This window comes from Triticum urartu, chromosome 4A (genome assembly GCF_056163025.1).
Source record: "Triticum urartu cultivar PI428250 chromosome 4A, HENAU_Tu73, whole genome shotgun sequence".
NCBI lineage: Eukaryota > Viridiplantae > Streptophyta > Magnoliopsida > Poales > Poaceae > Triticum > Triticum urartu.
In genome coordinates, this window is record NC_141876.1 from 141,626,580 (window position 1) to 141,697,764 (window position 71,185).

The 71,185-nt window shown below is 45.2% G+C and overlaps 6 protein-coding genes across 8 annotated transcripts; 5 read left to right on the top strand and 1 right to left on the bottom strand.

The window, feature by feature from the left end:
* The first annotated feature begins 21,821 nt into the window (after positions 1-21,821).
* On the top strand, positions 21,822-26,598 carry LOC125551194 (protein GRAVITROPIC IN THE LIGHT 1). Of its 2 annotated transcripts, none has more exons than XM_048714358.2 (2): positions 21,822-22,098; positions 24,837-26,598. In XM_048714358.2, exon 2 carries the CDS (start codon positions 24,913-24,915, stop codon positions 26,179-26,181), a length of 1,269 nt encoding a protein of 422 aa, XP_048570315.1. In that variant the 5' UTR covers positions 21,822-22,098; positions 24,837-24,912; the 3' UTR covers positions 26,182-26,598. The 2 variants fall into 2 exon arrangements, with proteins under 2 accessions (XP_048570315.1, XP_048570314.1); XM_048714357.2 differs by having other exon boundaries at positions 21,824-22,098; positions 24,849-26,598.
* A 630-nt stretch (positions 26,599-27,228) lies between these two features.
* On the top strand, positions 27,229-30,076 carry LOC125551190 (P-loop containing nucleoside triphosphate hydrolases superfamily protein). Its single transcript, XM_048714352.2, has 6 exons — positions 27,229-28,023; positions 28,149-28,237; positions 28,360-28,459; positions 28,700-28,951; positions 29,118-29,287; positions 29,573-30,076. The coding sequence occupies exons 1-6, from the start codon at positions 27,370-27,372 to the stop codon at positions 29,850-29,852; spliced, it is 1,545 nt and encodes a 514-aa protein (XP_048570309.1). The 5' UTR covers positions 27,229-27,369; the 3' UTR covers positions 29,853-30,076.
* A 175-nt stretch (positions 30,077-30,251) lies between these two features.
* On the top strand, positions 30,252-33,647 carry LOC125551192 (phosphoglycerate/bisphosphoglycerate mutase family protein). Of its 2 annotated transcripts, XM_048714354.2 has the most exons (8): positions 30,255-30,738; positions 30,844-31,060; positions 31,136-31,254; positions 32,019-32,117; positions 32,323-32,376; positions 32,464-32,562; positions 32,666-32,773; positions 33,091-33,647. In XM_048714354.2, the coding sequence occupies exons 1-8, from the start codon at positions 30,322-30,324 to the stop codon at positions 33,463-33,465; spliced, it is 1,488 nt and encodes a 495-aa protein (XP_048570311.1). In that variant the 5' UTR covers positions 30,255-30,321; the 3' UTR covers positions 33,466-33,647. The 2 variants fall into 2 exon arrangements, with proteins under 2 accessions (XP_087374150.1, XP_048570311.1); XM_087518024.1 differs by having other exon boundaries at positions 30,252-31,060.
* Positions 33,648-33,882: 235 nt separating this feature from the next.
* On the top strand, positions 33,883-36,102 carry LOC125551193 (Putative adipose-regulatory protein (Seipin)). The gene is made up of 2 exons (XM_048714355.2): positions 33,883-34,923; positions 35,011-36,102. The coding sequence occupies exons 1-2, from the start codon at positions 34,399-34,401 to the stop codon at positions 35,728-35,730; spliced, it is 1,245 nt and encodes a 414-aa protein (XP_048570312.1). The 5' UTR covers positions 33,883-34,398; the 3' UTR covers positions 35,731-36,102.
* A 4,972-nt stretch (positions 36,103-41,074) lies between these two features.
* Positions 41,075-43,241, top strand: LOC125551188 (uncharacterized). Its single transcript, XM_048714350.2, has 2 exons — positions 41,075-42,327; positions 43,106-43,241. The coding sequence occupies exon 1, from the start codon at positions 41,254-41,256 to the stop codon at positions 42,199-42,201; it is 948 nt and encodes a 315-aa protein (XP_048570307.1). The 5' UTR covers positions 41,075-41,253; the 3' UTR covers positions 42,202-42,327; positions 43,106-43,241.
* On the bottom strand, positions 42,910-44,858 carry LOC125551189 (RING-H2 finger protein ATL2-like). The gene is made up of 2 exons (XM_048714351.2): positions 44,383-44,858; positions 42,910-43,617 (listed from the first exon to the last, which is right to left on the bottom strand). The coding sequence occupies exons 1-2, from the start codon at positions 44,691-44,693 to the stop codon at positions 43,161-43,163; spliced, it is 768 nt and encodes a 255-aa protein (XP_048570308.1). The 5' UTR covers positions 44,694-44,858; the 3' UTR covers positions 42,910-43,160.
* Positions 44,859-71,185: the final 26,327 nt, after the last annotated feature.

The following is a 71,185-nucleotide window of genomic DNA, read 5'->3' on the forward strand; positions in this document are numbered from 1 at the left end:
ATTTGGGTTTAAGGGTTTTTGGATGCACAAGTAGTATCTCTACTTGGTGCGGAATTTTTGGCTAGCAAAGATGGGGGGCAAACACCACATGTTGAAGGATCTATGACAATATAACTTCTATGTGAATATGAACAAACATAAACCATTACATTGTGTTCCTTGTCCAACGTTAACAATTTTGGCATATAATATTTTGATGGGGGCTCACAATCACAAAAGATTTCCATGATAGTGTATTTATATGTGAAAGTTCTCTTCCTTATACTAATTATTCGTGAATTGCTTGTATGACAAATATTGTGATTGTCAAGCCTCAAAAGATTTCACTTTCTAAACCCAATGTGAAGCTACCACTAGACATGATATGATTTCAACTTCATGACATTTAATTCATTCAACAATTTACTCATAGGATATAAGTGAAGCACAAGAGTAATTCCATAGAAAAGAGCTTTGTTGACGAGATGTGAATGTCGTTTACTTGGCCTCCCTGGAAATTATTTGAGGACTCTATTTTATTTAAAAACTTTCAGATCTAAGTACTTTATTAAAACAGCAAGCGCAATGAAAATAAAATGACAATCCAAGGATAGCACGCATCATGTGAAGAAGCAAAAACTTAGGCTCAACCGATACTAACCGATAATTGTTGAAGAAGAAAGGTGGGATGCCTACCGGGGCATCCCCAAGTTTAGATGCTTGAGACTTCTTGAAATATTAACTTGGGATGCCTTGGGAATCCCCAAGCTTGAGCTTTTGTGTCTCCTTAATTCTTCTCATATCACGGTTTTCCTAAATCTCAAAAGCTTCATCCACACAAAACTCAACAAGAACTCTTGTGATATGTTAGTATAAACCAATGCAAAAACCTTATCATTCTCTACTGTAGAAAATCACTGAAATTATTATTCAACATTGCATACTAAAAGCCTCTGCACATTTAATACTCCTATCCTCAAATAAGTGTAATATGGATGGTAGAAATATTTTTTTTATAATCCGAATAAATAAAAACAGCAAGGTAGCAAATAGTAAATGGGCACAAAAACGGTATTGCAATGCTTAAAAACAAGGCCTAGGGTCCATACTTTCGCTAGTGCAATCTCTCAACAATGCTAACATAGTTGGATCATATGATTATCCCTCAAAGTGCAGTAATGAATCACTCTCGAGTTCCTATTAGCGGAGAACGAAAGATAGGAAATGTTTGTAGGGTGCGAAGCCACCTCAAAGCTATTCTTTCTGATCGATCTATTCAAGAGTTCGTACTAAAATAACACAAAGCTATTGTTTCCGTTCGATCTATCCTAGAGTTCGTACTAGAGTAACACCAAAGCATATTCATATTCATAATACTCAATCCACACAAAGAACTATAAAGAGACCCCGAAGTTTCCATCGGAGAAAAACATGCATCAACCCCTATGCATAGATTACCCCAATATCACCGCGGGAATCCGCGAGTTGAATGCCATAACATATATCAAGTGAATCAATAAGATACCCCAATTGTCACCTCAAGTGTTCATACTGCAAGACATATATCATGTGTTCTCATCTCTGAATATTCAATCCGACAAGACAAAACTTCAAAGGGTAAATATTCAATTCATCACAACAAGAGTACAGAGGGGAGAAACATCATATGATCCGACTATATTAACTAAGCCCATGATATAGATCATGAGAGAGAGAGAGATTAAACACATAGCTACCGGTACAAACCCTCAGCCCCAAGGGTGGACTACTCCCTCCTCATCGTGTGGCCACCGAGATGATGAAGATGGCCACCGGAGATGATTCCCCCTCCGGCAGGGTGCCAGAACGGGTCTAGATTGGTTTTCGGTGGCTACGAAGCCCTATGGCGGCAGCGAAACTTCTGATCTAGGTTAACCCCGAAGGGTTTTGGAATATTTGGGAATTTATAGTGCAAAGAAGGGGTGCGGGGGGCCACCGAGGTGGGCACAACCCACCTGGGCGCGCCAAGGGGGGCTGGTGCGCCCTGGTGGGTTGTGCCCCTCGAGGCACCCCCTAGGTGCAGCTCTGGCCCAATGTGTTCCTTCTGGTCCAAAAAATCTCCATAAAGTTTCGCGGTGTTTGGACTCCATTTGATATTGATTTTTTGTGATGTAAAAAATAAGCAAAAAATAGCAACTGGCACTAGGCACTAGGTTAATCGGTTAGTTCCAAAAAATGATATAAAGTTCCTATAAAATGATTGTAAAACACACAAGAATGATATAATAACAGCATGAATACTTCATAAATTATAGATACGTTGGAGAAGTATCAGTGATCTCATCTGGAAAAATTTTGACAGTTGTCACACTTACTAACCAGATCCTCTGTATCAGCATGAGCCGTCAGCCAATAGAACCCATGACAAAAAGCCTTAGCCATGAGAGACTTAGAGTCGGCATGATGACCACAATCTCCTTCACGGATCTCTCGTAGAATCTCACGACCCTCCTCAGGAGAAATACAATGCTGAAACACCCCTGTGACACTGCACCTGTGCAACTCACCATTGACAATAGTCATTGACTTAAACCGCCAGGTTATATGCCTAGCCAAGGTTTCATCTTCAGGTAATTCACCCCGGGTCATATAAGCCAAATATGGAACTGTCCAATCAGGAATAACATGAAGAGCCGCCACCAACTGTGCCTCCGGGTCAGGGATAGCAAGATCCTCCTCCGTAGGCAATTTGACTGAAGGGTTATTCAAAATATCCAGGAAAACATTGGGTGGCACCGACTTACACTAAGAGCACAGCTGACTTAACGCATCAGCCGCCTCATTTTTCCTACGATCAACATGTTCCACCTAATAACCTTTGAAATGACGAGAAATAGCATCAACCTCTCGGCGATAAGCCACCATGAGTGGATCCTTGGAATCCCAAGTTCATGAAACTTGCTGAGCCACCAAATCCGAGTCACCAAAGCACCTCACTCGGCTTATATTCATCTCTTTAGCCATCCAAAGACCATGGAGCAAGGCCTCATACTCAGCTGCATTGTTAGTACAAGGGAACATCAACCTTAAAACATAACAAAATTTATTACCTCGTGGAGAAGTCAAAATAACTCCAGCCCCCGAGCCCTCCAATTTCCTGGACCCATCAAAATGAATAGTCCAATATGTGTTATCAGGCTTTTCCTTAGGCATATGTAGCTCTGTCCAGTCATTGATGAAATCCACTAGTGCTTGAGACTTGATAGATGTGTGAGGCATGTATTTCAAACCACGGGGTCCAAGCTCAATGGCCCACTTGGCCACCCGGCCTGTTGCTTCTCTATTTTGAATAATATCCCCCAAAGGAGCAGAACTGACCACAGTGATGGGATGACCAAGGAAATATTGTTTCAACTTATGACTAGCCATGAACACTCCATAAACCAGCTTTTGCCAATGTGGGTACCTTTTCTTAGTCTCAATGAGCACCTCACTGACATAGTAAACCGGCCTCTGAACCGGATATTCGTTGCCTGATTCTTTTCTTTCCACAACAACCGATGCGCTGACGGCTTGGCTATTAGCAACCACATATAAAAGCAAGGGCTCCTTATCAATGGGAGCTGCCAGAATTGGCGGCTTAGCCAACTGCTTTTTCAGTGCCTCAAAAGCTTGATCAGCAGCATCACTCCATACAAAGTGATCCGTTTTCTTCATCATCTGGTACAAAGGGATAGCCTTCTCTCCCAGGCGGCTTATAAACTGGCTCAAAGCTGCGATACGACCCGCCAAATGCTGGACGTCATTGATACATGCCGGTTTAGCCAAAGAATTAATAGCCTTGATTTTCTCTAGGTTAGCTTCAATGCCTCTCTCAGAAATCAAAAAGCCCAATAACTTGCCGGCTAGTACACCAAAAACACACTTGGCCAGGTTAAGCATCATTTTGTAGACCTGGAGGTTGTCAAAGGTCTCCTTCAAATCATCTAACGAGGTTTCCTTCTTCTTGGAATTCACAATGATATCATCCACATAAGCATGAACATTGCGTCCAATCCGGTTGTGAAGGCAATTTTGAACACAACGCTGATAAGTTGCCTGGGCACTCTTAAGCCCAAAGGGCATAGACACATAGCAGAAGGCTCCAAACGGAGTGATAAAGGCTATCTTCTCCTAGTCCTTAACTGCCATCTTGATCTGATGATAACCAGAATAAGCATCTAAAAAACTCAAACACTCACAACCCGCTGTAGCATCAATGATCTGATAAATACGAGGGAGAGCAAAAGGATCAGCCGGACATGCCTTGTTAAGGTCTGTGCAATCCACACACATACGCCAAGTGCCGTTCTTCTTAAGTACCAGCACCGGGTTAGCCAACCACTCAGGGTGAAAAACTTCAATAATAAACCCAACCGCCAAGAGCCGGGCCACTTCTTCACCGATGGCCTTGTGCCTCTCTTCATTAAAACGACAAAGAAATTGCTTGACCGGCTTAAACACTTTAGATCAACATTAAGCGTGTGCTCAGCGAGTTCCCCTCGGTACACCTGGCATGTCTGAAGGCCTCCATGCAAAGATGTCCCAGTTCTCATGGATGAACTCGACGAGCGCGCTTTTCGATTTCGGGTCCATATTAACACTGATACTGAACTGTTTGGATGAGTTGCCAGGAACAAAATCAACCTGTTTGGTCATCCGCCGACTTAAACTTCAACAAAGGGTCATGCTCTGTCGTTGGCTTCTTCAAGGGGGTCATATCCGTCGAGTCAACATTATCTTTGTAGAACTTCAACTCCTTTGTTGCACAACTAGACTCAGTGTAAGCAGCGTCGCCCTCTTCACACTCCAAAGCTATCTTCTTGTTGCCATGCACCGTGATAGTACCTGTACGACCTGGCATTTTAAGCTGCAGATAAACATAACAAGGTCGTGCCATAAATTTAGCATAAGTCGGCCGTCCAAACAAGGCGTGATAAGGGCTCTTGATCTTGACCACCTCAAAGGTCAATGTTTCAGCCCTGTAAGCATGCTCATCACCAAAAGCTACTTCCAAAGCTATCTTACCCACCGGATACGTCGACTTACCAGGCACCACCCAATGAAAAACAGTAGAAGACGGCTTAAGATCTTTGTCAGTTAAATTCATATGGCAAAAAGTATCATAATAAAGGATATTGATACTGCTGCCTTCATCCATAAGCACTTTTGTAAATTTGTATCCTCCAACCTGAGGGGCAACCACCAAAGCCAATTAACCCGGATTGTCAACCCGGGGCGGGTGATCTTCACGGCTCCATACAATAGGCTGCTCAGACCATCACAAGTATCGAGGGATTGCCGGCTCAACCGCGTTCACCGCCTGCTTATGAATCTTCTGGTCTCATTTGCATAAGCTTGTGGTAAACACATGATATTGACCACTATTCAGTTGCTTCGGATTACTATGATAGCCAGACTGCTGCTGCTGATTCCCTTGACTAGATTGATGATTAAAACCACCTTGATTGCCTTGACCCTGAAACTGAAGCTTGAGCCGCCACCTCCAAAGCCAGGTCCATGAGAGCCGGATCCTGACCCGCCATGCGGGCCATGATTGTTCTGAAAAAACCAGAATTTCTATACTCCCTCGCGATGAAGCAATCTTTCCATAGATGATAGGCCGGCATCTCTTGCGTACCGTGTTTTGGGCAAGGTTGATTCAGAATCGCCTCAATTTTGAACTTTGGCCTGCCAAACCGGGGTGTTGACGATTTCCCCTTATGATGCTGATTATTACTCTGCTTGTTGGTATTGGCCACAAAGTCTGAACCGCCGTCCATCTGCTTGCGCTTACCATTATTACCTTGACCCACCCTATTGTGCTGATGCCCCTTTGCATTGCCATTCTTCTTCCCCTTGTCAGCTTTCTCCTCATCAGACTCAGGGTCCTTAGTACTATCAGAGTCGGCGTATTTGACGAGAGCCGTCATGAGCTCTCCCATATCATTGCAATGGCGCTTAAGCCGCCCCAGTTTTTTCTTAAGGGGAAGGAACCGACAATTCTTTTCCAACATAAGGACGGCTGAACCGACTGTCCGATGAGTGGATAACGGCCGAGATCCGGCGCACCCAATTGGTTGTTGATTCGCCTTCACCCTGCATACAACAGTCTAAATCAAGAATTGACATAGGCTGCTTGCACGTGTCCTTAATTTTTTGGATAAAACATGTTTTCAATTCAGCCCATGATCTGATGGAATTAGGGGGTAATCCTTTTAGCCAAGTATGTGCCGGCCCATCCAACATCATGGTGAAATATTTAGCGTACGCAGCATCGCTGACGTCCAACATCTCCATGGCCATCTCATAACTCTCAATCCAGGCCTCTGGGGGCTGATCCGCCGTGTAATTAGGCACCTTGCGGGGGCCCTTAAAATCCTTGGGCAAGCGCTCATTACGTAAAGCCGGCACTAAGCACGACACACCAAGGGTTCTAGAGGTTATTCCTGCCTCCACAGACACCGATGGGTAAACCGGAGAATGTTGATGAGCTGCCAACTGAGCCGCCAACTCAGCCTCCCAACATGCCCTGCCCTGATCCACCAAAGCCTGAGCATTGTTATCAGCATGCGGCGGGTCATGCCTACGAGGCTGGTTATGGTGCCGCTCACTGCTTGAAACCGCCGGCGAGTCAATATGCTTGCTATAGCTCCGTCTTGGACGAGGGGTTGAATGAATCCGATCACGACTATACAAGTAAGCCGCCTGTTGAGCCACCGTTGTCTAAAGAAGCCCTCCGGCCCTCCATATCTCCATCACGGCTGGGGACTCGTCTTCAACAGGGAGAGCCGCCAATCGCGTGGCTGTCACGATCATATTGTCCAGAGGGTTAGAATAATGACCCGGCGGTTTCAGAACATGCTGAGGCGGGGTCAAATTCAAACGAGGCGGGTCCGCCACACATGGTTGAACCGTCGCTCTGGTCACGGCGCCTCGACAACCCGGTTTACCATGGGCAGGTCACTGGTTCCTGCCCCAGGTGTGTTGAAAAGGTTCCTAGCCTCAAACTCTATGGGTAGACGAGTCTGGTGCCTCCTCCCCATGACGGCGCTTGAAGCGTTCTGGTCCAAGGTAAGCCGGAACGACTCGGCCTAAATCCGTTGTGTTGCAATGTCCAAAGCGGCTTGTTCTGTTGCCATCCTAGCATTCTCAACATTAAACTCCTCCTTGGCTTGAGCTATCTCATCTTGCAGTCTCGCAACATCCACCTTATGATGTGCCTAATTTTCTGGTGTCACCTCTGCAGCCAATAAGGTCGTTAAAGCCTCCAAAAGCTCGGATAACACTTGAGCCGGCGTGCGCGCAGAGCCGCTCGCCCCGGCCGTCGCCGCAACCATTGAACTGGAGGTCATAGCTGTAGTAGTTGTTGAACCGAGCACGGGTTGTGTGACGGCCATGAAGATCGCAACCCTATTCGGCGGCTCATAGGAGTCCGAAATACTATCGCCATCGGAACAACCCCCAAGCCCACCATCTTGCAATTGATATATGGAATTGGTCTTGCCAGTTGAGGATTCATCACCAGAATAGATGGTCATCTCTCCACCAGAAACAGACCCTTCCTCAAGATCCACTCCGTGAGTAAAACCCACAAAAGCATGCTTCACAGCGGCTTGAATCTTGGCGGGTCGTGCACGCCGAGCCGTCTCGACGATGTTGGTGCAGGTGTCCGACTCAGGCTCTGACTCACTGATCTTGCCGATGAAGATGTGTATTCCGTCGAAGGGGACCCGGTACCCATACTCTATTGAGCCGGCCTCGGGGCCCCAGCCAGCATCGTCGATGCAGAGCTTGCCACAACGGCTTTTAGTCATCCGGCCGACGGCGTATCCCTTGATCCCTGTGAAGCTGCCCATCAAGAACTCGAAACCACCATGCGCTGGCACCATGGTGGGTGCCAACTGTCGTGGACTTAACACGGCAGATGTCCTAGCAAAAGGACTTAGGTGTGGAGCCATCGCGGCTAGGTTAGATTAAAGGGGTTAAACGGGATAAAGGACACAAAGAGTTTACCCAGGATCGGCCCCTCTCAACGAGGTAAAAGCCTACTCCTGCTTTAGGTTGTATTGCTTGGGTTTCGATTACCAGGGAGCGAATACACTTGGCCTAGTTCTCGATGAGTTGTTTCTTGAGTTAACCCACTGCCGGGTCACCCCTTTATATATAGGTTGATGCCCGGCGGCTTACAGAGTACCGACCGGCTTACACAAAATGTAACTGGCTCAGTTTCTAATAAGCTTGCATTACAATACAAGTTAAACATATGGCGGCTCATCCCTTTGGGCCTTAAGTCGCCTCTGGGTCTTGGGCCATGAATAAGCCTGCTTCATGAACCGCCATCTGTAGGGGAACATAGTAATTCAAAAAAATTCCTAAGATCACGCAAGATCTAACTAGGAGATGCATAGCAACGAGAGGGGAGAGTGTGTCCATGTACCCTCGTAGACCAAAAGCGGAAGCGTTTAGTAACGCGGTTGATGTAGTCGAGCGTCTTCATGATCCAACCGATCCAAGTACCGAACATGCGGCACCTCCGTGTTCAACACACGTTTAGCACGATGACGTCCCTCGAGCTCTTGATCCAGTAGAGGGTCCAGGGAGAGTTCCGTCAGCACGACGGCGTGGTGACAGTGTTGGTGATGTGATCCGCGCAGGGCTTCGCCTAAGCACTACGACAAATATGACCGAGGTGGTAAACTGTGGAGGGGGCACCGCACACGGCTAAGGAACAATTGATGTGCCTTTGGGGTGCCCCTGGCCACGTATATAAAGGAGGGGGGAGGAGGCCAGCAGCCAAGGAGGGCGCACCAAGGGGGGAGTCCAACTAGGATTCCCAATCCTAGTTGGATTCCCTTTCCTATTCCAAGAGGGGGAAGGAGGGAAGGAGAGGAAGAGGGAAAGGAAAGAGGGGGCCGCGCCCCCTCCCCCTAGTCCAATTCGGACTGCCCTTGGGGGGGGGCGCCACCCTATAGGCTGCCCTCTCCTACTCCCTTATGGCCCATTAGGGCCCATAACTTCCGAGGAGGGTTTCGGTAACCCCTCGGTTCCTCGATAAATATCTGAAACGTCCCAAAACCTTTCCGGTGTACGAATACCTTCGTCCAATGTATAAATCTTTACATCTCGGCCATTTCGAGACTCCTTGTCTTGTCCGTGATCTCATCCGGGACTCCCAACAAACTTTGGTCACCAAAACACATAACTCATAATACAAATCGTCATCGAACGTTAAGCGTGTGGACCCTACGGGTTCAAGAACTATGTAGAGATGACTGAGACACATATCTGGTCAATAACCAATAGCGGAACCTGGATGCTCATATTGGCTCCTACATATTCTACGAAGATCTTTATCGGTCAAACCGAATAACAACATACGTTATTCCCTTTGTCATCGGTATGTTACTTGCCCGAGATTCAATCGTCGGTATCATCATACCTAGTTTAGTCTTGTTACCGGCAAGTCTCTTTACTCGTTCCATAATGCATCATCCCATAACTAACACATTAGTTACATTGCTTGCAAGGATTTATAGTGATGTGCATTACCGAGAGGGCCTAGAGATACCTCTCCGATACTCGGAGTGACAAATCCTAATCTTGATATATGCCAACTCAACAAACATCATCGGAGACACCTGTAGAGCATCTTTATAATCACCCAGTTATGTTGTGATGTTTGATAGCACACAAAGTGTTCCTCCGGTATTCGGGAGTTGCATAATCTCATAGTCATAGGAATGTGTGTAAGTCATGAAGAAAGCAATAGCAATAAAACTAAACGATCATAATGCTAAGCTAACAGATGGGTCTTGTCCATCACATCATTCTCTAATGATGTGATCCCGTTCATCAAATGACAACACATGTCTATTGTCAGGAAACTTAACCATCTTGGATTAACGAGCTAGTCAAGTAGAGGCATACTAGGGACACTCTGTTTTGTCTATGTATTCACACATGTACTAAGTTTCCGGTTAATACAATTCTAGCATGAATAATAAACATTTATCATGATATAAGGAAATATAAATAACAACTTTATTATTGCCTCTTGGGAGTTGCATAATCTCATAGTCGAAGGAATATGTATTCGACATGAAGAAAGCAATAGCAATAAAATTGAATGATCAATATGCTAAGATAGCGAATGGGTCTTGTCCATCACATCATTCTCCTAATGATGTGGCCCCGTTATCAAATGACAACTCATGTCCATGGTTAGGAAACCTTAACCATCATTGATCAACGAGCTAGTCATGTAGAGGCTGAAGGAAATATGCCCTACAGTCAATAATAAAGTTATTATTTATTTCCTTATATCATGATAAATGTTTATTATTCATGCTAGAATTGTATTAACCGGAAACATGATACATGTGTGAATACATAGATAAACAGAGTGTCACTAGTATGCCTCTACTTGACTAGCTCGTTGATCAAAGATGGTTATGTTTCCTAACCATAGACATGAGTTGTCATTTGATAAACAGGATCACATCATTAGGAGAATGATGTAATTGACTTAACCCATTCCGTTAGCTTAGCACTTGATCGTTTAGTTTACTGCTATTGCTTTCTTCATGACTTATACATGTTCCTATGACTATGAGATTGTGCAACTCCCGAATACCGGAGGAACACTTTGTGTGCTACCAAAAGTCACAATGTAACTGGGTGATTATAATGGTGCTCTACAGGTGTCTCCGATGGTACTTGTTGAGTTGGCATAGATCGAGATTAGGATTTGTCACTTCGATTCTCGGAGAGGTATCTCTGGGCCCTCTCGGTAATGCACATCACTATAAGCCTTGCAAGCAATGTAACTAATGAGTTAGTTGTGGGATGATGCATTACGGAACGAGTAAAGAGACTTGCCGGTAACAATATTGAACTAGGTATTGAGATACCGACGATCGAATCTCGGGCAAGTAACATACCAATGACAAAGGGAACAACGTATGTCGTTATGCGGTTCGACCGATAAAGATCTTCGTAGAATATGTAGGAGCCAATATGGGCATCCAGGTTCCGCTATTGGTTATTGACCAAAGAAGTGCCTCGGTCATGTCTACATAGTTCTCGAACCCGTAGGGTCCGCACGCTTAACGTTCGTTGACAATATAGTATTTATGAGTTATGTATGTTGGTAACTGAATGTTGTTCGGAGTTCCGGATAAGATCACGGACATGACGAGGAACTCCAGAATGGTCCAGAGATGAAGTTTGATATATGGGATAATAGTGTTTGGTCACCGGAAGGGTTCCGGAATTCACCAGAAGGGGTTCCGGATGTTTCCCGAAATTTTTGGGTACGAGAACACTTTATTTGGGCAAAGGGGAAAGCCCACAAGGTTTTTGGAAAGTGCAAAAGGAAGTTTTGCGGAGTCCAGGGGCCAGACGCCGAGAACCCTGGCGTCTGGCCCTGGAGTCCAAGGACTCTTGCCTTTCGGGTGAAACCGACTTTGTGGAGGCTTTTACTCCAAGTTTCGACCCCAAGGCTCAACATATAAATAGAGGAGCAGGGCTTGCACCCAAGACACATCAAGAAACACCAAGCCATGTGCCGGCTACCCCGTCCCCTCTAGTTTATCCTCTGTAATAGTTTTCGTAGTGCTTAGGCGAAGCCCTGCGGAGATTGTTCTTCACCAACGCCGTCACCACGTCGTTGTGCTGCCGGAACTCATCTACTACTTCGCCCCTCTTGCTGGATCAAGAAGGCGAGGACCTCATGTGAACGTGTGTTGAACGCGGAGGTGTCGTACATTCGGTACTTGATCGAGACAGATCGTGAAGGTGTACGACTACATCAACCGCGTTGATAAACGCTTCCGCTTTCGGTCTACGAGGGTACGTAGACATACTCTCCCCTCTCGTTGCTATGCATCACCATGATCTTGCGTGTGCATAGGATTTCTTTGAAATTACTACGTTCCCCAACAGTGGCATCTGAGCCTGGTTATGCGTAGATGTTATATGCACGAGTAGAACACAAGTGAGTTGTGGGCGATACAAGTCATACTGCTTATGAGCATGTCATACTTTGGTTCGGCGGTATTGTTGGATGAAGCGGCCCGGACCGACATTACGCATACGCTTACGCGAGACTGGTTCTACCGACGTGCTTTGCACACAGGTGGCTGGCGGGTGTCAGTTTCTCCAACTTTAGTTGAACCGAGTATGGCTACGCCCGGTCCTTGAGAAGGTTAAAACAGCACTAACTTGACAAACTATCATTGTGGTTTTGATGCGTAGGTAAGAACGGTTCTTGGTCAGCCCATAGCAGCCACGTAAAACTTGCAACAACAAAGTAGAGGACGTCTAACTTGTTTTTGTAGGGCATGTTGTGATGTGATATGGTCAATACATGATGCTATATTTGGTTGTATGAGCTGATCATGTTTTGTAACCGAGTTATCGGCAACTGGCAGGAGCCATATGGTTGTCGCTTTATTGTATGCAATGCAATCGCCCTGTAATTGCTTTACTTTATCACTAAGCGGTAGCGACAGTCGTAGAAGCAATAGTTGGCGAGACGACAACGATGCTACGATGGAGATCAAGGTGTCGCACCGGTGACGATGGTGATCATGACGGTGCGTCACAAGCATAAGATGATGATGGCCATATCATATCACTTATATTGATTACATGTGATGTTTATCTTTTATGCATCTTATTTTTCTTAGATCGACGGTAGCACTATAAGAAGATCTCTCACTAAATTTCAAGGTACAAATGTTCTCCCTGAGTATGCACCGTTGTGAAAGTTCATCGTGCCGAGACACCACGTGATGATCGGGTGTGATAAGCTCTACGTTCACATACAACGGGTGCAAGCCAGTTTTGCACATGCAAAATACTTGGGTTAAACTTGACGAGCCTAGCATATGCAGATATGGCCTCGGAACACTGGAGACTGAAAGGTCGAGCGTGAATCATATAGAAGATATGATCAACATATTGATGTTCACCATTGAAAACTACTCCATCTCACATGATGATCGGACATGGTTTAGTTGATATGGATCACGTGATCACTTAGATGATTAGAGGGATGTCTATCTAAGTGGGAGTTCTTTAATAGTTTAATTAACTGAACCTTAATTTATCATGAACTTAGTACCTGATAGTATTTTGCATGTCTATGTTGTTGTAGATAGATGGCCCGTGCTGTTGTTCCGTTGAATTTTAATGTGTTCCTTGAGAAAGCAAAGTTGAAAGATGATGGTAGCAATTACACGGACTGGGTCCGTAACTTGAGGATTATCCTCATTGCTGCATGGAAGAATTACGTCCTGGAAGCACCGCTAAGTGCCAAACCTGCTGCAGGAGCAACACCAGATGTTATGAACGTCTGGCAGAGCAAAGCTGATGACTACTCAGTAGTTCAGTGTGCCATGCTTTACGGCTTAGAACCGGGACTTCAACGGCGTTTTGAACGTCATGGAGCATATGAGATGTTCCAGGAGTTGAAGTTAATATTTCAAGCAAATGCCCGGATTGAGAGATATGAAGTCTCCAATAAGTTCTACAGCTGCAAGATGAAGGAGAATAGTTCTGTTAGTGAACATATACTCAGAATGTCTGGGTACCATAACCACTTGACTCAACTGGGAGTTAATCTTCCTACTGATAGTGTCATTGACAGAGTTCTTCAATCACTGCCACCAAGCTACAAGAGCTTCGTGACGAACTATAACATGCAAGGGATGAATAAAACAATTCCCGAGCTCTTCGCAATGCTAAAGGCTGCGGAGGTAGAAATCAAGAAGGAGCATCAAGTGTTGATGGTTAACAAAACCACCAGTTTCAAGAAAAAGGGTAAAGGGAAGAAGAAAGGGAACTTCAAGAAGAACAACAAACAAGTTGCTGCTCAAGAGAAGAAACCTAAGTATGGAACTAAGCCTGAGACTGAGTACTTCTACTGCAAACAGACTGTTCATTGGAAGCGGAACTGCCCCAAGTATTTGGCAGATAAGAAGGATGGCAAGGTGAACAAAGGTATATGTGATATACATGTTATTGATGTGTACCTTACTAATTCTCGCAGTAGTGCCTGGGTATTTGATACTGGTTCCGTTGCTAATATTTGCAACTCGAAACAGGGACTACGGATTAAGCGAAGATTAGCAAAGGACGAGGTGACGATGCGCGTGGGAAATGGTTCCAAAGTCGATATGATCGCAGTCGGCACGCTACCTCTACATCTACCTTCGGGATTAGTATTAGACCTGAATAATTGTTATTTGGTGCCAGCGTTAAGCATGAACATTATATCTGGATCTTGTTTGATGCAAGACGGTTATTCATTTAAATCAGAGAATAATGGTTGTTCTATTTATATGAGTAATATCTTTTATGGTCATGCACCCTTAAAGAGTGGTCTATTCTTTTTGAATCTCGATAGTGGAGATACACATATTCATAGTATTGAGGCTAAAATATGCAGAGTTGATAATGATAGTGCAACTTATTTGTGGCACTGCCGTTTAGGTCATATTGGTATAAAGCGCATGAAGAAACTCCATTCTGATGGACTTTTGGAATCACTTGATTATGAATCACTTGGTACTTGCGAACCGTGCCTCATGGGCAAGATGACTAAAACGACGTTCTCCGGAACTATGGAGCGAGCAACAGATTTGTTGGAAATCATACATACTGATGTATGTGGTCCGATGAATATTGAGGCTCGCGATGGGTATCGTTATTTTCTCACCTTCACAGATGATTTGAGCAGATATGGGTATATCTACTTGATGAAACATAAGTCTGAAACATTTGAAAAGTTCAAAGAATTTCAGAGTGAAGTAGAAAATCATCATAACAAGAAAATAAAGTTTCTACGATCTGATCATGGAGGAGAATATTTGAGTTACGATTTTAGTCTTCATTTGAAACAATGTGGAATAGTTTCGCAACTCACGCCACCTGGAACACCACAGCGTAATGGTGTGTCCGAACGTCGTAATCGTACTTCACTAGATATGGTGTGATCTATGATTTCTCTTACAGATTTACCGCTATCATCTTGGGGTTATGCTTTAGAGACGGCTGCATTCACGTTAAATAGGGCACCATATAAATCCGTTGAGATGACTCCTTATGAACTGTGGTTTGGCAAGAAACCAAAGTTGTCGTTTCTTAGAGTTTGGGGCTGCGATGCTTATGTGAAAAAGCTTCAACCTGATAAGCTCGAACCCAAATTGAAGAAATGTGTCTTCATAGGATACCCAAAAGAGACAGTTGAGTACACCTTCTATCACAGATCCGAAGGCAAGACTTTTGTTGCTAAGAATGGATCCTTTCTAGAGAAGGAGTTTATCTCGAAAGAAGTGAGTGGGAGGAAAGTAGAACTTGATGAGGTAACTGTACCTACTCCCTTATTGGAAAGTAGTTCATCACAGAAACCGGTTCCTGTGACATCTACACCAATTAGTGAGGAAGCTAATGATGATGATCATGAAACTTCAGATCAAGTTACTACCAAACCTCGTAGGTCAACCAGAGTAAGATCCGCACCAGAGTGGTACGGTAATCCTGTTCTGGAGGTCATGTTACTAGACCATGACGAACCTACGAACTATGAGGAAGCGATGATGAGCCCAGATTCCACAAAAATGGCTTGAGGCTATGAAATCTGAGATGGGATCCATGTATGAGAACAAGGTATGGACTTTGGTTGACTTGCCCAATGATCGGCAAGCCATCGAGAATAAATGGATCTTCAAGAAGAAGACAGACACTGATGGTAATGTTACTGTCTACCAAGCTCGACTTGTTGCGAAAGGTTTTCGACAAGTTCAAGGAGTTGACTACGATGATACCTTCTCACCCGTAGCGATGCTTAAGTCCGTCCGAATCATGTTAGCTATTGCCGCATTTTATGATTATGAAATTTGGCAAATGGATGTAAAGACTGCATTCCTGAATGGATTTCTGGAAGAAGAGTTGTATATGATGCAACCCGAAGGTTTTATCGATCCAAAGGGTGCTAACAAAGTGTGCAAGCTCCAGCGATCCATTTATGGACTGGTGCAAGCCTCTCGGAGTTGGAATAAACATTTTGATAGTGTGATCAAAGCATATGGTTTTATACAGACTTTTGGAGAAGCCCGTATTTACAAGAAAGTGAGTGGAAGCTCTATAGCATTTCTAATATTATATGTGGATGACATATTGTTGATTGGAAATAATATAGAATTTCTGGATAGCATAAAAGGATACTTGAATAAGAGTTTTTCAATGAAAGACCTCGGTGAAGCTGCTTACATATTGGGCATCAAGATCTATAGAGATAGATCAAGACGCTTAATTGGACTTTCACAAAGCACATACCTTGACAAAGTTTTGAAGAAGTTCAAAATGGATCAGGCAAAGAAAGGATTCTTACCTGTGTTACAAGGTTTGAAGTTGAGTAAGACTCAATGCCCGACCACTGCAGAAGATAGAGAGAAAATGAAAGATGTTCCCTATGCTTCAGCCATAGGCTCTATCATGTATGCAATGCCGTGTACCAGACCTGATGTGTGCCTTGCTATTAGTTTAGCTGGGAGGTACCAAAGTAATCCAGGAGTGGTCACTGGACAACGGTCAAGAACATCCTGAAATACCTGAAAATGACTAAGGATATGTTTCTCGTTTATGGAGGTGACAAAGAGCTCGTCGTAAATGGTTACGTCGATGCAAGCTTTGACACTGATCCAGACGATTCTAAATCGCAAACCGGATACATGTTTATATTGAACGGTGGAGCTGTCAGTTGAAGCAGTTCTAAACAAAGCGTCGTGGCGGGATCTACGTGTGAAGCGGAATACATAGCTGCTTCAGAAGCAGCAAATGAAGGAGTCTGGATGAAGGAGTTCATATCCGATCTAGGTGTCATACCTAGTGCATCGGGTCCAATGAAAATCTTTTGTGACAATACTGGTGCAATTGCCTTGGCAAAGGAATCCATATTTCACAAGAGAACCAAACACATCAAGAGATGCTTCAACTCCATCCAGGATCAAGTCCAGGTGGGAGACATAGAGATTTGCAAGATACATACGGATCTGAATGTTGCATACCCGTTGACTAAGCCTCTTCCACGAGCAAAACATGATCAGCACCAAGACTCCATGGGTGTTAGAATCATTACTGTGTAATCTAGATTATTGACTCTAGTGCAAGTGGGAGACTGAAGGAAATATGCCCTAGAGGCAATAATAAAGTTATTATTTATTTCCTTATATCATGATAAATGTTTATTATTCATGCTAGGATTGTATTAACCGGAAACATGATACATGTGTGAATACATAGACAAACAGAGTGTCACTAGTATGCCTCTACTTGACTAGCTTGTTGATCAAAGATGGTTGTGGTTCCTAACCATAGACATGAGTTGTCATTTGATAAACGGGATCACATCATTAGGAGAATGATGTAATTGACTTGACCCATTCCGTTAGCTTAGCACTTGATCATTTAGTTTGCTGCTATTGCTTTCTTCATGACTTATACATGTTCCTATGACTATGATATTATGCAACTCCCGAATACCGGAGGAACACTTTGTGTGCTACCAAATGTCACAATGTAACTGGGTGATTATAAAGGTGCTCTACAGGTGTCTCCGATGGTACTTGTTGAGTTGGCATAGATCAAGATCAGGATTTGTCACTTCGATTGTCGGAGAGGTATCTCTGGGCCCTCTCGGTAATGCACATCACTATAAGCATTGCAAGCAATGTAACTAATGAGTTAGTTGCGGGATGATGCATTACGGAACGAGTAAAGAGACTTGCCGGTAACGAGATTGAACTAGGTATTGAGATACCGACGATCGAATCTCGGGCAAGTAACATACCGATGACAAAGGGAACAATGTATGTTGTTATGCGGTTCAACCGACAAAGGTCTTCGTAGAATATGTAGGAGCCAATATGGGCATCCAGGTTCCGCTATTGGTTATTGACCAGAGAAATGTCTCGGTCATATCTACATAGTTCTCGAACCCGTAGGCTCCGCACGCTTAACGTTTGTTGACGATATAGTATTTATGAGTTATGTATGTTGGTAACCGAATGTTGTTCGGAGTTCCGGATAAGATCACAGACATGACGAGGAACTCCAGAATGGCCCGGAGATAAAGTTTGATATATGGGATAATAGTGTCTGGTCACCGGAAGGGGTTCCAGATGTTTCCCGAAATGTTTGGGTACGAGAACACTTTATTTGGGCCAAAGGGGAAAGCCCACAAGGTTTTTGGAAAGCGCAAAAGGAAGTTTTGCGGAGTCCAGGGACCAGACGCCAGGGTCCCTGGCGTCTGGGTCCAGACGCCAGAAACCCTAGCGTCTGGCCCTGGAGTCCGAGAAGGACTCTTGCCTTTCGGGTGAAACCGACTTTGTGGAGGCTTTTACTCCAAGTTTCGACCCCCAAGGCTCAACATATAAATAGAGGGGCAGGGCTAGCACCCAAGACACATCAAGAAACACCAAGCCATGTGCCGGCTACCCCGTCCCCTATAGTTTATCCTCTGTAATAGTTTTCGTAGTGCTTAGGCGAAGCCCTGCGGAGATTGTTCTTCACCAACACCGTCACCACGCCGTCGTGCTGCCGGAACTCATCTACTACTTCGCCCCTTTTGCTGGATCAAGAAGGCGAGGACCTCATCGAGCTGAACGTGTGCTGAACGCGGAGGTGTCGTATGTTCGGTACTTGATCGGGATGGATCGTGAAGGTGTACGACTACATCAACCGCGTTGATAAACGCTTCCGCTTTCGGTCTACGAGGGTACGTAGACATACTCTCCCCTCTCGTTGCTATGCATCACCATGATCTTGCGTGTGTGTAGGATTTTTTTTGAAATTACTACGTTCCCCAACAGAGGCTCACTAGGGACACATTGTTTGTCTATGTATTCACACATGTATTTAGGTTTCCGATCAATACAATTCTGGCATGAATAATAAACATTTACCATGAATAAGTAAATATAAAATAACAACTTTATTATTGCCTCTAGGGCATATTTCCTTCAGGGTGCTTATTTTTGCTAAGTTCTTACAACTCTCGTTCTTGAAACTATTGCATTTTTGAGTTGTAACACTTAAACTTGATGGTCGTCTGCCACTTTTGCTGCTACCTTATGATGCGATGATAAATCCCGCATGAAGTCATTCTGCAGACGCCCATTTTGCATTATGCATTTCATTATCTTCATTACTTTTATGTATGCATGATGAATTGTCTTCATGTGTTGAAGAAGATCTCCATAAAGCAAAATCTGCCATGTGCATTTGCATTCAAAGGCAAACTACTTATATGCACATCTTGAGGGGGAGCCTCTTACAACCTATGAAGACAATGCCTATGAACTTTAACTTTCACATACTTTTATCCCCGTTGAAAACTTCAACCAGTTTGTCATCAATCACCAAAAAGGGGGAGATTGTAAGTGCATCTAGTGCCACTCCTAGTTGGTTTTGGAGTTTTGACGACAAACATGGTTGAAGGACTAATGTGTTTGTGAGAATTGCAGGATAACATAGGTAGTAGTCCCTCAATGATTCGGTTTACCTACCAGAGATGACCCCTAAAAATGTATGAAGACATTGAAGACAATGCTGGTTCGTGAAGACATTCACGTTGAAGATACTGACGATGAAGACATTCACTTGAAGACTATGGAGTGCGAACACATAGTTTCTTTCGTAGTTTCCTTTTCTTCTTTCTCGAGTCATAGGAACCACCGTACTGTTAAGTGGGGTCCAAGTGAACAAAGTCAGATGACTAAAGTGATGCTCAACCAAAATCCTATGTCTTCGAGCGAAGACAATGATAGCAAATCTTGTCCAGAGTTGGATGAGTCAGCTTTGCTTGTAGCCCAAGTCAAGCTGCCGCGTGTGTTTGAAATCCGACCGTTGGACACGTGTTGGTTCCGTAGTGACCCAGGGTCATTTCAGACATATCATGTTGGGTTGCATCCTGACTATAAATAGCCCACCCCCTACACCATAAATTGGTGGCTTCTCTTAGTGCACGGCTTTTGTCGTTTGAGAGCAACCCACCTCCGAAGCCTTTGAGAGAGAGATCCTTGCGAGGACAAAGCCCAAAACACCCAGAGCCAAAGAGTGTTAGGCATCACTGAAGTCTTTCTATCCGCGTGACCTGAAGACATGTTACACTTGAGGACTGTGCATCCTCCAGTCGGTTAGGCATCACGTTTCGAGGATCCAAGCATTGTGGATCGCCAGTGAACGGAGTCTGTGAAGGTTTAGAAGTTTACCTTGAAGACTTACCAGAGTGATTGGGCGAGGACTGGGTGTCCTTAGCTCAAGGGGAATAAGGTGAAGACACAGTCTTCTAAGTTCAATCTCGGCCTCCCTAACTAGACGTACAGTTGTTACAGCAACTGGAACTGGTCTACCAAATCCTTGTCTTCACCAAGCTACTGGTTCTATCCCCTACATTCTTTACATTTCAATTTGTCTTTGTGAAGTCATTGCTTGTTTGCCTGATCTGTTTGACTTCACTGTGCGAAGACTATTACCTGTTTGGCTTCATATTGTCTTCCATTCCGTTCCGCACTACCTAGCTGCTATTAGTCTTCGTGCTTTCTTTATATTGCTTACTTGACTATGGCTTGTCTAGTGTAGTTCATCTTTCGCTGCATATCATATAGGCTCAATTACTTGTTTGTCTTCAAAGACCTCGGGTTTTGAAGACTTTCATAAAAATCGCCTATTCACCTCCCTCTAGTCGATAAGTAGCACTTTCAACAACTGTGTCGATCTGGGATGATAAGTGGATCCCAAACATACTAAAAATGACCCCAGTAGCAAGGCTTGGTAATGCTCAAATTTCTCTTGTCTCGGATCTTATTGATAATGAGAACTGGACTTGGAAAAGTGATCTTGTGAAAGCTTCTTTTATACCCCGGACGTTGATGCAATTCTTAATATTTCTTTGCGCATAGGAGGGGGAGATGATTTTTTGGCTTGGGTGGGTGAGAGGAATGGGACTTATACTGTAAAGTCGGTGTATCAATCTCTAATGATTCAGAACAAGCAACATGCTCTAGAAGAAGGGACGATAACGAAATCTTCAGAGACAGATAAACAGTTGTGGTCCTATATTTTCAGAGGTTGATAGGGCAAAGCTTGCACCAATCATGTGGTCTATCTGGACATCTCAAAATAATATTACCCATGACAATGGTCGGATTGATCATGTTCAGTCTATGAAGCTGATGAGAGAAACACTGGCGCTTCTTAATCTACCTCGCGAGCATGTACGCATTATGCTTGGGCATGGCTGGCGACCTCCAGAGGACGAAAGGATGAAGATTAACACTGATGGTAGTGTTTCTATGGACGAGCGTCGTGGAGGTGTGGGAGGGTGGCTCGCTCCTATACTTCCCTACACGCAATATGGTGTAAACCATATGCCGGCATCACGGACCCGCTTATTGCCGAAGCTCTTGCAGTCCGAGATGGTGTTATTTTTGCAAAGCTTCGGGACTATGATAAAGTCGTCGTCGAGACGGACTGTTTGGAGATTGTCAATCTCTGCAACTCGCGCCAGGTTCTTCCAGCTGTCACGGCGCCCATGCATCTTTGTTTAAATTTTTGTTATTCAACATGTATTTAGACCAGCAAACTTTGTTGTCCATCTTTTTGCGAAGTAGGCTAGCACATTGGAGGTGACAGAGTGCTGGATAGATTCTACTACTCCCAGTTTTCTTGTAACTTGCGATTCTGCTGGGATGGTTGATGTTGAATAAAGCTCCCAAATTAATACGCAAAATAAAAAAGTTGAGGACCAAGCGTGCAGTCGGCAGTCTCCTATCCCACGCGAGCACCGCCCCCCCTTCCCACAACACACCTCCCTAATTCCCACTCCCTACCACCCGACCCCCTCCTACCTGGCCGCTGTTAGCCGTCCCGGATCTCCGCATCCAGATCGCCGAGACGCCCCCCTCTGGAGTAGCTGGCGTCCTCACCGCCGGACCCAACCTCTGTCGCCTATTCCCCCGCCCAGCTCACTCTTCACCGCCGGGACCCCCTCCGCCGCGTGCTACCTCGCCAACTCGTCACTCTCGGGATCAGGTTAGCTTGTTTGCCATGGGGTGAGGTTGGTTCTAGTGGATCAGCAACTTCATGCCTACCTCGAATTGTATACCGTAGATTTGACTCTCTGTGTTAATTTTATACGGGTTGATCCGAAAGTTCATCTGACCCTTCATGTGCTACTATGATGTATCGTAATGATTGAAACTACATATAACTGATGCACCACATTTCAGTTTGCTGATTAATACATTAAGTGCTGCTTAACCTTTAGTTTCCTGATCACAACATGTTCTGTATGCTAGCAATTTGTCCCTGTTTTTCATCTTTGGGATTATGCTGCCAAGACCAGATTCATGTGCACTTTTAATGCCGGCCTTCCTTTTGCTGGCATTGATATGCTTTTCTTCTCTCTAGCATTCTTTTCACCGTTCATTAGCGCAGACAATGTTGAAAAGGTACTACTATATGGCCAGTAAACAACCATACTAAGGCTGTGTCCGGGAATCCTCTGCTCCTCCGCCAGAGAGCGGAGCGGGCGGAGCACCCCTTTCGCTGCTCGCTAAAATTGAACTGCATGCCGCTCCGCTCCGCGGCGGAGTTACAGAGCGGAGTGATTCCGAACGGCCCCTAAATTCTCAGTGCTTTTCTCAACGCTCACCGCTTATACCAATGCTAAGCATAGTACATTGTGTGATTCTATTTTTTAGATGAATCATTTTGGTAGGAAACGACAACACCTAATTGTGAGACTAGCCAAACCAGTTGTTAAATGTGGACATACCTGCTGTTTAGCTTAAGGGCTAGAGAAAGTACACATGATATAACATATGGCCATTTGGTCGATAGATATATCTAGTATAGGAAATCAAACTTGAGATAGTACTCCAAGGACACAAATTGCTCAAATCAGCTTAGGATAACAAGGGCCCAAATTTTCATTTGTGCACTGCCGTACTTCGTTTAGAGATTGAGAGCTATTGTAGAGCAGCATCCTATCTCTGCTGGGGAACAAGTAGTCATGTTCCTCTTAGTACTCGACCATAACCACAGGTTTAGGTCTATGCAACCGACGTTGGGTGGGGTAGGCAAAATTCTGGACGGCATGAGGCAGGGATGTGGGTCGAATCGGGGTGTGAAGAACAAGAATCTGTTGAGGAGGCAAATTCTGTAGAAGTTGAGGTCTTCGGCATCAATCTGTCAGCTGCTGCTGCTGCCTAGCCGCAAGGTTGGAAGGAGTCCGGAGACCAACGAGGTGGTGAGATGAGACCACAAGAATTTCAAGGAGACCATTCCTACATGACACTCCACTAATTCTCTTATTAAAGCTCTTCTGAGACCAATCCACGTCCATGTTGTGACATGTCAGCGTCGCAGGATTGTATTGCTAATGTTTTGGTGACATACTGATCTTATGTAGATTGTATATATGCGCTTATTATTATTTACTTCCAATAGAAAGCTACATATTTTGGGCCGTTCCATACTTACATTAAGAGAGTCTTAATTACTATAATGCCAACATCTACTCCCAGTTTCAAGTCAACTTAATAATTTATGCTAAAAAGATGCACAGATCATACTGTCCCTTAAGTTGGCAAAAAGCATGATAGCTTTTTCATCAGCGGTATTCCAGAAATTTTGGACTTTAATTACAGCTCAGGAAACCAGCCTAACTAAAAGCCAGCCCACCCATGTCCCTGGGCAGCCAGCCAAAAGCCATTTCTGGAGAAGCTTTAGCCTCCAACATGTCAAATCATATGGTTGAATGAACATGTTACAAGAGTTTGTCCTCTGCGGCCTTTGCTAAAGATGACATTTACTGCATTGAGTTTGCAATAGGTTGTTAGCGCACAATGGGCAAATTCAAGGATAGTTCAGACTATAGGTTTTCTCTGTGCATTTATACTAACTTTTTATAGAATTTGGCCCCGCTATAGCCAAGGCTTGGGAGGGAAGCAAGGTATGATTAGGATTCGCATGCTTCTTGCTTAGGAGGCAATCAACATAATCTTCATCACTGTAGGATATGTGACAGTGAAGCTTTTTAATCTGGTTCAGCGACCTGTGAAGAGGCAGGGAGTTGATAGGCCATAAGGTGTGCCGAGACTCTGATTGTCAGTGGCGGAGCTACATTCATTTCTCTGGGCGGGCCAAAACAGGCCAGGTTAACAAATACCATTAAAACTTTGCTCTTAGGGCCCAGATTCAGCGCTGCTCTTGACTGAAATCTTGCTGGATTGGGCGGGCCATGGCCTGGTTTGGCCCAGCCGTAGCTCCGCCACTGGTGATTGGTATCTAATGTTGCCATTGGTTTCTCCATATAGGCTACCTGCATTATAGCTTCTTGTACTCATAGTCCCATGGACCATATGACTTGAAATGAATCTTCTCTTGACTCCTTAAAGGTCAGCAGCCTAATGCGTAAAATGCGGTTCTTACCGTTCATCTTGGGAGATCGACTGATCATTGACTATTGTTAGATGTCCTGCTCGATTACTCAATGTTTTTCTGATCTTTTTCGTTTTTGGGTTGGGTGGCATGGAGGTCATGTTATGGAACATCTGTTGTTCAAGCTTGAGATTATGAGGGTGTGGTTGTATTAATCTCTGTCTTACAGCAACCCAGAGCATGTTGTAGTTTACTTTGTCTGAATCTCTTTCTCTTCTTATTATAGGATGTGAAATACTTACGAAGGTCGCTTTTGAGCCATTCCTATTCTGGCCACTTATGCAGTTCATATTTTTGTCCTGTAAATTATGACCTGAACTCAGTAGTTGCTTTTGCAGGTGGATGTCCACCTGTACTTTGATTGAAGACAACTAACTTTGTTGTTCCTGAGGGCAAGAAGTAATGATCCGACCAGGCTCCAAGGAGTCACAAATTTATGATAACAATAGTCAGAAAGTTTATCCTCAGCCAATTGATGAAACTATGAATCAGAACATGGACACGATGGACAGTATGATTGGAAGGATATTCAACAACATATCCTCTTTAAAAGCTGCATACATTCAGCTGCAGGAAGCTCACACCCCTTATGACCCGGACAAGATCCAAACTGCTGATAAGCTTGTCATAGATGAGCTCACGAGGCTTTCAGAACTCAAGCATACTTACAGAGAGAAAAATCCTAAGCCAGTAGCAGCATCACCTCAAGATTCACGCTTGCTTTCTGAAATACAGGAGCAGCAGAACTTGCTAAAGACATATGAGGTCATGGTGAAGAAGTTCCAGTCACAGATCCAGAATAGAGATACCGAGATTACCCTTTTACAGCAGCAAATCGATGAGGCGAAGCATCGGAAATCAAAGCTGGAGAAGAAATTGAAACAGAGGGGCTTACTTAACAAAGAATCTGAGGAATCTGATGAAGAAGAGAACTACTTCTCTATTGAGCTGACACCAAGTTTATTTACATCTGCTGCTGATAATGCATACCAATCAATACACGATTTCTCAAAGCCCTTGATCAACATGATGAAAGCTGCTGGGTGGGATCTCGATGCGGCTGCTAACGCAATTGAACCTGATGTAGTTTACACAAGGAGAGCTCATAAGAAGTATGCATTTGAGTCCTATATCTGCCAAAGAATGTTCAGTGGTTTCCATGAAGAGAGCTTTTCCATCAAGGCTGCTACTGCCAGTGTGTCCAATGAGGCTTTCTTCCACCAGTTCCTTGCAGTGCGAGCCATGGATCCTCTTGATGTATTGAGCCAGAACCCAGATTCGGTTTTCGGGAAGTTCTGCAGAAGCAAATACCTGTTACTTGTGCATCAAAAAATGGAAGGCTCTTTCTTCGGTAACATGGATCAGAGAAACTACGTCATGAGCGGTGGCCATCCAAGGACAGCTTTCTATCAGGCATTTCTCAAGTTGGCGAAGTCCATATGGTTATTGCATAGGCTGGCATACTCTTTCGATCCAAAGGTCAGGGTCTTCCAAGTGAAAAAGGGAAGCGAGTTCTCGGAGATTCACATGGAAAGTGTGGTGAAGAACATGGTCTTGGATGAAAGTGCCGACAGGCCTAAAGTAGGTTTAATGGTGATGCCTGGTTTCTTGATTGGGACTAGCGTCATACAGGCCCGAGTGTACCTTTCAGATGTTAAATATGCTGACTGAAAATGCTGCAGTTGCTTGGGAAGATTCAGGGCGTATTAGTTCCTGTGGGCTCATTTAGTTGCATCTGAAATGGCGGGGGACTTTGTGTGTCTGTGTCGTGTGTGATGCTACCTGAAAGGATGTTATTCAGATGAAATGTGGTAGTCTATAGCAACACGTTTGTGAAAGACCTTCATATGCTTGTCTTTTTAAGACTAGAATGTTTATTCTCTCTGTTGCGTGATGTAATCCTGTCCAGTGTTTGGTATATATATATTGTTGGTCTGATTTGGATGTTGCAGCCTATGTGATGACTGCACAACCCTTTTCATGTTGCCATGTACTGTATGTAAGTATTCTTGTTGGTGTCTAATCTGGTTTTTGTACTGTAATACTATATGTGTACTGTAATTTTGTTTGTGTTCTGTACTGTGTAAATTTTGAGGTTTCACAGTTTTTCGTGAATACGCAAAATTCTGTGTATCTTACATTTCTTTTGACATCACTGTGTATTTTCCCATTGATATAGCAGATTCGGAGGTTTACACACTTGGGATATGTTTTTTTTGAGACATACACACTTGGGATACGTACACGTACAAATGGAATAACTGTAAGCATCAACGTCCAGCGATGCGGATTTATTTCAGGATTTCCTGCGATGTGCATTCGATGAGGAGACATTCCTATCGACGACGAGACGCCTACAGTGACTTCGTGAATCTCAAGATGATGCATTCGATGAGGAGACGTTCCTGTCGACGACGAGACGCCTACAGTGACTTCGTGAATCTCAAGATGATATGCCGGTTCAGTCTCTCGGAGGTGTTTATAGGGGTAGTGTGTGTGCGCGCGTTTATAAGGGTAAGCGTATGCGCGTTTATATGACCGCTTGCATCTGTACGGCGTTAAAAAAAATGTCCTCAGTGATGGCCCGGCTGCCGATTTCTAGCATTTACGCCCTGGCTCGTTGGGCTAGGCCTTCTAACTGAATGGGCCCGAGCCTTTCCAAAATGGGCTGCACGGCTTTACCATCGTGCGGGCTTCTTCTCTTCTACCAACCCCCCCATCCGTTCTGGCCAATCTCATTCTCGCCGGCCCTGTTCGTGCGAGAGCAGAGGAGACGGGGGTTCTTTGCTAGGTTTTAGAGCGGGTGCGGCGGCGCGGTCCTGCCGTTGTGTGTTAGGTTGGCCGGAGCAAGCGAGCGGGATGCCAAAGGGCGACGACGCGCTCGCGCGGAAGCGCGGGAAGGTGCGCCGCAAGCGGATGCGCAGCAGCGAGAACGCCGTCTCCACGCGCGTCGCCGCCATCATCGCCTCCAAGCGCCGCCGCAAGACCGGCAAGCGCCGCGGCTGCGAGGGCATGTGCTTCTCCCTCCCTTGCCCCGAGGACCCCTTCAACGAGCGCCACGGCAAGAAGCGCAAGGCCGAAGACGCCGCTGACACCAACGACGACCACGACAAGAAGAAGAGCAAGGGTTCCAAGAAGCAGGAGCGGGCCACCGGTCCTAATGCCATACCCGTGCGGAAGAAGGAGACGGGGGAGGACCGGCTGGAGTATGACCGGCCGTCCAAGTTCCTGGTGGTCTGCCTCAACGCCATCCGGGACGGGGCTGGGGCATCCGAGGAGGACGGCGGCGGCATCCACGACACCGCCTCCTGGGGCATGGAGCTCTGGAAGTCCTGCGCGGCGTCCCCGCCTTCGGACGTGCTCGACACCAGCTACCAGTACGCCACCCGGGAGCAGACGGCGTGGCTCGTCTCCACGGCCTGCGACATCGTCGCCAGGAAGGAGAAGCTTGGAGTGGTCGTCTCATGCCCCTTCCTCCTCTACCTCGTCCCTTCCCAGGAAAAGGCGGTGCAAGTGAGTATTAACATCCGGCTCTCTCCACCTTCTTGTTCTTGATGCTGCAATGTCTAGTAGTACCACCAGGAACAAGGGTTAATTGATCTAGTGATTTATTTGGTATTGCTTCATTGCTTGAACAGGCCCGTTCAATATGTAAACCGTTGAAGTCTCTTGGAATACATTCAGTGAGCTTGCATCCTGGCGCTTCCATAGAACACCAGATTTCTGGGTATGTTTATTTCAATCACTAGTCTCAGATACAGTATCATGAATGTGAATATCTTGTGACTGTAGAGCCTATGGATGCATTTGTATGTGCAATCCTAATTCATTTTCTGTTGTCTCTATCAGACTAAAGAGCTGCGAGCCCGAGTTTCTTATATCTACCCCGGAGAGGCTCCTTGAACTGGTCTCACTAAAGGCAATTGACATATCGAATGTATCAATGCTGGTGCGAAAATTTGATATTTTGGTGTCTTCTTGATGATATTTCATATCAGTTCACTTGTACTTATCATCCTGATGCTTGTCAGTATTTCACTTTGAAAGCTATGTGCTCTGCAATTCTTTTAGCAAGCAGTATAGCCTTAACCCAGTATACTTAATGGCCTCACAAATTTTATTTACTGTCAAGTCCTAGCATTGTCAGTAATCTAGTTATGCTAACATCAAGAATAACTTCTTCTAACAGGTCATTGATGGACTAAAGGATTTCATGGACCTTAATATCATCAAAGAACTTTGTTCTATTCGAGGTACCATATCAAGTGATGCACAGGTAACTATATTTAGTGGTCAATGTGACCAGAGTGCGGCAACAGTGGCAAGAAATCTACTACATGGGAGAATTACAAAGCTTAGCACAAATGATTCTGTTACTTCTCGAAGCGCATTTGTAGCACAGCATGTACACTTCTGTACTAAAGGGGAAAAGACATCAAAGGTAATTGGAGTATGCAGACGGAGAAGTCCCGTTCATTCGTACTTCATTACCTACTGACATGCATGTCCTGAATTCATGGTTCATAGTTTTTTAGCTGCAGTTGATTAAACTTTAGAACATTTTGCTGATTACTCAGGACACTGACAAGCTCTTTACTTATTTTCAGGTTAAGGAAATTCTTGAGAATGTTTTAGAAAACCATGCTAGTAAGACAGCAAAGGTTTTGCTAGTGGCCGCGAATGATAATGAAGCGCAGAAACTCTCTTCATCCCTTAAACTGGAAATTCTCACAGTGAATGATGGCTCGCAAGGAAGCACCTTTACCGTATGCAGCAGGTACAGCGAACCATTTCAATATTTCTTTTTGTGACATTCCCTATCTCAGAAGACAAACTGAGAACATGTGAAACATAGCCAATCCCCCCCCCCCCCCTCCCCCCCAAAAACTTTTCAATTTGAAGCCATATTTGGTGGCAAGGCACCACATTTCAAAACTTTTCAATCTGAGAAAATGTGTTTTCACTTTCAGATAATTTTTAGCTGCACCACTTTTTTGATTAATAACTGTGTTGTGGCACTGTGACATTGACAACTTGCGTGTTCCTTTGTATCTAATTGCAGCATGGGGCTTATCAATGTCCTTGTGAAAGGCTGTGAGAGCTTGGCAACATCAGGCGTGGAGGAATTTGAGATTGTGTTGGTCGCGGACTTGCCTGCTTCATTTGACGATTATGTTGAGATCCTCACCAGGATAGCTCGTCACACGGTTGCAGGGGAGGTGCATGTTATCGTCTCTAAGACTGATGCTGCTCATGCAAAGCCCTTGGCTGATGTTCTTGCAAACAGTGGACAGGCGGTGCCTAAGTTGCTAAGACAATTAATTGACCAGAATCACTCCTGATGCAATATTCCTTTCTACTTATGCGGGGTCACCGAGCAATTTTGTCAGCGTCTAAGTGTTTTGCCTTCTTCTTTTCCATGTAATTCTCGTGTGTCGATTATTATCTCTTGCCTTGATGTAGCGCATTTGAATTTAAATTTTATGATGAATATGCGACAAGGCCCTTCCTGTAAGAACCAAAGTGCATTCTATATATTATTATCTGAAAGGAACTGTTGCGATGAGTTTTGTTTGAAGACGAAATGTAAGTTTTTGCTGTGCTCACCAAATCCTTGTATGTTCTGACAGAATTTTGCAACACACAAAAATAGTTTATGTTGTATCATACGTCTTCTTGAATGGAAGGCGTAATTTGTAAAATCCGCGTCCTACGGGTTCTTCTTCGGGGACATCTTCGCGGGAAACTCGACCCAAACCACACATCCTTCTGGGTACCGTCCAAATCAGAGGGGCGGATAAAATCCCACCAATGCTCCTCCTCGCTCCCACCCCGCCGCCGTCGCCGGCCACCGCTCACCGGCGACCGGGTGGCAGCGCTGCCTCGTGCATCCGCTGCTCGAGCGTGCGAGAGCTTGATAGGTCCCCGAGCCGCCCGCCGCTGCCGGCGCTGGCGGAGGCAAAGCGGGTGGTGCTGGTGCGGCACGGGCAGAGCACCTGGAACGCGGACGGACGCATCCAGGGGAGCTCCGACTTCTCCGTGCTCACGCCCAAGGGGGAGTCCCAGGCCGAGACATCCCGCCTCATGCTCCTCGCCGACTCCTTCGACGCCTGCTTCACCAGCCCGCTCGCCCGGTCCCGCCGCACCGCGGAGATCATCTGGGACAGCCGCGATAAGGACCTCATCCCGGACTACGACCTCCGCGAGATCGACCTCTATTCCTTCCAGGTGGGCACCTGCTCGCTCGCTCGCTCGCTTGATGTTTGTGCAAATGCTTGGCAGCCGGCAGGTGCCTGCGGAAATGCCACACTGACGAGCGGGATTTGTTTGCAGGGGCTCTTGAAGCATGAAGGGAAGGAGAAGTACGGGGCTCTGTTCCAGCAGTGGCAGAAGAGTCCATCAGACTGCAGCATCGATGGGCACTACCCAGTGCGGGAGCTCTGGGACCGAGCCCAGGGCTGCTGGGAGAGGATCCTGACACACGAGGGCAAGTCCGTGCTTGTGGTTGCGCACAATGCAGTTAACCAAGCGCTCGTCGCCACATCCCTGGGTATGGTGTAACCAGATTTTGATTTGGATGTTATAATGCTTAGGGCGTGTTTACAGTTGGCGTGTTTGTGTTTAGGACTTGGCACGGAGTACTTTCGGACTCTGCTCCAAAGCAACTGTGGCGCTAGTGTGCTGGATTTCACCCCACAGCCCGGTGGACGCCCTCCAAATGTGTGCCTTAACCGCTTAAATCAGGTGAGTGTAACTTTGTTCGCATAACTGAACTTTACTTCCCTTTGCAACCAAAAAATTTCTGTTGACGCAGTGTGCTGAAACTTGACTTTCATGCTTATTGAAAATCCGAAACACACTATTAATATGAACTTTCTACTCCTCGCCTGTTTCTGTTAGCACAAGATCTTCTATTCTTAGATCAACTTCGAGATTAAAGGAACTAGCAGGGTAGCCGGCTTAATTTATATTGCTAGATTTGCTGCAATCTTATTGCCATCAGCGGATACAACTTAGGTGCTTTAGAATAATGTGCAGGATAATTAGGTGTTCATAAAACATTGTAAATGTTGTGGGAAGTTTGAACTTTGAAGCAACAATACATCTTCAGTATGGAAAAATTGCATTGAGCATATTTCCTCTGCTTCTAGATAGTTGCAGGAATGCAACTAATGTTAATGAAAGTTGTCGATTCCACTGCACTTACTTGCTATTATTATTAATGACATATTTCAACCACCGAGCATTACTTATCTGTCTCAATACCATTGTTTGACAATGTTGACTTGTTGTGAGGTGTCCTCTTTTTTCAGGCTTCTTGCGAAGTAATAGATGAATTATTAGTGTTATTTGTCATGTCAGTTTCTAGCACTTATGAGCAAGCATGGTGGCTTATTTCCACTGTTTTAATAAGACAACACATATGTTTCCAGAGAAAACAGAGATGAAGTAATCAAACAAATGAAAAATGTGGTTTAGTCTTTTGCTCATGTTTGTATTTTGTACAGACCCCGAACTCTCCTATTTCTGCCGAAAGTTCTGCAGGTAGAAAGTCAAGCAAGCGGATCATTCTAGTTTGTCAAGGGGCTACACAGAGCAGTTCTGAGGTATGGATTTTCCTTGTGTGCACGCATGCATGAAGAAAGTTGCACTTGTTCTTGGGATCAAGCCGTGAAGGCACCAGGATCTTATTTTCTAATTCCTAGAATTAATGATCTAGACACCTATGGCAGTGAAAACTATATATCTTTAATAGCACACCGCACCATTTGTACTCTTTTGAGTTACATATAATGTCCTTTTGAACTCCAGGGTAGTTTAGGCGGAGTGGGTTATGCACCGCTGAACATGCTGGGTGTTATACAGGTAATTCACATTTTGTCTGTCGTACAGCACCAATTTATTTCCTTTCCAGTACAACAGCTAAGCTCATATTCGGTCACACACTTTCAGGCTCAGAAGACCGCGGAACTGCTTCTAGATCTGAAGGTGAACAGTATTATCTGTAGCCCACAAGTCGCAGCTGTTGATACCGCAACTGCCATATGTGAGGTAAATATAAGTTTCACTAACCGCAACATTTAGTTAGTTGCTTTCTATCTTATTTGTACCAATTTTTCACCTGTGTGATCTGATCTCATGGAGTCACTTGCAGGTCCAAGAGGCTGCTGATTGCTTAGGTGCTGACTGTGTGCCTCGTTACGTTGAAATGAAGAATTTGCTCGGACTCGAAATTGATGATGCCTTTCTAACAAAGCAAAAGGTTAGACCATTTACAGTTTCTGTGGTTATGATGAGCGGCATTACACTAGCTCTACTTTGAAGGCCTTTTATATGTCCTGAAAGGCTGAAACGTCATTGAGATGAATTCATTACGAAGACACCATGACATCTGTAATTCAGAACTACTATTAGCAATGATCATATACTTCCTTTTATTGTTAAAGCTATCTCATGCGCACATTGGCTGGCACCTTTCTCTAAGGGAAATTAGACTGTTACTCGGAAACTTTACAAAACCAAACATAAACATTTCACATTTCCGGGGCTGAAAATTAACAATCCCCCCGTTCTCTGCAGAGCCTTGAACAGATAGTTCAGTCTGGTTGGATGGGCGGCATGGAACACCAAAAGCTAAAGACATTGTGGGCTCAGTCAGAGGATGCATGGCAAGCTTTGGTAAACGAATTGCCAGAGGATGATGGTGCTGAGTCAGACCAAGTCGTTGTCGCCATCGGCCATCCTGCCATCCACCTAGGACTGCTCTGCAGGTGTCTGAACCTAACAATGGATTACATGCCATCTTTTCATCTGGACGACGGCAGCATCAGCGTGATCGATTTTCCGGATGGGCCGAAAGGAGGAGGTATCGTCAGATGCACGAATTACACGGCCCATTTGGGCAGATGGTCGTTACCCATCACAAAATCAACAGAAAACAATGATGAATTCTGAATTAATTTTTGTACAGAGGTAATTAACATCTCCCTTTCTTTCGCTGTAAAAAGAAACATCTTCCATTTCTTGGTGGGAGTACGATCCTTAAGGAAAATGAATTGAGCTTGTAGATATCATACACTGATGTAAATGGCATCTTCCTGGTTTTTATTTGTGAAGATTATTTCATTCACTATACAGCATAAGTTTCCAAAAGAAGATTTGTCAAGTAGAGTATTATTTATGGGAAGAAGATTTGGAGCTCCTGGGTGCACCCCCTATATGAACATTAAATTAAAAAAATACCGGGGAAAATAAAAAAAATCTGGGATTTTGGATATCAAACTGTGTGCCCAATAAACTCCAGCGTGAAGTTTCTTGAAAAAAATACCAGAAAAGAATTGTCTGGATGGATCATAGGTTGAACTGTATTTTCTTCGCCATATATACATTTCATGGTATTTTTTTCATGAAACTTCACACGGAAATAGATTGGTCACCCAAGTTTGATATCCCAAGATTTCACGTTTTTCTGAATTTTCCTGGTATTTTTTAACTTAATATTTATATAGGGGTGGAGCACCCAAGGGCTCATGTGTATTTCCCATTATTTATGCTACTATCCTATTGTTTCAACAGTATTATTTGTGTACTGGATAATTTGTTTAGAATGTTCCTGTTGTGATGTGTATGCTCCCAAACTCGGTGGTTATCAACTGCTGACTGGTGAGAGATTACGTGGACGGCGACAGAGCGGTTGCCCATGATCGATCTGCATGGAGGCATGCATGCGACACGTGGACCCCTCCTTCCACGTGTACCTCGTCATCCTCGAGCAGCTGGACATGGCTACTGCATGCGCCCTCGAACCTTCGCCTAGTTCGCTCCATTCCCTACGTAGTACGGTGCTAGGCTCCTGGTGTACACCTGTTAACCTGCAGCTCATCCCCGATGGATCCAGGACCCCACCACCCGTCCACGTACAACCACCACCACCACTACCCCTTCTTGCCGGCCGCCGGACCGCCCACCGCTGCCGGCGACACCCTTCTCTTCCTCCTCGCCGTACCGGCAGGCTGGCTCATCCGGCTGGTTGCCTTCCTCGGCGAGCGCGTCATCTCCGCGGTCCTCACCCTCGTGGTCCTCCCCGGCGCGACGCTCGTGGGCGAGCTGCGCGCCGTCCCTGCGGCTGCGGCCTCCCTCGCCCGGCGCGCCGCCGTGGGCGTGCTCGCCGCGGCCTTCACCTTCGCGGCCCTGGCGGTCGCGTTAGTCGCGTCCCTGCTGCTCGGCTTCGTCCTTATCCGGCACTGGGTGGAGGACCCGGTCACCGTGCGCCAGCCGCTCTACTTCGACTACACCGAGCCGCAGCCGAGCGCCGCCGTGGCCCTCTGCCCCCCGGCGGGACACTCCGTCAGGGTGTCCATATCGCTGCTGCTGCCCGACTCCGACCACAACCGTCAGATTGGCGTGTTCCAGGTCCAAATTCGCAGCCCAAATCTCTTGGAATTTCACCTGATCATCTGCAACCTATTGACTTCCCATCTGTTAAAACCTCACATTCAGATTAAAACAGAGGCCATCACCCCAAGTGGAAGCACCATCGCATCAGCCACCCAGCCATACATGCTGCGGTACAAGAGCGCTCCGGTGCGGCTAGCACAGTCCGCGCTGACAATCGTGCCGCTCGCCTTGGGCATGCGCAGCGAGAGCCAGTCGGCGACGCTGAAGCTCCTGCAGTACTGGGAAGGCCACGGCCGTCACAAGAGGACACGGCTCATCAGAGTCTCTCTGCAGCCAAGAGCCATGACAGTGCACCTGCCCCAGGTGTACAGAGCAGAGATCACCGTGCAAACGGCGCTTCCATGGTTCAAGGCCGTGGCGCGCAGCTTGAAATGGACAATGTGTGTGTGGCTCTCTTTCTGGGTCTATGTCATTCTCTCCCTGCTCGCGGTTCGTTGGGTCTGGCCACTCGCGCTATCTGCATGGGACAGTCACAGGGGGTTATCTGATCATCAAGTCAATGGGAAGACAATTGCTGCTAATCTGGGTGGAGGAGATACAGGCCAGAGCTCACATGAGGGATCATCGAGTGGTGGTGCTGTGAAGTGGAGGGACAGGAGAGGCAGGAGGAAAGCACAGAAAACGAGGCATGGTGGCATGGTTGAGCTCAAGCTCGATGAGGGCTCGTCTTCTAGCTCTGCAGTGGCTGAGACTGATGAAGTTGTCGACGACGATCATGGGGAGTCACCTGCTGCTCCATTGTCTGAGTCCGAGTCCTGTTAGTTCAGTCAGTGCAGTGGGCTGCAAAGTTTATGCTGACCATCGATCACAGTTTGTTACACGCCATGTGTAGGAGATCTGAAGGGCTTCCGTGCAGAACGACATATAATAACGCAAATAAATGGCAAAGATATATATATGTATTAATCGATAAGCTACAGGGAGTCACGTAATTTGCGTTCCTTATTCATGTTGGTACCACGCTTTTAGTGTTTGGTTGACATGAACTGTCTATGGTCTCCTTTGGTCACAGATGTTGGATAGATGAGGATGGAGTAGTAGCTTGTTCCCGTTTCAGACTTTCAGGTCAGCCTCTCAGCAATTATATGTCTTTGTACACTTTCTAGTCATGGAGATTATAACCACTTGCTTTCCTGTGATACCTGTTTTACTGCTAATTGTATTGTGTTTTCTTTTGTTTGGATTCATATCTAGTTGAATCACTTAAATACAGAAGCATTTTATGTGAATTATTTTTCAGCCGTATGACTTAGGAGATGAAAATGGGAAATATAAAGTTTGTAACTCAGATAATGTACAGTTAGATGGTTGAAAATCCAACTTCGCTTGCTTAGCTACATGAATTTTGCCGGTTTATGGGATCATGTAACTTTGATGTTAAAAATTGTCCTTTGAGTATTTTAATCATCATCAACTTCCTTCAGAGAGGAGTTATATAAAGATGACAGGGACAATTTCAGAAACAGCGAGCCATATCATTTTTGCGGTATACAGATAAACATTTTATACCTTTGAGGATCCATTTGTTGGTTGTCTAGAGACTGGAAATTAAATTCGTAGCAGTGAAGTTCCCATCGTCATCATTTATAGCGGTGGACCATGTAGCACATGCTGTCATAGTACACATAAGCATATACCTACCATGTCATTTTCTTCGCCAACTAATCATATACGAGTATATTTTTAGCCAACTCTTCTGCAGCAGGCATCATGGCTTACCGATGCATGCTCAAGTCCTGATTTTGCATGACAAGGAAATCGTGTATGTGCTAGTATATGGAAAGAGCCAGATTGAGGTGGTCCGCTCATAATGTCTTACTATGCACAAAGTGCTCATGCATGTGATGGTCTTAGCTCCATGTTTTCTTGTGATAGGGTCAGTCACTTCAGAAATAAATGTGTGCGTTTGAGGTCCTATTTGCGTACAAGGTTCTAATTGTATTGCAAGTGCACAAAACTGTTGAAGCTGGGGGCAACTAAGTTGAGGTCCTTATAAATCTGTGGGTTTCACAGGAGGATGTCTAATGATCAAATCGTTCGCATGAGCAGCGCATATCTTTTAATTTGCTGGGCAGTGTTGATCGCCAGAAAATGACATGTCTGTACGTACTCCAGCGGTGATAATGAGTCGCTTGCAGACTAATGAGACTGCGAAAGATTCTTCAGTTTCTGGGTGTTCCATGCCAAACAAGAGCCAAGTAGGCTGATGTTGGAACAGAAGTCCTGATATTGATACAAACCTTATTCTCTTGAGCAGGTGCAACTTAGATATAGCTTCTAGGAGTATTCCAACACCCAACCACATCATGGAAGGAAGAGGACAAGTGAGCAACCTGCCCTCCTCCTTCCTGATGCATGCATGCTTACCTTGTGCAACTGCCTTGCTTCTGCCGGCTAGCGTAATAATATACATATACATATCCTCTCCCCAGTTGCATAATGTTATCTTCTTGTCCATCAGTTTCCTAGTGGGTCTGAAACCGAAAGGCCTCATTTGTCAACTTGTGCCTGCTGCATTTTGAAAACCTTTCGTTCCTGGCTTGCTCTGGTTTAACGAAGATTAAGAGACATTCATTGCCCACTGCAAAAACTTCATCTATCTATCTATCTATCTGTCTGTTTTATTTCTGAAAAAATAATGATTTTGCTGCTCTAAACATAAAGGAATGCACTCGTGTCAATCCCCTCTTAATCAGAGTTGTACTTGGGCTGCACAATATTATTTGCATCTCCCTGTGGTGTCTGTACATTCATCTTTGTGCCAAGTGGATTAATGTATGCCGATTTCTCTTGTGAAGCCCACATCATTTGATCATCATCTACCATCTGATAAGTTAGCTGATCTGCCGTACCAGCATTTGACAGTGCTCTAGGATCAACGCTTTGCCAGTGAGTTGCATTCTCACCTAATTAACATAGCAGACGCCGTAAATCTAGTGCATGCGGATTGCGCATCTTGTAACATTCTTATTTATCAGATATCATTCGAGTCGTAACTGACGGACCATGGGGGGGCTGGCGCAGGGTTTTGCAGTTGCGTTTCGGCGCGGCGCATCTCATGCCATGTGTTTGTTGGAAAGATACGGGGTAAGTGACAAGGTAGAAAGCCTTTTGCTACTCTTATTTTCCACCCATCTCACCTTGTGTGATGTTGTAATTTCGTTACTTGGTCCTCAATCATTGAGAGGTTGGAACTTCCTGCTCCGCATTAAAAGAATGAAAGTAACAAGAGAGGATGCGTTAGTATTCAGCTGGGATCATATTTTTCATTCATATGCACATGTTGTCATGGGACCATGAAGAGTGGCACTTGCGTGATCCATTCCCATTGGCCGCCCTCAACATTTCGCTGTCTGAGACAATGATCGGATCAGCCTGTCTTAGTCACTTGTTTCACCGTGCTGTTTGGTTTCTGTTATTTTTACCTGAACAGTTTTTGCAACTCAAATCATGCCCACCTAAACATGCACCTTTTTTTTGTGTGTATGTCATCCTTGCCCGGGGTTATGCTAATTAACCTAGTGTTTGTGAGGTAAGTGTATGTGCGTGTATGTGGTATCTGCATTTGTACTGTGTTTAAAAGAAACATGGTGTTCCAGTTTTACGTAATGCCCCCCAAAGGACACATGAGAAGAACGAGCTTCACACTAATTGGCTTTGCACAGCCATATGCAATCTGTTTCGTGCTATCAAACCATGTGAATCCATTTGTGATTCACGATGCTTTTATTTCTTTTTCATCCAAGATATATTCATATTCAAATAACATAATAATACTAATTGATTTTGTATATCGTGTGTGCAACCACAACCGCAAAAGAAGGATCAAACATACTATCTTGCACAAAAAGGACAAAAAATAACCATGCAACTATCCCACTATTTGTTTTTCCTTTTGGCAAGAGTGTGCACCAAATATTTAACTATACGCATTTACCACAACCGTACAATGAAGATCTGAGGGGCCCTCTAGCATCCCCTAAAACCTATATTTAAAAAGAAAGGTGAGATGCATGTAAGTTGCTTGACTTTTTTTTGGCGTAAGTCGATTTCGCCTGGGAAGGAAGATGGACATGAGGAGAAAGTAGGCTCGAGGTAGATGACACACCACAACCGTACGATGAAGATTTGAGGGGCCCTCTAGCATCCCCTAAAACATATATTTGAAAAGAAAGGTGAGCTGCATGTAAGTCGCTTGACTTTTTTTTGGCCTAAGTCGATTTCGCCTGGGAAGGAAGATGGACATGAGGAGAAAGTAGGCTCGAGGTAGAAGACACACCACAACCATACGATGAAGATTTGAGGGCACGTCTAGCATCCTCTAAAACCTATATTAAAAAAAAGTGAGTTCCAGGGAGTTTAACCAACATATCCCCTAAACCTAACTTTACCGAAGCAACGAAGATCCCCTAAAGCACTTTGGCTCCTTAAAAGCCATCCTAAATGACTATATTTGGTTCAACTAGCAACCCTGTAGTAAAAGTAGGGAGACGTCTGCGCAACCCCCACGCCACGCCGCAACCATCTACCTTACTGCCAGTCACCCCCCTAGCCATCCTGCAGCCGTTAGCAGCTGCCCTAAGCCGATGATGTGTTGCTAGATGCTCGGGAGAAGCAAGGCCAAATCAAGGATGCAATATCATATCAATGAAAAGCAAGTCCAAATCAATGAGAAGCAAGACCAAATCAACAGAATGTAAGACGAAATCAAGTCGATGCAAGCCCAAAGAAGAAAATTGAAGAAACTTTGTCCTGCACTCGTAGTGGCTTCCATGATTTGGTTCTTTATCCTTGGATCATTTGCAGCTCTTGTTTGGTGGAAACTATTGCCCGTTGATGTTCTTGGTTTGGGCTTAGAGCTATCTAGTAGGAGTATGGTGTTATGTGTGTATGATATTATTGTCTAAAAGCTATCAAATTATGTTCTTATTAGGTTAAATATGTGTTTGACATGAATTTATGTTAGAAATGTTTTTTTGAGGGGCTAAAAGTATAGGGGATTTGCTAGTTGAGAAACAATAGTTCCCTTTAAAAAGAGGGGGGCGGGGAGTCAACTTACACCAAATTTATTTTCAGATGACATACAAATTGCCACAGCCTTTTTTTCACCAGAACTAGAACAAAGCATGCCAGGATTTTGAATTTGACATTAGTTGTGATCCCCATGAACTATCGTATTTCCCCGGTGATCTTGTGAAGTGGAGAGCTGGACAAGGTTGCCAACAAAATAGCATTATGTTGCAAATCTTTATGAGCTCCTCAAAAGGATCAACCCACAAACTCGCAAGAAAACAAACAGACTAAAAGGGGCAAAAATCTTCATCCCAAACGCTCCCTCCCTGATCTAGAATCACCTTCAAAGAGTAAAGTTAGATGACCGGATGAGAATAGCACGCACTCCTGTCCCACTCTCTCGATGTATGTTTTGAATTTTGAAAACGAAAAAGAGAAACTTAGATGTGAATAGTCCACAGGTGTCGAGTTTCTCTTTTTTGTTTCTCGATGTATGTTTCGAATTTTGATCTGAATTTTTTAAGAGTTATCTTAATATGTGCTGTGAAGATGCAGGATTCTTTTTCAAAAAAATTCATAATGTTTAAATTTAAATTCCGGCCGCAAGTCACACGGTAACATGCAAACGTGCATGTCACCTGATCTGTGTCCCGTTGGCACCATCCTGGTCGTAGGACTCACGGGCAACCGCCGCCTGTCCCACTCTCTCGAGGGCCAACGTGCTAGTAGTGAAGGCAAAATCCCAAGTGGACCAAGTTCCACCTACTAAGCTGGGGTGCTCGCCCAACTTTAAGAACAAAGCCAGGTCATTTCCTTGGGCAGTCTACTTCTTTTCTCCGCCTTTTCTATTATTACCGCGAGTTTTGACCATAGAAATGTCATAAACATTCTGATATACGGGAAAAAAGTGAAGAATTTTTTGGAGCACGGACAGAAAATGGCTCGGATGGGTCATGGATTGCCCTTCCATTTAGCCTTTCAGATGACTCGGCACTTCATCTCGTCCTACTCGGCCAGTGCGATCGGATGGTTCAGGTTTCTCCGTTCCTCATCCAACGGCTGAGCGCTCTTCCCCGACGCACTTAAATAATGGGCACGATCGAAGTCGAACGCGCCTCTCATCCCTCTCCCACTTTTGGGTCCGGCAGTTGCCAGCGGGGACTGGGAGCGGGAGGAGAGCCTCGCCGCCGGGTCGCTGCTATGAGTTGAAAACCACTGGCCACCACCTCCTCCTGCTCCTCCTCTCTTCTTGACACCTCAGATCTCATTACAATGGTCAGCGCCTCCAGCCTGCTGCTGCTGCCGTCCTCCGTGCGGGACCTCGCCTCCTGCGTCGTCGCCGACGTCGCCGCCTGCACCACCCCCTCCTCCACCCTCACCTCCCCCGCCTCCCCCTCCACGCTCTCCGTCACCGTCTTCTACCGCGCCGCCGCGCTCCTGCCCGGGCAGAGCTCCCCCGCGCACCTGCGGCTCACCTGGACCCGCTCCCCGCTCGGCCCCACGCTCTCCTTCTCCCCCTCCGCCTCCAACCCCGCCGTGGTCCTCCGCAGGCGCAGGGGCACGCAGTCCGTCCCCGTCGACGACGCCGCACGGCCACAGCTCGTCGTGTTCTGGGACCTCACCGCCGCGCGCTACGACGCCTCCCCGGAGCCGCACTCCGGCTACTACTTCGTCGCCGTCGCCGGCGCCGACGTCGTGCTGGCCGTGGGCGACCTGGCGGCCGAGTTCGTCGAGGAGAGGTTCGAGGGCCGGATCCCCAAGGCCGCGGCTTTGACCGTCCCGTTCGCGCGCAGGGAGCGCGTCGTTGCGCCGGACCCGGCGGCGATGCACACCGCGCGGCGCGTCCGGTTCGCCGAGGGCGGCCCGGATCACGAGGTAAGCGTAGGGTGCTCCGGCGGCGCGGAAGAAGAAGAGCTCTGGGTGAGCGTCGACGGGAAGCGCGCGGTGCAGGCGCGGCGGCCGCGGCTGAACTTCCGGGGGAACCAGACCGTGTTCGTGGACGGCGCGCCGGTGGACGTCATGTGGGACCTGCACGGCTGGTGGTTCCGGGAGCCTCCGTACGGCAGCGCGGTGGTCATGCTCCGGGCGCGCAGCGCGCTGGAGAGCCGGCTGTGGCTAGAGGAGGAGGAGGTCGCCACCGCCGCGCCGGGGTTCTCGCTCGTCCTCCAGGCCTTCAAGTCCCGCGCTGATGGGCGGCTATCATCTGCCCCTGCCCATTGATCATACATGTAGCTACTCCATTCAAATGAGAGGACGGCGAACTTCGTGGAATTAAGCAAACTGCCTGTTTCACTGAAGCCGAAGGGATCAGTAAGCTTACAAGCAACATGATCATGAACATAACAGGTGAATACATTGATGTGAGTGTAGTGTAGGCAAATTTCATCTCCCTTGCTAGTTGATTTTACTCTTCTCCGAATCATAACTTGTGATGTGTGCAAGTACAGTTAACAAAGAACAGCAACATAAAAGTGTGCAATAGTTTGGATCCTTCTGTGTTGAATGATGAAATCATACTTTAGATCCTTCTGTGTTGAAAGATGAAATCTTACTTTAGATCCTTCTGTGTTGAATGATGAGGTGGTGTAGATATCGGGGGCAATAGTGTCTGCTTGTTGCCACTTACCTTCACTGCTGACTGTTCTTATGTAAATACGTCAATAACAGTGGTGCAGTTACAAGTGATTGTTGCAGCATAAATAATCTATCAACAGGTAATAGTAGATGTAATTCTACTAACGCTGACGGGTATTATCAGCCTACTGTTTGATGGCCATTGACATTCACATGTTATCCTGGTGAGACCAGTCATGAAATTTTAGTTACCAAAAGAAAAGAAAAAATGGACACATGATGCTTCGCTAGACATAGACTGTGCGTTGTCTGATTAAGCACTTCCCAGTTCCAAGTAGATGCAAACAGTTGATGTTCGGGAAGAAACTGTGCATGCTTGCCTGAGTACTTGAGTGTGATAAACAGTCAACTGCTTGAGTGTGATCAACAGATAATGTGGTGCTTTAAGAAGAAACCCGAATGAATTCTCATATTTACATCAACTCTCTGAAAACTACTGTAACATATAACAGCCATCCTCGCGCACATGAAAATGTTTCTGATTCTACAGGTCTGCTCAGACTGCAGGAAAAGGAACTGCAAGCAGCTTCTAGCTAGGCTTTACATCATGGCAGCATGCCAACTACGCGAGGACTCTCTATGTTCAACTTCCCTGTCTGGTTGTTATTCTCACCAGGAGAGCCAACCTCAGATGGCGTCGGATTGTTTCCCTGATCCTCCGATGGATGGCATACTACCTGAATCTGATTCGCCTGGCCAGGTTCGTTTGTAAGAACCTGTGACGATGTCGTTGGCGAATGCCCTCTGCCGGAGAACAGGCAGCGGCATGGGTCAGATCTCGACACTTCAGGCAAGCATGGGGGAATTACTATCACCGCGCTCGGCAGAGGCGGCGCAGCATGCTTTCTGCCAGGGTCATTCCGCAGGGAAACTCTACAGACAGGACATGTCGAGTGCTGCTTTAGCCAGATGTCGATGCAGGCCACGTGGAAATCGTGGCCACAGTAAGGAAGAACGCGGAGTACGTCGTCATCTTCGTACTCTGCAAGACAGACGACACACCTGCAAACGAGGATGCAAATGGTTCAGGATAAAGGTTTTGTGTAATCAGGGTAGAATTGCTAAACAAGCATCAATAAATAACAGAAATCGCAATTCAGAATATTACTCAGAGCCCTGCTTCCTTCTTATCGAGCACGGGTGAGCATTTGACCTATTTGATAACAGTTCCCCCATCTTTCATATTCGTGTGATGTCCCATTATAGAACATAGAGGCACGCCCCCAGACGCCAAAATGACATTGCTGTGAACGCGCCCAACTTCTAGCTAAACTAGAAGAGCTAGTAGAAGAACTAAGGCGACAGACTGCACATCAAACTAGTGTTATGCCCCATTATATTCAGTAACAATGCAAGCTCAGTCACCCATGGTTCAGTAGCAAAAATCTAGATAACCACAGCCGTCAACACTCTGGTACTAAAGTGGCATGGTTTGACTTAGGCACCAACATTCACTAGGACATCCAATTTTTCTATCAATGTGACGCTGTACCGCTGCTTGTTCAAGAATCAAGATACGTTAGCACTTATAGCAACACTCAAATATATACTTGTTCCTTGGCACGGAAGAATCTTTCGAGAGCACGCCAAGAGAAAACATCACTAGTGTTGCAACACCCGATTCCCCCAATCACCGATCTGATTCTACCAAAGAGTGCGCGATCGCTCGATCCTCGCTACAGTTAATTCCAAAATGCGATTAGTTCTACAGATGGCGCAGGCGCGAAGTGAATCGCGATCGGTAGACGGGAACCGAGAGGCACATACATGGCTGAGGCGTCCGCCGCCTCGCCGCGGGGGCAGCCTGCGGCGGAGAAGGCGCGGGTGGGGAAGGCGGCTACGGCGGCGGGGTCGACCCCTCCCCCTCCAGCGGCGTGTCCCTGGCGGTCGAACGGAACGTGGGAGGAGTGACCGGCTCTGACCCCGACGGGGGGGAAGCGGGGGAGAGGCGGCGAGGGGCGGCGGCCGCGGCGCACGCGGCGGGTGAGGGCGCAGACGAGCCGGGAGCACACGAAGACGATGAAGAGGACGCTGGCGCAGAAGCCCAGCAGCGTGAGCACCGTGCTCGCCGGCACCATTGGGGCGGCGCCGTCGGCGCCCCGCCGGCGCGGCTCTCTCTCTCTCTCTCTCTCTCTCTCTCTCTCTCTCTCTCTTCTCCTCCCTTGTGCTGTCGGTTATACGGTTGGAGAATCCGGCCCCCGTTTCTCACAGTTCGGTTGCGTTTCTGTTCCGTTTATGCCGTGATGGTCATGTCTTTTGTTTGGGAAAAGGCAATTCGATGAAAATCTGAAAACTAATGCCATGGGTCATTAGATCAATAGCGAAGGGCAGAGATGAAACCTGAGATTGCTAACTCACCACTTAACCCCTTCCCCTCATTAGAGCATCTCTAGCAAACGACGGCCCGCAAAACACGTCTGCAATTTGCGGAAAAAAAACTTTACGGGTCGCGGCGGGCGGCCGTGGAGTCAGATCCCACAAACGGACACATATAAAGGATATTTGCAGAAGATGCTTTTTTACGAATCGGCTACCCCGAGTCTGCTCGGGCACCGCCGCGTCGACTCGCAAACCGAAAAACTTCAATAAGCGAATTTGACAGTGATTCTGACAAGTGACTTCAAATTCAAATGTTAAAACATAGTTCGCGCGCAAATAAAAGCATAGTTTTGTAGCACAAACGCAAAAGGACTTGCAAAAGCGACGACCACATCCTTGATCATCTTGTTGCTCTTCACTCCGCACCACCTCCATCGAGGTCATTGCCGCCCTCGAATCTATCGCCGACACTTGTTCCCACTCCGGCACCGAGATCACCAGCAGGCTCACTGAATGCATCGACAATATTGGTTCCAAATCCCGATGAGAAAACATCGCCGACAGTGTAACACACATCGGCCGACACAAGCATCCTCCTCTTCAAGATGTCCCTCCTTGTCATATCATGCCACTCTTTGGTGATGTCGCCCATGTTATTGCGGTTCAATGTCATAATCCTATTCTCTTCGGCAAGAAGCTTGGACATGGCTTTGTTTTTGGCGGCACGTGCTCTTCTCACCTCAATGGCCGCATTGCACAACCCCTCGTCCTTAAGCAATTGCCACTTATCCTGCTTCTCCCGTGCCTTCTTCTCAGCCAACTCTTTATTTGTCTCCAATGTCTTCACTAACATCAACTCATTTGATTGCACCATGGCATCTATCTTGTCCCGCAAGCTCGATGCTTCATGGTCCCTCTTGATCTTCTCCTTTGTCTTCTTGTCACCATCGGGCTTGTTCAAGTTTCTTGGGCCATCATCATCTTCATCTTCATCCATGTTGGTAAATGAACCTCTCTTCGGCGGGGATTCCTTGTCAATCAACTTCCACTTCTCGCAACCTTTTAGCATATCCCAACAATGCTCTAGCTTAAAAAGTTTGCCTTCAGAAGCTTCCATGTCTTTGTATCTTTGTTGGGCAATTTTGTCCTACACAATTTAAACAAAGTCAAATGATGCAATCACTTCATATGATGCAAAATGATATGCACAACTTGGGACGTGAAAACGAACTCACATAGTCGAATTCCACGGTTCCACTTGGAGGTGCATTGCATACTTGTTCCAAGCAAGCTGCCCAACGGCTGCAAATCGGCTTGATCACGTCCCAACGCCCTTGGAGTGACCGAAAGGTCTGTGGTGTCCTATTGGGATGCTTGTCCATCATGCGGAAGTATTGATCTTCGATTCTTTGCCAATATATCTTGGAGGTTTGAGATCTACCCGTGCAAGCATCAGGAGACACCACACTCCTAGCCTTGATCAAGATTTGATCTTCCAAGATCGTGTACTTCTTCGATCTCACGCTTTTTTTGCTTGTGATTCCTCATACGCCCCTCATCTACTTCCTCCACTTCATCTTCACCACCGTGATCATCCACGCCACCCTCCATTTCATTGTAATCGAACTAGCGAACGGGGCCCTATCGATGTCGACGGTGTTGGTGTCCAACAAGTTCACGAACTCGGCAATGGCATTGTTCGAACCACTGCTACATTGAGCGACATCAAGTCAAGAACAACCACAATGCCAAAAAGCTAAGCAAGAACAAGAGGTCGAAGATGCATATCTTGCGGACATTTCGTCGAACACCTCGCTTGCGGTGGAAGCAGCGTCGTTGAACGGCATCATCGGGGAACATCTTGCAGGGGCGGAGGGAGTGGACGAAGGCGTCGACCTTTTCGTAGGGACCTTCTTCCGCTTCACGTCTGAAACCTTGCTCACCTTCTCCGCCCGCGGCCGGGCAGATTGCGCAGCGTAAGCGGCGCCCGGCGCGCGCGTCTTTCCGGCAGGACCAGCCGGATTGCCGCCCTGCACGACAATGTTGCCCTGCCACTTGCGGGCAAGCACATTGGGGCCTTAGGTGACGGCGGGGCCGACATGGCCGGCGACGAGATTCGCCGGAGGGGATTGCGCATGCGCGACCTCCACGGTGATGGGGGATGGCTGGGAGGCTTCCATGGCGGCGAAGAATGGCGGGGAAGATGGACCGGAGCGCGTGGTGGCGGGGCAATGGCGGCTGGGAAGGGGGGGGTGGAGCGGGAACGGTCGCGTGAACATTTCCCTCGCGCCAAATCTCGCCGCGGATAAGGGGCGAGCTCGGTTTGGCCTCCTACCCCGTGAATCTAAAGGTTGAGGGCAAACTTTTGCCGCGCTCCGCAAAAACTTTTACGGGTCGGACGCGTTTGCGGGGTCTGTTCGGGCAGGATTTTCCGTGCAGACCCGTATTTTAGCGGTTATTTTGTGGGTTGGGGCTTTTTACGGGGTCTGCTAGAGATGCTCTTAATCAATTCAATTTACTCGACCCCGCGGGCTTGCTCACACAAAATGCCTCGCTCCATGGTAGCGCCGCCAAATGCGATGGGACCTTGGTGCCCAACAATGGTGACGCGGCGGCGCGACGCTCTTCCCACACAATAGCGACCCGGTGGTGCGGGACTCTCCCCACACGACGACGCATAATGAGAAACCTTTGAAAACCTCATGTGTGAAGTGCATGTTGTTGGGGAACGTAACATGCAATTTCAAAAAAAAATCCTACGATCACGCAAGATCTATTTAGGAGATGCATAGCAACGAGAGGGGGAGCGTGTGGTCACGTACCCTCATAGACCGAAAGCGAAAGCGTTAGTTTAACGCGGTTGATGTAGTCGAACGTCTTCACGATCCAACCGATCAAGTACCAAACGTACGACACCTCCGAGTTTAGCACACGTTCAGCTCGATGACGTCCTTCAAACTCTTGATCTAGCAAAGTGTCGAGGGAGATTTTCGTCAGCACGACGGCGTGGTGACGGTGATGGTGATGTGATCCACGCAAGGCTTCGCCTAAGCACTACGACAATATGACCGGAGGAGTAAACGGTGGAGGGAGGCACCACACACGGCTAAGAGACAATTGATGTGCTTTGGGGTGCCCCCTGCCCCCGTATATAACAGAGGAGAGGGGAGGAGGCCGTCCCTAGGGACGCGCCAAGTGGGGGGGACCCACTAGGACTCCTAGTCCTAGTCGGCCCCCTTCCTTCTTTCGGAGGGGGAAAGGGGAAGGAGAGGGAGAGGGAGAAGGAAAGGGGGCCGCGCCCCCTCCCCTTCTCCAATTCGGACTCCCATGGGAGGGCACCCCTTGTGGGCTTCCCTCTCTCCCCCTATGGCCCATGTTGGCCCATTACTTTCCCCGGGGGTTCCGGTAACCCCTCGGTACCCCGATAAATATCTGAAACACTCCGAAACCATTCCGGTGTCCGAATACCATCGTCCAATATATAAATATTTACCTCTCGACCATTTCAAGACTCCTCGTCATGTCCGTGATCTCATCCGGGACTCCGAACAATCTTTGGTCACCAAAACACATAACTCATAATACAAATCATCATCGAACGTTAAGCATGCGGACCCTACGGGTTCGAGAACTATGTAGACATGACCGAGACACAACTCTGATCAATAACCAATAGCGGAACCTGGATGCTCATATTCGTTCCGACATATTCTACGAAGATCTTTATCAGTCAAACCGCAATGACAACATATGTTATTCCCTTTGTCAACGGTATGTTACTTGCTCGAGATTCGATCATCGATATCCTCATACCTAGTTCAATCTCGTTACTGGCAAGTCTCTTTACTCATTCCGTAATGCATCATCCCGTAACTAACTCATTAGTCACATTGCTTGCAAGGCTTATCATGATGTGCATTACCGAGAGGGCCCAGGGATACCTCTCTGATACTCGGAGTGACAAATCCTAATCTTGATCTATGCCAACCCAACAAACACCTTCGAAGACACTTGTAGAGCATCTTTATAATCACCCAGTTACGTTGTGACGTTTGATAGCACACAAGGTGTTCCTCCGGTATTTGGGAGTTGCATAATCTCATAGTCAAAGGAATATGTATAAGTCATGAAGAAAGCAATAGAAATAAAACTTAACGATCATTATGCTAAGATAACTGGTGGGTCTTGTCCATCACATCATTCTCCTAATGATGTGATCCCGTTCATCGAATGACAACACACGTCTATGGTTAGGAAACTTAACCATCTTTGATTAACGAGCTAGTAAAGTAGAGGAATACTAGGGACACTTTGTTTTGTCTATCTATTCACACATGTATCAAGTTTTCGGTTAATACAATTCTAGCATGAATAATAAGCATTTAACATGATATAAGGAAATATAAATAACAACTTTATTATTGCCTCTAGGGCATATTTCCTTCAGTCTCCCACTTGCACTAGAGTCAATAATCTAGATTACATTGTAATGATTCTAACACCCATGGAGTCTTGGTGCTGATCATGTTTTGCTCGTGGAAGAGGCTTAGTCCACGGGTCTGCAACATTCAGATACGTATGTATTTTGCAAATATCTATGTCTCCCTCCTTGACTTGATGACGGATGGAGTTGAAGTGTCTCTTGATGTGTTTGGTTCTCTTGTGAAATCTGGATTCCTTCGCTAAGGAAATTGCTCCAGTATTGTCACAAAAGATTTTCATTGGACCAGATGCACTAGGTATTACACCTGGATCGGATATGAACTCCTTCATTTGTTGTTTCCGAAGCAGCTATGTACTCTGCTTCACACGTAGATCCCGCCATGACGCTTTGCTTGGAACCACACCAACTGACAGCTCCACCATTCAATATAAATATGTATCCGGTTTGCGACTTAGAGTCATCCGGATCAGTGTCAAAGTTAGCATCAACGTAACCATTTACGACAAGCTCTTTGTCACCTCCATAAACGAGAAACATATCCTTACTCCTTTTTAGGTATTTCAGGATGTTCTTGACCGCTGTCCAGTGATCCACTCCTGGGTTACTTTGGTACCTCCCTACTAAACTTATAGCAAGGCACACATCAGGTCTGGTACATAGCATTGCATACATGATAGAACCTATGGCTGAGGCATAGGGAATGACTTTCATTTTCTCTCTATCTTCTGCAGTGGTCGGGCATTGAGTCTGACTCAACTTCACACCTTGTAACACGGGTAAGAACCCTTTCTTTGACTGATCCATTTTGAACTTCTTCAAAACTTTATCAAGGTATGTGCTTTGTGAAATTCCAATTAAGTGTCTTGATCTATATAGATCTTGATGCCCAATATATAAGCAGCTCCACCAAGGTCTTTTGTTGAAAAATTCTTATTCAAGTATCCTTTTATGCTATCCAGAAATTCTATATCATTCCCAATCAACAATATGTCATCCACATATAATATTAGAAATGCTACAGAGCTCCCACTCACTTTCTTGTAAATATAGGCTTCTCCAAAAGTCTGTATAAAACCATATGCTTTGATCACACTATCAAAGCGTATATTCCAACTCCGAGATGCTTGCACCAGTCCATAAATGGATCGCTGGAACTTGCACACTTTGTTAGCACCTTTAGGATCGCCAAAACCTTCTGGTTGCATCATATACAACTCTTCTTTAAGAAATCCATTAAGGAAAGCAGTTTTGACGTCCATTTGCCAAATTTCATAATCATAAAATGCGGCAATTGCTAACATGATTCGGACAGACTTAAGCATCGCTACAGATGAGAAGGTCTCATCGTAGTCAACTCCTTGAACTTGTCGAAAACCTTTCGCAACAAGTCGAGCTTCGTAGACAGTAATATTACCATCAGCGTCAGTCTTCTTCTTGAAGATCCATTTATTCTCTATGGCTTGCCGATCATCGGGCAAGTCAACCAAATTCCATACTTTGTTCTCATACACGGATCCCACATTAGATTTCATGGCCTCAAGCCATTTCGCGGAATCTGGGCTCATCATCGCTTCATCATAGTTCGTAGGTTCGTCATGGTCTAGTAACATGACTTCTAGAATAGGATTACCGTACCACTCTGGTGCGGAACATACTATGGTTGACCTACGAGGTTCGGTAGTAACTTGATCTGAAGTTTCATGATCATCATCATTAGCTTCCTCACTAATTGGTGTAGGCATCATGGGAACAGTTCTCTATGATGAACTACTTTCCAATTCGAGATAAGGTACAATTACCTCATCAAGTTTGAGGGAGTCCTGGATTAGGGGGTCTCCGGATAGCCGGACTATATCCTTTGGCCGGACTATTGAAGATACAAGATTGAAGACTTCGTCCTGTGTCCGGATGGGACTTTCCTTGGCGTAGAAGGCAAGCTTGGCAATACAGATATGTAGATATCCTCCCTTGTAACCGATTCTGTGTAACCCTAGCCCCCTCCGGTGTCTATATAAACCGGAGGGTTTAGTCCGTAGGACAACATACAATCATACCATAGGCTAGCTTCTAGGGTTTAGCCTCTACGATCTCGTGGTAGATCAACTCTTGTAATACTCATATCATCAAGAACAATCAAGCAGGACGTAGGGTATTACCTCCATCAAGAGGGCCGGAACCTGGGTAAACATCGTGTCCCCTGCCTCCTGTTACCATCCGCCTTAGATGGACAGTTCGGGACCCCCTACGTGAGATCTGCCGGTTTTGACACCGACATTGGTGCTTTCATTGAGAGTTCCACTGTGCTGTCACCGTAAGGCTCGATGGCTCCTTCGATCATCGGTAACGATGCGGTCCAGGGTGAGGTTTTCCTCCCCGGACAGATCTTCGTATTCGGCGGCTTCGCACTGCGGGCCAATTCGCTTGGCCATCTGGAGCATATCGAGAGCTACGCCCCTAGCCATCAGGTCAGGTTCGGAAACCTAAACTACACTGCCGACATCCGCGGAGACTTGATCTTCGATGGATTCAAGCCCATGTCAGGTGCGCCGCACAGTCACGACGAACACGACGTAACTCTGCCGTCGGACAGTGTTCGGGAGATCGCATCTGCAACTACTCCGACCTTCAATCCGGATCAGATTGCGCCATCCGAGGACGGAGGGATAGACCCTGCCATGGAGGCCGCACCCTCAGTGGCAATGGAGCCGGATACTGACTTCACCCCTTACGAGAGCCGTGTCGCCGAACCACTGGATTCGTCTCCGGCCATGGACTCCGAGCCGCCTGCATCCGTGCCTATCGAATCCGATTGGGCGCCGATCATGGAGTTCACCTCCGCGGATATCTTTCAGCATTCGCCTTTCGGCGATGTGCTAAAATCATTAAGGTCTCTCTCCTTGTCAGGAGACCCTTGGCCGAACTATGTCCGGCTAGGATGGGATGCAGACGACAAAGAAATTCGCTGCCCACCCACCACCCATTTAGTAGCCACTGTCGACGATTTAACCGACATGCTCGACTTTGACTCCAAAGACATCGACGGTATGGACGATGATGCAGGAGACGAACAGGAACCACCGCCCACAGGGTGCTGGACCGCCGCCTCATCATATGATATATACATGGTGGATACCCCCGAAGAAGGCACTGGCGACGAAACAACGGAGGATGACCCCTCCAAGAAGCAACCCAAGCGCCGACGTCAGCGGCGCTGATGTCTACTACACAACCTTCTTCTTGTAGACGTTGTTGGGCCTCCAAGTGCAGAGGTTTGTAGGACAGTAGCAAATTTCCCTCAAGTGGATGACCTAAGGTTTATCAATCCGTAGGAGGCGTAGGATGAAGATGGTCTCTCTCAAGCAACCCTGCAACCAAATAACAAAGAGTCTCTTGGGTCCCCAACACACCCAATACAATGGTAAATTGTATAGGTGCACTAGTTCGGCGAAGAGATGGTGATACAAGTGCAATATGGATAGTAGATAATGGTTTTTGTAATATGAAAATATAAAAACAGCAAGGTAGCGAATGATAAAAGTGAGCACAAACGGTATTGCAATGCGTTGAAACAAGGCCTAGGGTTCATACTTTCACTAGTGCAAGTCCTCTCAACAATAATAACATAATTGGATCACATAACTATCCCTCAACATGCAACAAAGAGTCACTCCAAAGTCACTAATAGCGGAGAACAAACGAAGAGATTATGGTAGGGTATGAAACCACCTCAAAGTTATTCTTTCCAATCAATCCGTTGGGCTATTCCTATAAGTGTCACAAACAGCCCTAGAGTTCGTACTAGAATAACACCTTAAGACACAAATCAACCAAAACCCTAATGTCACCTAGATACTCCAATGTCACCTCAAGTATCCGTGGGTATGATTATACGATATGCATCACAAATCTCAGATTCATCTATTCAATCAACACATAGGACCTCAAAGAGTGCCCCAAAGATCCTACCGGAGAATCACGGCGAAAACATGTGCCAACCCCTATGCATAGGTTCATGGGTGAAACCCGCAAGTTGATCACCAAAACATACATCAAGTGAATCATGTGATATCCCATTGTCACCACAGATACGCACGGGAAGACATACATCAAGTGTTCTCAAATCTTTAAAGACTAATTCCGATAAGATAACTTCAAAGGGGAAACTCAATCCATTACAAGAGAGTAGAGGGGGAGGAGAAACATAAGATCCAACTATAATAGCAAAGCTCGCGATACATCAAGATCGTGCCAAATCAAGAATACGAGAGAGAGAGAGATCAAACACATAGCTACTGGTACATACCCTCAGTCCGAGGGAGAACTACTCCCTCCTCATCATGGAGAGCACCGGGATGATGAAGATGGGCACCGGAGAGGGATTCCCCCTCCGACAGGGTGCCGGAACGGGTCTAGATTGGCTTTCGGTGGCTACGGAGGCTTCTGGCGGCGGAACTCCCGATCTATTGCGCTCCCCGATCGTTTTAGGGTATATGGAGATATATAGCCAGAAGAAGTACGTCAGGGGAGCCACGAGGGGCCCACGAGGGTGGAGGGCGCGCCCAGGGGGGTGGGCGCGCCCCCTACATCGTGGCTTCCTCGAAGCTCCCTTAACGTGGACTCCAAGTCTCCCGGGTTGCTTTCCTTCCAAAAATGAGTTCCATGAAGTTTCAGGTCAATTGGACTCCGTTTGATTTTCCTTTTCTACGATACTCTAAAACTATGAAAAAAATAGAAACTGGCACTGGGCTCTGGGTCAATAGGTTAGTCCCAAAAATAATATAAAAGTGTATAATAAAGCCCATAAACATCCAAAACACATAATATAATAGCATGAAACAATAAAAAATTATAGATACATTGGAGACGTATCAACATGCCCAAGCTTAATTCCTGCTCGTCCTCGAGTAGGTAAATGATAAAAACAAAATTTTTGATGTGGAATGCTACTTGGCATAATTTCAATGTAATTCTTCTTAATTGTGGTATGAATATTCAGATCCGAAAGATTGAAGATAAAAGTTCATATTGACATAAAAATAATAATACTTCAAGCATACTAACTAAGCAATTATGTCCTCTCGAAATAACATGGCCAAAGAAAGTTCATCCCTACAAAATCATATAGTTTAGTCATGCTCCATTTTCGTCACACAAGAATGCTCTCATCATGCACAACCCCGATGACAAGCCAAGCAATTGTTTCATACTTTAGTAATCTCAAACTCATAAACCTTCACGCAATACATGAGCGCGAGCCATGGACATAGCACTATGGGTGGAATAGAATATGATGATGGGGGGTATGCGGAGAAGACAAAAAAGGAGAAAGTCTCACATCAACGAGGCTAATCAATGGGCTATGGAGATGCCCATCAATTTATGTTAATGCAAGGAGTAGGGATTGCCATGCAACGGATGCACTAGAGCTATAAATGTATGAAAGCTCAACAAAAGAAACTAAGTGGGTGTGCATCCAACTTGCTTGCTCACGAAGACCTAGGGCACTTGAGGAGGCCCATTGTTGGAATATACAAGCCAAGTTCTATAATGAAAAATTTCCACCAGTATATGAAAGTGACAAAACAAGGGACTCCCTATCATAAAGATCATGGTGCTACTTTGAAGCACAAGTGTGGTAAAAGGATAGTAGCATTGTCCCTTCTCTCTTTTTCTCTCATCATTTTTTGGGTCTTCTCTTTTTTAATGGCCTTTCTCTTTTTTTGGGCCTTCTCCTTTTTTATGGCATTTCTCTTTTTTTATTCCTCACTTGGGACAATGCTCTAGAAAATGATGACCATCACACTTCTATTTATTTACAACTCAATGATTACAACTCGATACTTAGAACAAGATATGACTCTAAATGAATGCCTCCGGTGGTGTACCGGGATTGGCAATGAATCAAGAGTGGCATGTATGATAAATTATGCATGGTGGCTTTTCCACAAATACGATGTCAACTACATGATCATGCAAGACAATATGACAATGATGATGCGTGTCATAATAAACGGAACGGTGGAAAGTTGCATGGCAATATATCTCGGAATGGCTATGGAAATGCCATAATAGGTAGGTATGGTGGCTGTTTTGAGGAAGATATAAGGAGGTTTATGTGTGAAAGGGCATATCATATCACGGGGTTTGGATGCACTGGCGAAGTTTGCACCAACTCTCAATGTGAGAAAGGGCAATGCACGGTACCGAAGAGGCTAGCAATGATGGAAGGGTGAGAGTGCGTATAATCCATGGACTCAACATTAGTCATAAAGAACTCACATACTTATTGCAAAAATCTACAAGTCATCAAAAACCAAGCACTACGCGCATGCTCCTAGGGGGATAGATTGGTAGGAAAAGACCATCGCTCGTCCCCGACCGCCACTCATAAGGAAGACAATCAAATAACACCTCATGTTTCAAATTTGTTACATAACGTTTACCATACGTGCATGCTACGGGACTTGCAAACTTCAACACAAGCATTTTTCAAATTCACAACTACTCAACTAGCACGACTTTGATATTATTACCTCCATATCTCAAAACAATCATCAAGCATCAAACTTCTCTTACTATTCAAAACACTCATAAGAATTTTTTTACTAATCTTGAATACCTAGCATATTAGGATTATTTAAGAAAATTACCATGCTGTTCTAAAGACTCTCAAAATAATATAAGTGAAGCATGAGAGTTCATCTATTTCTATAAAATAAAACCACCACCGTGCTCTAAAAAGATATAAGTGAAGCACTAGAGCAAATGACAAACTACTCCGAAAGATATAAGTGAAGATCAATGAGTAGTCGAATAATTATGCAACTATGTGAAGACTCTCTAACATTTAAGAATTTCAGATCTTGGTATTTTATTCAAACGGCAAGCAAAATAAAACAAAATAAAATGATGCTCCAAGCAAAACACATATCATGTGGCGAATAAAAATATTGCTCCAAGTAAAGTTACCGATGAACGAAGACGAAAGAGGGGATGCCTTCCGGGGAATCCCCAAGCTTAGGCTCTTGGTTGTCCTTGAATATTTCCTTGGGGTTCCTTGGGAATCCCCAAGCTTAGGCTCTTGCCACTCCTTATTCCATAATCCATCGAATCTTTACCCAAAACTTGAAAACTTCACTACACAAAACTTAAAGTAGAAAACTCGTGAGCTCCCTTAGCGAAAGAAAACAAAACACCACTTCAAGGTACTGTAATGAACTCATTCTTTATTTATATTGGTGTTAAACCTACTGTATTCCAACTTCTCTATGGTTTATAAACTATTTTACTAGCCATGGATTCATCAAAATAAGCAAACAACACACGAAAAACAGAATCTGTCAAAAACAGAACAGTCTGTAGTAATCTGTAACTAACGCAAACTTCTGGAACTCATAAAATTCTCAAATAAATTGATGGACCTGAGTAATTTATCTATTAATCATCTTCAAAAATAATTAACTAAATATCACTCTCCAATAAAAAATGGCAGCAATTCTCGTGAGCGCTAAAGTTTTTGTTTTTTACAGCAAGATCAACAAGACTTTCCCCAAGTCTTCCCAACGGTTCTACTTGGCACAAACACTAATTAAACACATAAAACCACATATAAACAGATGCTAGATGAATTATTTATTACTAAACAGGAACAAAAATTAGGGAACAAAAATAAAGTTGGGTTGCCTCCCAACAAGCGCTATCGTTTAACACCCCTAGCTAGGCATGATGATTTCAATGATGCTCACATAAAAGATAAGAATTGAAACATAAAGAGAGCATCATTAAGAATATTGCTAACACATTTAAGTCTAACCCTATTCCTATTCATAGGGATTTTGTGAGCAAACAATTTATGGGAACAATAATCAACTAGCGTAGGAGAGCAAAACAAGCATAACTTCAAGATTTTCAACACATAGAGAGGAAACTTGATATTATTGCAATTCCTACAAGCATGAGTTCCTCCCTCATAATAATTTTCAGTAGCATCATGAATGAATTCAACAATATAACCAGCACCTAAAACAATCTTTTCATGATCTACAAGCATAGAAATTTTTATTACTCTCCACATAAGCGAATTTCTTCTCATGAATAGTAGTGGGAGCAAACTCAACAAAATAACTATCATGGGATTGAAAAATGAAATCAAGATGACAAGTTTCATTGATATCATTATTCTTTATAGCATACAAGTCATCACAATAATCATCATAGATAGCAAATTTGTTCTCATAATCAATTGGAACCTCTTCCTAAATAGGGGATTCATCACAAAATAAAGTCATGACCTCTCCGAAACCACTTTCATCAATATAATCATCATAAATAGGAGGCATGCTTTCATCATAATAAATTTGCTCATCAAAACTTGGGGTACAAAAAATATCATCTTCATCAAACATAGCTTCCGCAAGATTGTGTCTTTGCATATCATTAGCATCATGGATATTCAAGGAATTCATACTAACAACATTGAAATCATGCTCATCATTCAAATATTTAGTGCCAAACATTTTAATGCATTCTTCGTCTAGCAATTGAGCACAATTATCGGAATCCTTATTTTCATGATAGATATTAAAAAGATGAAGCATATGAGGTACTCTCAATTCCATTTTTTTGTAGTTTTCTTTTTTAAACTAAACTAGTGCTAAAACAAGAAACAAAAAGATTCAATTGCAAGATCTAAAGATATACCTTCAAGCACTCACCTCCCCGGCAACGGCACCAGAAAAGAGCTTGATGTGTACTACACAACCTTCTTCTTGTAGATGTTGTTGGGCCTCCAAGTGTAGAGGTTTGTAGGACAGTAGCGAATTTCCCTCAAGTGGATGACCTAAGGTTTATCAATCCGTAGGAGGTGTAGGATGAAGATGGTCTCTCTCAAGCAACCCTGCAACCAAATAACAAAGAGTCTCTTGTGTCCCCAATACACCCAATACAATGGTAAATTGTATAGGTGCACTAGTTCGGCGAAGAGATGGTGATACAAGTGCAATATGGATAGTAGATAATGGTTTTTGTAATCTGAAAATATAAAAACAGCAAGGTAACGAATGATAAAAGTGAGCACAAACGGTATTGCAATGCGTTGAAACAAGGCCTAGGGTTCATACTTTCACTAGTTAAAGTCCTCTCAACAATAATAACATAATTGGATCACATAACTATCCCTCAACATGCAACAAAGAGTCACTCCAAAGTCACTAATAGCGGAGAACAAACGAAGAGATTATGGTAGGGTACGAAACCACCTCAAAGTTATTCTTTCCAATCAATCCGTTGGGCTATTCCTATAAGTGTCACAAACAGCCCTAGAGTTCGTACTAGATTAACACCTTAAGACACAAATCAACCAAAACCCTAATGTCACCTAGATACTCCAATGTCACCTCAAGTATCCGTGGGTATGATTATACGATATGCATCACACAATCTCAGATTCATCTATTCAACCAACACATAGGACCTCAAAGAGTGCCCCAAAGTTTCTACCGGAGAATCACGACAAAAACGTGTGCCAACCCCTATGCATAGGTTCATGGGCGGAACCTGCAAGTTGATCACCAAAACATACATCAAGTGAATCATGTGATATCCCATTGTCACCACAGATACGCACGGCAAGACATACATCAAGTGTTCTCAAATCTTTAAAAACTCAATCCGATAAGATAACTTCAAAGGGGAAACTCAATCCATTACAAGAGAGTAGAGGGGGAGGAGAAACATAAGATCCAACTATAATAGCAAAGCTCGCGATACATCAAGATCGTGCCAAATCAAGAACATGAGAGAGAGAGAGAGAGATCAAACACATAACTACTGGTACATACCCTCAGCCCCGAGGGAGAACTACTTCCTCCTCGTCTTGGAGAGCACCGGGATGATGAAGATGGCCACCGGAGAGGGATTCCCCCTCCGGCAAGGTGCCGAAACGGGTATAGATTGGCTTTCAGTGGCTACAGAGGCTTCTGGCGGCGGAACTCCCGATCTATTGTGCTCCCCGATCGTTTTAGGGTATATGGAGATATATAGGCGGAAGAAGTACATCAGGGGAGCCACGAGGGGCCCACGAGGGTGGAGGGCGCGCCCAGGGGGGTGGGGTGGGCGCGCCCCCCTACCTCGTGGCTTCCTCGAAGCTCCCTTGACGTGGACTCCAAGTCTCCCGGGTTGGTTTCCTTCCAAAAATAAGTTCCGTGAAGTTTTAGGTCAATTGGACTCCTTTTGATTTTCCTTTTCTGCGACACTCTAAAACAATGAAAAAACAGAAACTGGCACTAGGCTCTGGGTCAATAGGTTAGTCCCAAAAATAATATAAAAGTGTATAATAAAGCCCATAAACATCCAAAACACATAATGTAATAGCATGGAACAATCAAAAATTATAGATACGTTGGAGATGTATCTGGCGTCGCTCTAAGTCCCGCCATAGCAAAAGTAGTGATACCGGCACAAGAGACAATAACACTCTGGATAGTGCCGAAGACAACCACAATCCCCTCCAGCACCATGTAGAGCCGGAGGATGAACAAGTTAGCCCTCCAGAGCAGGCAGCAGATGGAGAATCGGAGGAGGACAATTACATGCCTCTCTTCGAAGACGAGGCGAGCCTCGGCGACGAAGAATTTATCGTGCCTGAGGATCCCGTCGAGCAGGAGCGCTTCAAGAGCCGGCTTGTGGCCACAGCAAATAGCCTGAAGAAAAAGCTACAACAGCTTCAAGCTGATCAAGACTTGCTAGCAGACAGATGGACCGAAGTCCTTGCGGCCGAGGAATTCGAACTCGAGCGCCCCTCCAAGAGTTACCCAAAACGCAGGTTGCTACCTCACCTCAAGGAGGAAGCATTGAAACCTCCATCACCAGTGTACGATGCGGCTGACCGGCCACCGCGTGGCCGAGCTAGAGAGGCGTTTCAGCCCGAAGTTCAGCCCGCACCCCGCCGCCACTCAATCAAAAATACCAAGGCCCGGGGCAACAGACGGGACCTGCGAGACGTATTGGACAGTAGGGAAAAACTTGCAAGATCAATATACAGGTCACGGGGGCGCGCGCCAACATGGGACGATGATCGTCGCGCCGGATATTTGCCTCCATGATCAAATCGTAGAAACTTAATTTTCTTGTTATGATGATTTTCCACTTCACTCTGAAATTCTTTGAACTTTTCAAATGTTTCAGACTTATGTTTTATTAAGTAGATATACCCATACCTGCTCAAATCATCTGTGAAGGTCAGAAAATAATGATACCCGCCGCGAGCCTCAACACTCATCGGACCGCACACATTAGTATGTATTATTTCCAATAAGTCAGTGGCTCGCTCCATTGTTCCGGAGAATGGAGTCTTAGTCATCTTGCCCATGAGGCATGGTTCGCAAGCATCAAGTGATTCATAATCAAGTGATTCCAAAAGCCCATCTACATGGAGTTTCTTCATGCGCTTGACACCAATATGACCTAAACGGTAGTGCCACCAATAAGTTGCACTATCATTATTAAATTTGCATCTTTTGGTATCAATATTATAAATATGTGTATCACCATGATCGTGATTCAACAAAAATAGACCACTCATCAAGGGTGCATGACCATAAAAGATATTACTCATATAAATAGAACAACCATTATTCTCTGATTTAAATGAATAACCTTCTCGCATCAAACAAGATCCAGATATAATGTTCATGCTGAACGCTGGCACCAAATAACAATTATTTAGGTCTAAAACTAATCCCGAAGGTAGATGTAGAGGTAATGTGCCGATGGCGATCACATTGACCTTGGAACCATTTTCGACGCACATTGTCACCTCGTCCTTAGCCAATCTTCGTTTAATCCGTAGCCCCTGTTTTGAGTTGAAAATATGAGCAACAAAACCAGTATTAAATACTCAGGTGCTACTACGAGCATTAGTAAGGTACACCTCAATAACATGTATATCAAATATACCTTTTACTTTGCCATCCTTCTTATCCGCCAAATACTTGGGGCAGTTCCGCTTCTAGTGACCAGTCCCTTTGCAGTAGAAGCACTCAATTTCAGGCTTAGGTCCAGACTTGGGCTTATTCCCAGGAGCAGCAACTTGCTTGCTATTCTTCTTGAAGTCCCCCTTCTTTCCTTTGCCATTTTTCTTGAAACTAGTGGTCTTGTTAACCATCAACACTTGATGCTCCTTCTTGATTTCTACCTCCGCAACCTTGAGCATTGCGAAGAGCTCGAGAGTCGTCTTGTTCATCCCTTGCATATTATAGTTCATCATGAAGCCTTTATAGCTTGGTGGTAGTGATTGAAGAACTCTGTCAATGACACTATCATCCGGAAGATTAACTCCCAGCAGAGTCAAGTGGTTATGGTACCTAGATATTCTGACTATGTGTTCACTGACAGAATTGTTCTCCTCTATCTTGCAGCTATAGAACTTGTTGGAGACTTCATATCTCTCAACTCGGGCATTTTCTTGAAATATTAACTTCAACTCCTGGAACATCTCATATGCTCCATGAAGTTCAAAACGTCTTTGAAGTCCCGATTCTAAGCCGTAAAGCATGGCACACTGAACTATCGAGTAGTCATCAGATTTAGCTTACCAGATGTTCATAACGTCAACAGTTTCTCCTGCAGCAGGCCTTGCACCTAGCGGTGCATCAAGGACGTAATTCTTCTCTACAACAATGAGGATAATACTCAAGTTACGGACTCAGTCCGTGTAGTTGCTACCATCATCTTTCAACTTAGCTTTATCTAGGAATGCATTAAAATTCAAGAGAACGGTAGCGCGGGCCATTGATGTACAACATAGATATGCAAAAACTATCAGGACTAAGTTCATGATAAATTTAAGTTCAATTAATCATATTACTTAAGAACTCCCACTTAGATAGACATCCCTTGAGTCATTTAAATGATCACGTGATCCATATCAAATAAACCATGTCTGATCATCACGTGAGATGGAGTAGTTTTCAATGGTGAACATCTCTATGTTGATCATATCTACTATATGATTCACGTTCGACCTTTCAGTCTTAGTGTTCCGAGGCCATGTTTGTACATGCTAGGATCATCAAGTTTAACCCGAGTATTCTGCACGTGCAAAACTGTCTTCCACCCATTGGATGTGAACGTAGAGCTTATCACACCCGAACACCACGTGGTGTCTCGGCACGACGAACTGTCGCAACGGTGCATACTCAGGGAGAACACTTATACCTTGAAATTTTTAGTGAGGGATCATCTTATAATGCTACCACCGTACCAAGCAAAATAAGATGCATAAAAGATAAACATCACATGCAATCAAAATATGTGACATGATATGGCCATCATCATCTTGTGCCTTTGATCTCCATCTCCAAAGCATCATCATAATCTCCATCATCACCGGCTTGACACCTTGATCTCCATCGTAGTGTCGTTGTCATCTCACCAACTATTGCTTCTACAACTATCGCTAACGCATAGTGATAAAGCAATGCAATTACATGGCGATTGCATTTCATACAATAAAGCGACAATGATAAGGCTCCTGCCAGTTGCCGATAACTTTTTACAAAAAATGATCATCTCATACAATAACCTATATCACATCATGTCTTGACCATATCACATCACAACATGCCCTGCAAAAACAAGTTAGACGTCCTCTACTTTGTTGTTGCAAGTTTTACGTGGCTGCTATGGGCTTCTAGTAAGAACTGTTCTTACCTACGCATCAAAACCATAACGATTTTCATCAAGTTTGCTGTATTAACCTTCAACAAGGACCGACCATAGTCAAATTTGATTCAACTAAAGTTGGAGAAACAGACACCCGCCAGCCACCTTTATGCAAAACAAGTTGCATGTCTATCGATGGAACCGGTCTCATGAACGTGGTCATGTAAGGTTGGTCTGGGCCGCTTCATCCAACAATACCGCTGAATCAAAATAAGATGTTGGTGGTAAGAAGTATGACTATGATCACCCACAACTCTTTGTGTTCTACTCATTCATATCATCTACGCATAGACCTGGCTCGGATACCACAGTTGGGGAACGTAGCATGCAAGTTCAAAAAATTTCCTACAATCACACAAGATCTATCTAGGAGATTCGTAGCAACGAGAGGGGAGAGTGTGTCCACGTACCCTCGTAGACTGAAAGCGGAAGCGTTAGTTTAACGCGGTTGATGTAGTCAGACGTCTTCACGATCAAACCGATCAAGTACCGAACGTACGACACCTCCAAGTTCAGCACACGTTCAACTTGATGACATCCCTCGAACTCTTGATCCAGCAAAGTGTCGAGGGAGAGTTTCGTCAGCACGATGGCGTGGTGACGGTGATGTGATCCGCGCAGGGCTTCGCCTAAGCTGTACAACAATATGACCGGAGGAGTAAACGGTGGAGGGGGGCACCACACATGGCTAAGAAAAAATGATGTGCTTTGGGGTGCCACCTTCCCCCGTATATAAAGGAGGAGAGGGGAGGAGGCCGGCCCTAGGGGCGCGTCAAGTGGGGGGGGGGCAAAACCCACTAGGACTCGTATTCCTAGTCGCCCCCTTCCTTCTTTCGGAGGGGGGAAGGGGAAGGAGAGGGAGAGGGAGAAGGAAAGGGGGGTCGTGCCCCCTCCCCTTGTCCAATTCGGACTCCCATGGGGGGGATCCACCCCTTGTGGGCTGCCCTCTCTCTCCCCTATGGCCCATGTTGGCCCATTACTTTCCCCGGGGGGTTCCGGTAACTCCTCGGTACTCTGATAAATATCCAAAACACTCTGAAACCATTCCGGTGTCCGAATACCATCATCCAATATATCAATCTTTACCTCTCGACCATTTCAAGACTCCTCGTCATGTCCGTGATCTCGTCTGGGACTCCGAACAATCTTTGGTCACCAAAACACATAACTCATAATACAAATCGTCATCGAACATTAAGCGTGCGGACCCTACGGGTTCGAGAACTATGTAGACATGACCGAGACACATCTCTTATCAATAACCAACAGCGGAACCTGGATGCTCGTATTGGTTCCTACATATTCTACGAAAATCTATCGGTCAAACCGCAATGAAAACATACGTTATTCCCTTTGTCATTAGTATGTTAGTTGCCCGAGATTCGGTCGTCGGTATCCTCATACCTAGTTCAATCTCGTTATCGGCAAGTCTCTTTGCTCGTTCTATAATGCATCATCCCGTAACTAACTCATTAGTCACATTGCTTGCAAGGCTTATCATGATGTGCATTACCGAGAGGGCCTAGAGATACCTCTCCGATACTCGGAGTGACAAATCCTAATCTCGATCTATGACAACCCAACAAACACCTTCGGAGACACCTGTAGAGCATATTTATAATCACCCAGTTACATTGTGACGTTTGATAGCACACAAGGTGTTCCTCCGGTATTCGGGAGTTGCATAATCTCATAGTCAAAGGAATATGTATAAGTCATGAAGAAAGCAATAGCAATAAAACTTAACGATCATTATGCGCGCCCAGGTGGGTTGTGCCCACCTCGGTGGCCTCCCGCACCGCCTCTTTACTCTATAAATACCCCAATATTGCAGAAACCCTGGGGGAGTCAACGAAAATCAATTCCAGCCACCGCAAGTTCCAGAAACACCAGTTCCAATCTAGACACCATCACGGAGGGGTTCATCATCCTCATTGGTGCCTCTTCGATGATGCGTGAGTAGTCTTTTGTAAACCTTCATGTCCGTAGTTAGTAGCTAGATGGCTTCCTTTCTCTCGTTTGATTCTCAATACAATGGTCTCTTGGAGATCCATATGATGTAACTCCTTTTGCGGTGTGTTTGTTGGGATCCGATGAACTTTGAGTTTATGATCAGATCTATGTTTTTATCCATGAAAGTTATTTGAGTCTTTTGATCTCTTATATGCATGATTGCTTATAGCCTCATATTCTTCTCTGATATTTGGGTTTTGTTTGGCCAACTTGATCTATTTATCTTGCAATGGGAAGAGGTGCTTTGTGATGGGTTCGATCATACGGTGCTTGATCAAAGTGACAGAAGGGGAACCGACACGTATGTATCGTTGCTATTAAGGATAACAAGATGGGGTCTATTTCTACATAAATAGATCTTGTCTACATCATGTCATCGTTCTTATTGCATTACTCCGTTTCTCCATGAACTTAATACACTAGATGCATGCTCGATAGCGGTCGATGTGTGGAGTAATAGTACTATATGCAGGCAGGAGTCGGTCTACTAATCTTGGACGCGATGCCTATATAATGATCATTGCTTGGATATCCTCATGATTAGTTGAAGTTCTATCAATTGCCGAATAGTAATTTGTTTACCCGCCGTTTGCTATTTTTCTCGAGAGAAGCCACTAGCGAAACCTACGGCCCCCGGGTCTGTTCTTTATTATATTTGCCTTCACGATCTACTTTTATTTGCTTTTATTTTAAGATCTATTAATCCAAAAACCCAAAAATACCCCGCTCAATTTTATTTGCTTTTATTTTCATTTATCAATTTTATCCCGTCTACTTGCCAATTTCTGGAGCCGTTACCCGAAGGGGATTGGCAACCCCTTTAATACGTTGGGTTGCGAGTATTTGTTATTTGTGTGCAGGTGCCGTTCAGGTAGTGTTGCGTGGTTCTCCTACTGGTTCGATAAGCTTAGTATCATCACTGAGGGAAATACCTACCGTAGTTGTGCTGCATCACTACCACTGTAAAAAATTGCATCGCCAGGGTTCATCACTAGGCAGTGACAATTTGCTATAGTTGTCTAGAATTAAGGTAGATATATTTTTCAATCTTCGGTTAGCACTTATTGTAGAAGCTGGAAGGGTAATCTGTCAATCAAAATAAGGTAGATATATTTTTCGAGTCATCTTCTTCGAAAGCATATGAATTCTGAAACAAAGTGTTTGAGTTGTTGTTGTAATCCACAAATACCTTGGGGAAAATCAGCTGGGTGCTACCTCTTGAGCTTGCGTTGGATTTCCCCGAAGAGGAAGGGATGATGCAACAGAGTAGCGTAAGTATTTCCCTCAGTTTTTGAGAACGAAGGTATCAATCCAGTAGGAGGCCACGCTCAAGTCCCTCGTACCTGCACAAAACGATAGCTACTTGCAACCAACGCGATTAGGGGTTGTCAATCCCTTCACGGTCACTTACGAGAGTGAGATCTGATAGATATAATATTTTTGGTATTTTTGGTATGAAGATGCAAAGTGAAAAGTAAAAGGCAAAGTAAAAAAGCAAAGCAAGATAAAAGTGATGGAGATTAATATGATGAGAATAGACCCGGGGGCCATAGGTTTCACTAGTGGCTTCTCTCAAGAGCATAAGTATTCTACGGTGGGTGAACAAATTACTGTTGAGCAATTGACAAAATTGAGCATAGTTATGAGAATATCTAGGCATGATCATGTATATAGGCATCACGTCCGTGACAAGTAGACCGAAATGATTCTGCATCTAATACTATTACTCCACTCATCGACCGCTATCCAGCATGCATCTAGAGTATTAAGTTAAAAATAGAGTAACACTTTAAGCAAGATGACATGATGTAGAGAGATAAATTCATGCAATATGAAATAAACCCCATCTTGTTATCCTCGATGGCAACGATGCAATACATGCCTTGCTGCCCCTTCTGTCACTGGGAAAGGACACCACAAGATTGAACCCAAAGCTAAGCACTTCTCCCATGGCAAGAACTACCAATCTAGTTGGCCAAACCAAACAGATAATTCGAAGAGACTTGCAAAGATAACCAATCATACATAAAACAATTCAGAGAAGATTCAAATATTATTCATAGATAGACTTGATCATAAACCCACAATTCATCGGTCTCAACAAACACACCGCAAAAAGAAGATTACATCGAATAGATCTCCATGAGAGAGGGGGAGAACTTTGTATTGAGATCCAAAAAGAGAGAAGAAGCCATCTAGCTACTAACTATGGATTCGAAGGTCTGAGGTAAACTACTCACATTTCGTCGGAGGGGCTATGATGATGTAGAAGCCCTCCGTGATGACGGCCCTCTCCGGCGGAGCTCCGGAACAGACCCCAAGATGGGATCTCGTGGATACAGAAAGTTGCGGTGGTGGAATTAGGTTTTTGGCTCCTCTTCTGATCGTTTAGGGGTACGTAGGTATATATAGGAGGAAGAAGTACGTCGGTGGAGCTCCGAGGGGCCCACAAGGCAGGGGGCGCGCCCTAGGGGGGCGCCCCCCACCCTCATGACCGCCTCTCTGATGCCTTAGCGTAGGGTGCAAGTCTCCTGGATCACGTTCGGTGAGAAAATCACGTTTCCGAAGGTTTCATTCCTTTTGGACTCCGTTTGATATTCCGTTTCTTCGAAACACTGAAATAGGCAAAAAACAGCAATTCTGGGATGGGCCTCCGGTTAATAGGTTAGTCCCAAAAATAATATAAAAGTGGAAAACAAATCCCAATATAGTCCAAAACAGTAGATAATATAGCATGGAGCAATCAAAAATTATAGATACGTTGGAGACGTATCACTGGGTAGTACTTTTTCACCATCTCACATATATCACTAGCTTTGAATCCTCTGAATTTGTTTCTAGGAATCTAGGTGGCGCTAATGGTTAGAAGATCCATTACCTTCTCATTGAATCTTCGGTTTAATTCAAATAGTTGAGTGTCTAGTGTCGAAAAGAAAATTTCCACTCGAAAGTAATGCTCCAAGTTAGGTGTGGCAATATGTGGCAAATATAGTCACAATCCAAGCAGGCCCTTAGGGATTGTTTGGTTCCAAGACACAACTTGCCACACTTTGTCACAACTCAACTTAGGCAAGTTTGACCAAGTTAATTAGGTGTGTGTTTGGTACTTGTCACAACTAAGGCAAGAATTTGTTTTATTAGCACTAAGGCCCACATGTTATAGATACAAACTGGCATATATATACTACACTTCATCCACATTATTTTGTGAATATATCGATAGTGCTATATTGTTGTTGTCCAAAGCTAGTTATGCACATGTCATCATCTTTAAACAAATTTGCTTGTGTACAAATTGGCATGGGTTAGATAATTTGACCTGACTTGTTATTATTTTGTAGTTTCAGCCATGAGTAGCCGGAACAGCCACTGCCAGTCCTCGTGCAACTTTGCGGCATATGACGAAGTCGACAAAGGTGAAGTGAGCAACAACAAGGTAAGATTACGAAAACATCCATGAGCAGTGCAAACACATGCATATATACATATGTCGGAATCGGGGCTCCGCGGACCCGAAGTAAGGTTCGAACTCTGGGGTGTGCGCGAAGAACTCCACTAGGCTACAGCTAACTGCTCACTGCCTCACGAAGATGCTCCGCCGTGCTTGAGCCAGCGGGAAAGAGAGTGGGACACGATGATTTACCCAGGTTCGGGCCACCTTGCAGTGTAAGACTCTACTCCTACTTTGTGGTGGATTGCCTCGCGAGGAGGATGAGTATGAACTAGTACAAGGATGAACTGCCTCGTGAGGGCTCAGGGTTCGACTTGGTCCGACCCCTCGGCGAATCTCCACCCATCGACGAATCTCCCTCGTCGGTCCATCTCTCCCCCTTCTCGCGGTGGCGCCCTAGCTATACTTATACTAGCCTGGTCCTCTTCCCCCGAACGCTTTAGGCAGGAAGGGATACCACAATGACCAGTTTTGAAAGGGGACATGAGTACATCCTATCCTAACTGAAGGTTGTCTTCGCCTACAAAGCTTCTAGGCATGACACACGGGTAGGCTCGGTGATGACCTCCGTCCTACCGAGCCCGTGGTATTGGTCTTGTTGCACTGAAGAGGAAACCTCTGGGAATGCCTTGGGAACGCACGCGATGGCCTTGTCCCTTTAGCACCAAAGGGGAAAGCCTCACCATCCGCGCCCGCTGGTGAAGGAAATATGCCCTAGAGGCAATAACAAAGTTGTTATTTTATATTTCCTTATTCATGATAAAGGTTTATTATTCATGCTAGAATTGTATTGATCAGAAATCTTAATACATGTGTGAATACATAAACAAACACTGTGTCCCTAGTGAACCTCTACTAGACTAGCTCGTTGATCAAAGATGGTTAAGGTTTCCTAACCATAGACATGAGTTGTCAATTCATAACGGGATCACATCATTAGGAGAATGATGTGATGGGCAAGACCCATCCGTTAGCTTAGCATATTGATCATTCAATTTATTGCTATTACTTTCTTCATGCCAAATACTTATTCCTACGACTATGAGATTATGCAACTCCCGGATACTAGAGGAATACCTTGTGTGCTATCAAACGTCACAACGTAACTGGGTGATTATAAAGTTGCTCTACAGGTATCTCCGAAGGTGTTTGTTGAGTTGGCATAGATCAAGATTAGGATTTGTCACTCCGAGTATCGCAGAGGTATCTATGGGCCCTCTCGGTAATACACATAATAAGCCTGCAAGCAAACGACTAAGGAGTTAGTCACGAGGTGATGTATTACGGAAGATTAAAGAGACTTGCCGGTCACGAGATTAAACTAGGTATGAAGATACCGACGATCGAATCTCGGGCAAGTAACATACCGATGGACAAAGGGAATTATGTATGTTGTCATAATGGTTCGACCGATAAAGATCTTCGTATAATATGTAGGAGCCAATATGGGCATCTAGGTTACGCTATTTGTCGTGGGTTTGTCATGGCAGATGTCCTTGTGAAAGGACTTAGTCGTGGAGCCATCGCAATGGGTTAGCTTAAAGGGGTTAAACCGGACAAGGGGTCACGGGGAGTTTTATACTAGTTCGGCCCCTTCAAGGAAGGTAAAAGCCTACGTCTAGTTGTGATTGGTATTGCTAGGGTTTCGAAGGCCAGGGAGTGAATCCGCTTTGTCTGGCTCTCGAGTTGTTGTCTCTCCCTCAACCGCTGTCGGGTCGTCCCTTTATATACATAGGTTGACGCCCACCGGTTTACAGAGTCCCGAAGCCGGATCATAAACGTGTCCGGTTCGGTCTCCCCACTTCCTATCTTACAAAGAAAGTTACATGATTAAGTCGGTTTACATCTATAGGCCTTAACTCACTTCTGGGCCTTGGGCCTTCGTAAAGCGCCATCATCTTCATGTCTTCATGGGCTTCTAATCTTCATGAAGCTAATCTGGCTACTCCTGGCCGGTTTACGCCCAGTAGTAATATCCCCAACACTATTGGTTATTGACCAAAGAGGTGTATTGGTCACGTCTACATAGTTCTCGAACCAGTAGGGTCCGCACGCTTAACGTTCGATGTCGATTTGGTATTATATGAGTTATGTGGTTTGGTGACTGTCGGTGTCAAAACCGGCAGATCTCGGGTAGGGGGGCCCAAGCTGTGAGTCTAAGGATCAATGGTAACAAGGGACAATGGGGACACAATGTTTAGCCAGGTTCGGGCTCTCTCAAAGGAGGTAAAACCCTACGTTCTGCTTGATTGTATTCGATGAGTATAGGGGTTACAAGAGTTGATCTACCTCAAGATCGTAATGGCCAAACCCTAGCAGTCTAGCCTATGCTTCTTCTGATCGCCTCTACAGACTAAACCCTCCAGTTTATACACGCACTGAAGGGGCCTAGGGTTGTACCGAGTCAGCTTGCAGAGGAAGGAAATATTACATACGGACATCAAACTTGCTGTTCTACGCATATAGGAGTCCCACCCGGACACGGGGAATAGCCTTCTGCTTTATCTTCACGGCCCATCAGTCCGGCCCATATCGAACAGACCAGACGCCTGAGGACCCCCTAATCCAGGACTCCCTCAGTAGCCCCCAAACCTGCCTTCAACAATGATGTAGTATCCGGC

Bases quoted from the DNA above. Each gene is read 5' to 3' on its own strand.
- LOC125551188 (XM_048714350.2), top strand. From the start codon at position 41,254: ATGGTCAGCGCCTCCAGCCTGCTGCTGCTGCCGTCCTCCGTGCGGGAC.
- LOC125551193 (XM_048714355.2), top strand. From the start codon at position 34,399: ATGGATCCAGGACCCCACCACCCGTCCACGTACAACCACCACCACCAC. The intron at 34,924-35,010 runs GTCCAAATTCGC...CCTCACATTCAG, and splicing joins GTCAGATTGGCGTGTTCCAG to ATTAAAACAGAGGCCATCAC.
- LOC125551190 (XM_048714352.2), top strand. From the start codon at position 27,370: ATGCCAAAGGGCGACGACGCGCTCGCGCGGAAGCGCGGGAAGGTGCGC. The intron at 28,024-28,148 runs GTGAGTATTAAC...TTGCTTGAACAG, and splicing joins CCCAGGAAAAGGCGGTGCAA to GCCCGTTCAATATGTAAACC. The intron at 28,460-28,699 runs GTGCGAAAATTT...TTCTTCTAACAG, and splicing joins TATCGAATGTATCAATGCTG to GTCATTGATGGACTAAAGGA.
- LOC125551194 (XM_048714358.2), top strand. From the start codon at position 24,913: ATGATCCGACCAGGCTCCAAGGAGTCACAAATTTATGATAACAATAGT.
- LOC125551192 (XM_087518024.1), top strand. From the start codon at position 30,322: ATGCTCCTCCTCGCTCCCACCCCGCCGCCGTCGCCGGCCACCGCTCAC. The intron at 31,255-32,018 runs GTGAGTGTAACT...TATTTTGTACAG, and splicing joins GCCTTAACCGCTTAAATCAG to ACCCCGAACTCTCCTATTTC. The intron at 32,563-32,665 runs GTAAATATAAGT...AGTCACTTGCAG, and splicing joins CCGCAACTGCCATATGTGAG to GTCCAAGAGGCTGCTGATTG.
- LOC125551189 (XM_048714351.2), bottom strand. From the start codon at position 44,693: ATGGTGCCGGCGAGCACGGTGCTCACGCTGCTGGGCTTCTGCGCCAGC. The intron at 43,618-44,382 runs GTATGTGCCTCT...CCTCGTTTGCAG, and splicing joins GCGGCGGACGCCTCAGCCAT to GTGTGTCGTCTGTCTTGCAG.